Below are 70,768 nucleotides of genomic sequence, written 5' to 3'. Positions count from 1 at the left end.
TAATGAGTGAGGAGAATTCACTCATTATTCCTGAGGCCCTCACCAGAAGCAGATGCCAGCATTATGCTTCCTGTGTAGCCTGCAGAACCATAAGCCAAACAAACCTCTTTTCATTATAAATGACCCAGCCTCAAGTCATTCTTTACGGCAGTGCAAATTGGACTAACATGTTTCCCAACTAATTCTGAGGCCAGTATTACCCTGAAACCAAAACCAAAGATACCACAAGAAAACTGCAGACCAATATCCCTTCTGAACACAGATACAAATATCCTCAACAAAATACAGAATTCAGCAATGTATAAAAAGGATTATATCCTAAAACCAAAAAAGAATGTATCCCACGAATGCAGGTTTGGCTTAACATCCAGAAACCAATTAATGCATTACATTAATAGAATAAAGGACAAACCACATGATCATCTCAAAAGACACAGGAAAAAATAGAAAATTGCAAGTGTTGGTGGAGATGTGGGGAAATTGGAACCTCGTAAATTGCTGGTGGGAATGTAAAATGATGCAATTGCTTTGGAAATCAGTCCAGCAGCTCCTTAAAATGTTAAACAGGGCTGGGCACAGTGGCTCACGCCTATAATCCCAGCACTTTGAGAGGCCAAGACAGGCAGATCACCTGAGGTCAGCAGTTTGAGAACAGCCTGGCCAACATGGTGAAACCCCATCTCTACTATAAACACAAAAATTAGCCCAGTGTGGTGGCTCATGCCTGTAATCCCAGCTACTCAGGAGGCTGAAGCAGGAGCATCACTTGAACCCAGAAGATGGAGGTTGCAGTGAGCCAACATCACGCCACTGCACTCCAGCCTGGGCGACAAGAGCAAAACTCCATCTCAAAAAAAAAAATCATCTGTACCCACACACCCTCACATCTGTACACACCCACACACAATTTTGTTCTCCCAGGTGAATGATTCAACAGCCAGCTCCAGACTTCATATGATGTTACCCTCCCATATTTCAGCATATATCTCTAAAATAGAAGGGTTCTAAACAAAGATAACCACAATATCACTAGCAAACCTAACACTTTTATTAAACAACTGTTCCTGTCATCAGCTATCTTGTCAATGGTCAGATTTCCCCAGTCGTCTCATATATTGGATCAAATCGGGATCCAAACGTTGTCTACACATTCCAGCCAAATCTTTATGGAGACCCCAATAACTACCCAAATTTTATAAACTCAGTTTCACATTTAAACACAGCTTCTTCAGTTCAGTTTTCTTTTAAAATGTAGATTCTGAATGGCTGGTAGTCTAAGCTCGTCTGGGCCCTGAAGCTCCCCTTGGTTGCAAGTGACATCAGCCCACACCTTCAGGTTGAATAAGTCCATCTTACAATCTAGTTAAGAAAAAACAGCCAGGCCTTTTAAAAATGTTTTTATTCTTTCTTGTCAGGGAGTAGAGAAAGCAGCAACTGTCCTCCAGAATATAGAGCTTATTTATGGTAACATTGTTTATGACAAATTCAGATGGGAGCTAACCCAAATGGCCATCAGAAAGAGCTTGACTAAACAGACTAGGTTACATTCAACCAGTGGAAAACCATGCCACATTTAAAAACAATGAGGTGGCCAGGCACGGTGGCTCATGCCTGTAATCCCAGCACTTTAGGAGGCTGAGGCAGGTGGATCACTTGACGTCAGGAGTTCGAGACCAGCCTGGCCAACATGGTGAAACCCCGTCTCTATTAAAATGCAATAATTAGTCGGGTGTGATGGTGGGTACCCGTAATCCCAGCTACTCGGGATGCTAAGGCAGGGGAATCGCTTGAACCCAGGAGTTAGAGGTTGCAGTGAGCTGAGATCGTGCTGTTGCACTCCAGCCTGGGCGACAGAATAAGACTCTGTCTCAAAATAATAATAATAATTTAATTTTAAAAATAAAAAATGAAAACAGTGAGGTCACTCTACCTGTGATAACATGAAAGTGCCAAGCTATGCAGGTGAGTAAAAAATTAAACCGTGTGGGAAAAGCAAACTTGTACACAAATCTTCACAGCAGCGCTATTCACAGTCCCCAAAGTGTAAACAGCCCAAGTGTTCGTCTGCTGATGAATGGATAAGCAAACCGTGGAAGCCCCATGCAACGCAGTGTCCTTCAGTGAAGCTCTGACACCTGATCCAGCCAACGCGCTTTCAACCATCGCACTAGGTGCGGGAAGCCGGGCACGAGAGGACCAGTACCGTGCGCTTCCACCCACAGGAGCCGTCCAGAACGGGCAGCGCCACACACTCAAAGTCGATCCGTGTTGCCCAGGGGCCGGGGGCAGAGGAAGGAGGAGGGACTGCTGATGGGACGGGTGTCCTTTGGAGGTGATTGAAAGATTCCAAAATGGACTGTGATGATGGTTACACAGCTCTGAGAATGTACTAAAAACCACTGAGTTGTGTGCCTTAGATGGATGAATTTTCTCATGCCAATGATCTCTCAGTAAGGCTGGAAGGACGCAGACCTGGTCAGCTAGGAGGAGGGCCTGGTCCTTGCTAAATTGGGCAGAGTCTGTGGAGTCCGTTGGCCCAGCCCAGCCTCTCTGTGCAGCCCTGGGGTCTGGCTCCTGCTGCTGCACCCCAGGAGCTGCCGCCTCTCCCCAGCCAGGGCTCCAGGCCTGCTCTTCTCTGGGCTGAGCATCACCTTTGCCAGGGGAAGGTCGAAGCACCTGGACCCCAGCACCCCAAGGGCCTTCACAGGCCTCTTCCGGGTCCCACCTCTCAGTGAGCGCCGCGGGTGAGCACCCCTGGGCCTGAGGGCTGGGCATCCCCCAGGTGTGCCAGGGGCTCTCCGTGCAGGGCTGTGAGCAGAGTGAGAGGAGCCTGCTGGCGTCCCCACCAGCCCCCAGCCTGGGCACCCGACCCAGGGAGCCCAGCTCCCAGAGTCAGGGGCACTGATTAGTATTGGCACAGGCAGCAGAGAGCTGCTGAACCCTTCTGAACACGGGGCAGGGGAGAAAGTTGAAGCATCTGCTATCTATCAATCAAAACGAATTTACTGTTGCTCTAAGGATGGCCGCTGTAACAGGCCGCAGCCAACAGGTCACACGGTGTGATTTGTGCACGGGAAGCCAGTGCTCACGCCGGGTGCAGAAGATTCGAAACCCTGAGGGGACCCGCTGCTCCACGGAACCCGATAGAAAGCTCAAGGAAGGCCGGGCTTCAGGGGTCACAGGCCGGTGCTGGAGCTGCTCACACGGGCGGTGCTCCAGGGAGCCCTGGGAGGAGCCGTCAGCCCAGGCAGTGGGTGCAGATGGGCTCCGCCTTCACCGGCTCCGCCCAGCCCCTGGGTCGCCCACCACAGCCCCGGCCGAGACGCGCAGATGCCAAGCCACACTCGCCCTTAACTCACATCCTCACTACAACGTAGTTGTCGAGTAAATGCTCTCCATGGGTTAAAAATATAAGTAGAGACAGCCAGGGCGGTGGCTCACGCCTGTAATCCCAGCACTTTGGGAGGCTGAGGCAGGTGGATCGTGAGGTCAGGAGATCGAGACCATCCTGGCTAACTCGGTGAAACTCCATATCTACTAAAAATACATAAAACTAGCCGGGCGTGGTGGCGGCACCTGTAATCCCAGCTACTGGGGAGGCTGAGGCAGGAGAATGGCATGAACCCAGGAGGCGGAGCTTGCAGTGAGCCGAGATCGTGCCACTGCACTCCAGCCCGGCGACAGAGCGAGACTCTGTCTCAAAAAAAAAAATACATATATATATGTAGAGATATGAATGTCGATTCTTATGACACTTATTTATTCATGAAACCAATGGCTTAGAGGCCAGAAATTCAGTCCCTGGGTTGACACCAAACCCCACTGTTGACTTTTCCTGCTGAATGGAGGAGCTGGGAGAAGCCTGCCTCCAGCTGGAGCCTCACACCTGTGTCCACCTGGCAGGCCCCCACCCAGGCAGGGACAGGCCACTGGGCAGGAGGCACTGGGGCATTGCTGGGGCTCAGGACACTTACAGGATGAGTGAAGGAGGAGGAGAGGGAGGAAGGCAGAGAGGACCACCTCAGCCACTCTGACCTTGCGTCCTGGCCATGCCTGGGTTCTTAGAGGCAGGAGCTGGGGGGCCACAGGGCTGGGGGCCACAACCTCTTTCAGCTGCTGCCACCCTCCTTGGCAACGAACCCCAAAGCCCCTCTCACCTTGCGGGTGCCACCCACAGGCCTGGCGCAGGTTCCACATGATCTGTGTCAGTGTTTCCCACACAGGGCCAAGAATTACCAGGAAGCCACTATCATGGCCCAGCTGCATCCATCAGCCACCATTCACCTCATTCTGGCCCCAGCTAATCATGTCAGGGTGGGGAGAAGCCCAGGAAGCCAGCTCCCCACAAGCCCCTGGCTCAGCCCCACAGCCTGACTGCATCATCTGAGCCCTTGGTCCTGGCCTGCCCTGACCCTCCTATCCCCAGGCCTGTTTCCAACCTCCAGTATCTGAAAACAGAAAAGGACAGCACCCTGCCCAGGGGCTTCCCTCATGACGGCCCCTGTGGGGACTGAGGCCACCCCATTGCAGGTGGGCCTGTGCCAGCTGCACCTGAGGCAGGGTTGGGAGGAAATGACCACCCAGGTCAGCCAAGCCAAATGGGAACAGGATGCGGAGGAGCCCAGGGGGCCCGTGGCCTGCAGCCACCCCCACAGCAGCATGCCCAGGGCCGGGTGCATGGGGACCCCAGGCCCTCAGGGGAGAGCTGGACCTGAGTCCATAGTGGGCACGGGAACCAAACCAACCGGACTGCTGGACAGGGGCCTTCCAGCCCCATTGACCAGCCCCGTGGCCAAATGGACATCAAAGCAGGAGTGCCGCATGTCCACCAAGAGCCAGAGCGGGAGGCTGGCGCAGCCCTCAGGCAGGTGTGGGCACGCAGCCCCAACCTCAGCAAGGTCTTGCCTTTTTTTTTTTTTTTTAGTCTAATTAAAGGTTGATCAATTTTGTTTATCTTTTCAAAAAGCTAACTTTTTGTTTTGTTGATTCTTTGTCTTGTTTTCTAGTCTCTATTTTGTTTAGTTCTATCTCCATCTTTATGATTTCCTTCCTCCTATTAATTTGGGGTTTGGTTCATTCTTGCTTTTCAATTTCTTTGATGAGCACTGTTAGGCTGTTTACTTGAAGTCTTTCTATCTTTATATATATAAAGTGTATCTCTTTATCTATCTAGATAGATAGATAGATAGATACAGAGAGACAGGGACTCACTCTGTCAAACAAGCTGGAGTGCAGCGGTACAATCATGGCTACCTGCAGCCTCGAACTCCTGGGCTCAGGTGCTCCTCCCCACTCAGCCTCCCAAATAACTAGGACCACAAGCACATGGCACCACGCCCAGCTAATTTTTGTATTTTTAGTAGAGACAGAGTTTCATTATGTTGGCCAGGCTGGTCTTAAACTCCTGACCTCGTGATCCACCCGCCTCGGCCTCCCAAACTGCTGGGATTACAGGCATGAGCCACCATGCCCAGCCCTGACTGTGTATTTTCCAGTAGCTTGTCTTTGAGCTCATCGATTCTTTCCTCTGCTTGACCTATTCTGCGGTTGAGAGCCTCTATCAATTTTCCAGTTCAGCAGATGTTTTTCTCAGTTCCAATATTTCTGTTTGATTTTTTAATTTCAATATCTTTGTTAAAATTCTCTGACAAGTCTCTGAATTGATTTTCTGGGTTGTCTTGGAGATCACTGAGTTTCCCCACAACTGCTATTTTGAATTCTTGATCAGAGGCTCACATGTGGCTATCTCATTAGGGACGAGATACTTCGTCCCATTAAGTGGTTCGTAGTTCCCCGTTTGCTTGTTTCTTGTGAATGCACATCTATGTCTTTGCATTGAAGGATTAGTTATTTATTCCAGTCTTCTCTGTCTGGCTTGTTTTGGTTTTTACTGGATATGTTTGTTTAGAGATTCTTTGCAATGTACCTGTTGAATTTTTTTTTTTTTTCCTGCTAGGTTGCTGCCTCCTTCTTCGCCACTAGAGGGCAACATAAGCCCAGGTTTTGCTCAGCTCCAATAAAGGATCAGAGTGAGGCTTCCCGTCCCAAATCGGGGAGGTCCCACAGGTGGATACCCCGGCAGTGTGGGAAGACTGGCGGGAGGTCTGCCCAGAGAACCTATGGACTGTGCCTCCTGCCGTGTAGCTCAACAGGCTGACTTGGTGCCTCCTTTGGCTGCATTACAGGGCAGCTTTTAGGGCTGGAGATGCTAGTCCCACCTCTTCCCTTTGTCTCTGGCTGGCCTCAGGGGTATTTCTCCTTTAAGCATTCTGAATGCTTCCCTTGGGTTGAAACAGAACAAGTCTCCTGCCAGGGAGCCCAAGATAGCAGGGAAGCTGGTAGTCCACCTTAATCTCATTTTTCCAGTGCAGAAGCTGTGAGTCAGGGGAGATGTGCCCATGCTTGGTGCAGGTAGAATGGGCAAAAGGGACATCATAGATACAGAATTCCAGTTCTCTTACTGCTTGCTCAGAGTTTATTCACTTCTCTGTGGCCCTGGGAACTGTCTGTCTTCGTATCTGAGTTCTGGGATGTTGCTGGAGATTATCTTGGTGCTGAATATTTGTCTTGGATTTTCTGTGGCAGAGAGTGAAGCCAGCTGGCTTCTGTGCTGCCGTCTTGGAACTAACCATCTCCTCAATGTTTTTTTCATTTGCTTTTAATTCTAGGTGATAATAACAACTGAACTCCATAAACCAGCAGGTGCCACATGTGGGTGCATTTGCCACATATTGATCCTCCAAGGTGGGGGTTGGTTAACCCACCCTGGGCTCTACTTCCCACCCCCACCTGGCTATCCCGTGGGGGTTGCTGAGCCCCAGAACCTGGCTGTCCTCACCTGTACAACAGGAGGGGGTGGGGAGTCAGAGGAGGCAGGGGGGCCCTGGAGGGTCTTGGTGCTTCAGGGTGGGAGTCCCCACAGCTGGGCTAATGTTAAAACTCAGGCAAGGGACCAACAAGAGATGTGTTTCATTTGCAACAGGAGAAACACTGTCATGAGATAAGGTAGAGCTGCATTAAGAGTCGGTGAGCAGAACATTGTAAGTGAATCATAATTTCATGAAATATCCACACAGGACACTTTGGAATCATCGCAGCCTCTCTGAGCAGCCCATCCTCCCGCTGACAAGGCCCACGACAGCCTCAGAAACGGGAAAACAGATCGACTTTCTCCAAACTGCTCACGCCCCAAGCTAGGAAGGAGCAGCTTAACTTTGAGCCAATTCCAGAAGCAAACAGTGCTGGGTTTAGGGAAGGCGGAGCCAGACTCCATGTGAGGGCGTCGGATGCCAACCCTGCACAGTTGGGTGGGGGGCTGCGCCCAGGAGGAGCAGGTGCGGGGGACAAGGCCAGCTGGACACATCTGAGCGGGAAGCTGGGATCCCACGCTGGATACGGAGCCCCCTGCCTGCACCCAAGACCCCACCAGCCAGTCATCGTGCGGACTCCAGACCCCCACCAGCCAGTCATCGTGCCGACTCCAGACCCCCACCAGCCAGTCAACCCAGGGAGGTGAGCATGACTCAGTGGGCGCCCCCACAGTGGGTCAGCTTCGCTAGGGCACAGCCCGGGAACCCAGGGAAAGTGATTTGCTGTGCTCTATTTTAAAGGCCTTTTCACATCAGCGTACTAAGCTCCTCCTCATTCTTTTTAACCCACTGCCAAGGGTTTTCCAGCCAAGGCAGGGCCGAGTGGTGTCAGAACAGGAGGCCACACTGTGAACTTGGTTCCCAAACATGGCGGCTTCGTGCCCTGAGTGTTCCGGGTCTCAGCTGCCCACCTCGAGGTGCTCCTCCGGGGCCTGGGAAGAGGTTCTAGCCAGGTGGGGAGGCTGCAGGGAAGTCAGTGGGGTGGGGGCGGTGTGGGCACCCCCCAGCCCCAGCCAGCTCCGGTCCTGGTGGTCTTGGGCCAGAATGGATCTGTTCATGAGGTGGGCGCCAGGCCCGTGGGCTCAGGGAGATGTCAAAGCCTCTGGTTTTGGTGGGAAAGGTAGGGGACCTCTTGCTCCCTCCTCCTCCTGAAAAGCCAAGGCGCACCAACCTCCCGAACCTACACTCCCACCCTCCCCACACTGAAGCGGAGTGCACCGCCCTGGAAGACTGAGGACCGTGGCCAGGGCGCGCCCTGGGAGAGACAACCCTGGAGAGCAAGACCGGACGGCGGGCGAGTCCGGGATCTGCGTCTGAGCCGCTGGGAACCCCTGAGCGCCGTCCACGGAGCTGAGGAAGGGGTTCCCCGACGGGATGAGAGCCGTCTACACAGCGCGCTTCCTCTTCTCTCGTTAGCGCCGCGGAACCAGCCTCTGGTTCTGCACCTCGGCTCTGGGAGCAGCGCCCGGCTTTGATGAGCGCTACCCCGGGACTGCCCAGCCTTTGCTCCGCTGGCCCCGCCAGGCCCGGCTCCGCGAAGCCCCCAGTGTCCAGCCCAAGGCCCCGATTCCGCAAGGACAGGGCCCTGGGGCAGCATTGGAGCAGGGCGCGGAGGCCAGTCCTCCGAGTATGAGGTCATTGCAGGTTTTGAGAAAAAAAACAGCGACCCCACCCCCTCTAGAACGCGGTACCTTGTTTAAGGAAGCTCCTGGGCCTTCAGGGAGTCCCGCCGGCTCCTCGGCACACCCCTTCCCTCCCTCCCCCGCACCACCGCCTCCCTGGGAGCCTCCCCTCGGGCTGCGCTTTCCGCCAAACACCGGGAGGTCTTCCAGGAGCCTGCCCAGTCCCCACAGCAGCCCAGAGACGCGCACCCCCACCTGTACCTGCCAAGCCCTCAGAGACGGCACCTGGACACGCCCCGCATGGGAGGAGCTCCGCCTCAGCACCCCTGCAAGTGACACAACCCTGAAAACCTGTGAGAGGCCTCTGAGCAGCCCAGAAAGTGGCTGGAAGACGCACAGCAGCTCACCCCTCTGTAAGGGCAAGGACCAGACAACACGCTGAGCCCTGCTTTTGCAGAGGGGCGACGCTCCAGGCCAGGCGCGCTCGGCAGGTGCCAATCCTATTTCACACCTTTGTGTTTACATCATCTTATTTTGCATTTTATGTCTAATTAATATGCAGCTGGCCAGGTGCAATGGTTCGAGCCTGTAATCCCAGCACTTTGGGAGGCTGAGGCAGGTGGATCACTTGAGGGCAGGAGTTTGGGACCAGCCTGGGCAACATAGCAAAACCCCATTGCCAATAAAAATACAAAAATTATGGCCGGGCGCGGTGGCTCAAGCCTGTAATCCCAGCACTTTGGGAGGCCGAGGCGGGTGGATCACGAGGTCAGGAGATCGAGACTATCCTGGCTAACATGGTGAAACCCCGTCTCTACTAAAAATACAAAAAACTAGCCGGGCGTGGTGGCGGGCGCCTGTAGTCTCAGCTACTTGGGAGGCTGAGGCGGGAGAATGGCGTGAACCCGGGAGGCGGAGCTTGCAGTGAGCCGAGATCACGCCACTGCACTCCAGCCTGGGGGACACAGCGAGACTCCGTCTCAAAAAAAAAAAAAAAAAAAAAAAAAAAATTAGCCAGCCGTGGTGGCAGGCATCTGCAGTCCCAGCTACTCCGGAAGCTGAGGCAGGAGAATCACTTGAACCCAGGAGGCGGAGGTGGCAGTGAGCTATCGAGCCACTGCTCTCCAGCCAGGGCAACAGAGAAAGACTGTCTCAAAAAAAAAAAAAAAATTGATATGCAGTTGACCACGTATTATGTGGTCAGTCCAGGCAGTACCGCTCCCCCCCCACCTCAGCCCTCTGTCCCTACAGCTCCAGGCCCTCCCCAGCGCCTCCCCTGGACAAGACATGATGCCCAGAGGGTGAAAATCCACCAAGGTTAAGCCAGAAACAAAAAGCTCAAAGCTTCAGCATCTCCCTCCGCTCAGACCCATACTTAGAAAGCAGATTCCGCTCGACAGCACCATGAGGCTGTGGGTGGGAAAGAGAAGGGACACAAACCGCACCCGCCCCTAGCTGGGCCTCTCAGCAGCCCTGAGTGCTCCTGGGCTCCACCTGGCTCCTGCACCCGATTCCCTTCTGCGTGGGCGGTGGGTGATTCTGGGGGCCACCAGCTGCTGGCGGTGGGGAGGGGCCTGCCGGGCAGGGCTGGCTGTGGGAAGGAGAGCTACGACAGATAGGAAGCACCTGCCAGATGCAGGACAGAAACTATCTAAGAGGCCGGGCGCGGTGGCTCACGCCTGTAATCCCAGCACTTTGGGAGGCCGAGGCGGGCGGATCACGAGGTCAGGAGATCGAGACCATCCTGGCTAACACGGTGAAACCCCGTCTCTACTAAAAAATACAAAAAACTAGCCGGGCGAGGTGGCGGGCGCCTATAGTCCCAGCTACTCGGGAGGCTGAGGCAGGAGAATGGCGTGAACCCGGGAGGCGGAGCTTGCAGTGAGCTGAGATCCGGCCACCGCACTCCAGCCTGGGTGACAGAGCGAGACTCCGTCTCAAAAAAAAAAAAAAAAGAAAAAAGAAACTATCTAAGGAAAGCTTTATTTCCAAGTTTATTTTTATTTATTTATTTTTTTTTTGAGACGGAGTCTCGCTCTGCTGCCCAGGCTGGAGTGCAGTGGCCGGATCTCAGCTCACTGCAAGCTCCGCCTCCCGGGTTGACGCCATTCTCCTGCCTCAGCCTCCCGAGTAGCTGGGACTACAGGCGCCCGCCACCTCACCCAGCTAATTTTTTGTATTTTTTTAGTAGAGACAGGGTTTCACCGTATCAGCCAGAATGGTCTCGATCTCCTTACCTCGTGATCCGCCCGTCTCGGCCTCCCAAAGTGCTGGGATTACAGGCTTGAGCCACCGCGCCCGGCCTATTTCCAAGTTTCTATGGAGATGTTACCAACGGTGAAGGCTTAAAAAGCATTTAAAACTTTTATGTAATTAAAATTTTAAAATAAAATATGATCAGGTGAAATAATACATACTGCCATCCCATAACAATTTTTAAGATAAAGGCGTGTCCCCGCCCCTCGCAGTCAGCACCCCACCTGTCCTCGGGGCTCACCCAGCCGTCTAGGGCTGTAGGAATAAAATGGCCACACCGTCCAAATCTTGACTTTATTTTTAATATAAAAAATGCAAATTTGGAAACCCACCCTACTTTCCCCAACATAATGCTTTACCTCTTAAAAATAAAAATAAAGTACTAATTCTATATACATCACATGTACCATACAAAAATGTATCCAAAGTTTCTATTGCTACCAAAGTGTTCTAAATTAAAACAAGTTACAGAAAGCCCCTCATTGTAAACAAAAGATTACAAGTTATAAAATCAAAGTACACACAGGCCAGAGTCATTTATACAACGCAATGCATTCTGCTCCCAAGCCGAGTTGAATTTTTATGTGCCTGTATAAAAATGCATATCAATATACCTTTGCAAATGTATTTTTCATTATAAAGCAAATGAATACACTTTCTACAATAAATAATCCGCTGGGAGGCACACCTGCGGGGTGGAGGCGGGCGGGACGGCGGGCGCGGGCAGCGGGCGTTTTTGGTGATCTGCAAGTGATGTGCACAGCATAACTTTATTCTCCCCTTTCCACAAAGTACCATTCAAAATAATGTCCTTTTCTTTCTTAAAATACACATTTGTCATTGTAAATTTACATCCCGTCTTATTAAATAAGTGGTACTCTGTGTAAAGAGGATGATTTACAAAATTATTAAACATTCAAAAGTCTTTAAGAAAAAGCTACATGTCAAAGACAGTGACGCCAGCAGCACGGCCCGGGGTCGTGTGACAGACGCACTGCGCTGCCCGGACGCGCCCACCCCACTCACAGCGCCCAGACGGAGATGGGTTCCTAGAAAACGTGGAAATAAAACCTCCCCCTCCCTGGGGAAAAAGAATTAAAGAGCTACAACTAAAAACCAGAATAAGTTAAGTTTTGAACAATATACAAACATGTACAGCTTATCAACACTATGGACAAGACCCGCGCTGGCAGCCGGGCCGTCAGTCAATGTCACTGAGGTCGCTGGTTGGCTCCCCGTGGACGCGGCTCAGGTGGTTCATAGCGCGGTCAAAAGCGATCCGCACGGCCTTCCGGATGCTGGAGTTCCTCCCTTCCATCATCTTTAACTTGTCTATAGTTTCGTCGATACCAAGGGGAACCATTTTGGACTTAGGAAGCCACTGCCTTTTTAAAAGGAAAAACATGGGGAAATCATTGCTTGCATGTGGTGCTTCAACGTGCTCCATGTAATCATCTAACACATCCACTGCCCTCTGATAGAAAGGGACCCTGCTCAGCACCACCAAGACAGCTGGGCCCTGTGTAGGGACAGGCCCGAGGCCAGGGGTGCACCCCTCCCTTCCCCTCCCTGGCTTGGGGATATGGGGAGCTAAGTAAGGCAGAAAAACCATCACCTCCTCCTCCACCTCCAAAACGTTCCCAGTGCCTGCCGAGTGACAAGACATGCACACACGAAGCCCAGAGCCAGGGTGGGCCCCGGAGCAGGGGCCGGCGGTTGGGGAGACCCCATCAAAGGGGCCCTCGATGGACAAGGTGTGGGCCTCGCTCAGGGCCTGACAAGGAGCAACGGCCGTGTGGCCAAAGAGGCAGAGGTCGGGGCAATGAAGAGAAAGACGGTAGGGATGCCTGTGTTGCCAGCCATGCTCCAGGCACACCATACGCAGGTGGCCCTGAGCCTCTGCGCCAGGTCCCCAGAGCAGCCAGCTCCACGGGGAACCAGGAAGCACCTGCCTGGGCCACGTGCACAGGGCACAGCTGGGGCTACATCTCTTCCCAGAGGCATGTGCTGCCAGCGTGTCCCACACAGAGGCGTCCTGGGGTCTGAACCCTGGCACATCAGAGTCCCAGGCACTGTGCGAAAAAGCAGCCCAGGGCACGGGGGAGCCTCCTGTGATGGGGTAGACGTCTGAGCAGAGCTGGGTGACACCAGGACGGAAGGCTCTAAGCACAGGGCCAGAGGCCAGGCCCGGGCGGGGGCCGTGTCCTGCAGCACAGGGGTCCAGGAGCCCAGCAGTGGGACCCCCAACACTATAGCCGACACGGGTAAGGAAGAGAAGAGATAGCCCGGGCCAATGGGCTCAGGTGAGAGGGAAACAAAGCCATCAGACAGAGACAGACCCTGTGCTCAGTGCCCATCCCACAGTCCCAGCAGGGGTGCTGGGCAGTGCCCTTCTCCACCAGGCAAACAGCAGAGCACCCACCTCCAACTTTAGCTCTGCCAGGGCCCAGCAGATAAAGAGGCTGCTCACCACAGGGACACTCGGGTCACCAAGCCCACGGCCCCCACACAACCACCCCAGCCGGTCCCCGGAGTCTAAGGCCTCTTGACTCACCAACTTCTCTTATTATCAAAAAAGAGAACGAGGAACAGCTTCTCGTCGGACTTGGTCTGCATGTGCTCCCCAATCTTCAGCACGTCTAGGGGTGGGGCCGGGATGGTGACGCCATTGTGGTGGCCAGGCACGCGCGGCATCTTCGGGTCAATGATCTGCACGAGAAGGACCCACTGAGGTCACTGTGAGGCTCACACCCACAGACGACTGCACCTGTCACCGCACCCCCCCCACCCCCCCCAGCTGTGTGAGCCTCCTCGGACCACCCCCACCCCCCAGCTGTGTGAGCCTCCTCGGACCACCCCCACCCCCCAGCTGTGTGAGCCTCCTCGGACCACCCCCACCCCCCAGCTGTGTGAGCCTCCTCGGACCACCCCCACCCCCCAGCTGTGTGAGCCTCCTCGGACCACCCCCATCCCCCAGCTGTGTGAGCCTCCTCGGACCACCCCCACCCCCCAGCTGTGTGAGCCTCCTCGGGACCCACAGGTGCTGGGGCCCTGGGCACCACGAGAGCCATACTCACCAGTGCCGGGTAGGAGGGGTAGCCGCTGCACTTGGCCCACACCACCTTCAGGGGCTCCAGCACTGAGGCGGCAGCATCGGTGGAGATCCACATGCTGTTCTGGCCAACTTCTGCGGAGAGAGGCACGGCGTCAGCAGGACAGAGGGGGCATGCCCTGCCCCCCAACAAAAGGTACACAGCAACAGGGTGGGGTCTCCGGAGCACAGCCCAGTTCCCAGGCCTTTCTCACCCACCCCCGGCAGCACCACTGCCTCTCTTGTGGAGTCCAGGCCCCTGCATCCCCCCCCGTCCCTGCAGCCCACCTGGGGACCCACCAGCCTCCCCCGGACCCAGAGAATTTTCTGCCCTCCGGGCTGGAAGGCTCTGACTCCAGGTGCCCAGCACAGTCCCTTCTGAGACCTCCTTGCCCCAAGGACGGGGCTCCCAGCGTGCTCCTGCCTCATTTATGCAGCTGACACCCCAAATCCGAAACCAAAGTCCTGGCTCCCCCTCCGCCAGACCAGCTCCCTGCTGTCCCTCCCACCGGGGGGGTCTCCGTCCTGATGCCCCCTCACAGCATGGCTGCCTTCCACAGTGAGGGCCGTGCCAACCCCAAACCCCAGGGCCTCCCCCTCTCCCAGGAGCCTGAAGCTGGGGGCACCCCCTCTGCAGTCAGTCCCCTGTGCAGCCACAAATGACCACTGAACCTCAACAACCCCAGACAGCCTTGACAGTGCCCGGCAGCCAGGAGCCACACAGAACTGGACGTTCCACAGGGAAACGAAGGCAGGATGGAGGAGGCGCCACCTCCACAGGCACCCCAGCAGGGCTGCAGCCCAGAGCCCCTCGGTGTATGATGAACCCCTCCCCAGGAGGTTGGCCAGGGTGGGGCTCCACACAGGGCACCGTGCTCCCTGAGCCAGAGTCCAGTCCCCAGCAGTCGAGCCCTAAGACGCTAACCGGGAGGTGTGGAGAGCCACGGACGCAGGTCCAGGCGACTCACCAGCTGCGATCCTGGCCGCCTTGGCGTAGTTCCCATTCTCGATGCAGGAGATCAGCTCACTGCGGTCCTCCAGCGTGTGCCTTCGCACAAGAGCCGGTTTGCCCCGCCCACATTTGGGCACACTAAAGCTTCGGGAGGAAGAGCAGAGGGAGTCAGGTGTCCCACCCCTGGCTTCAGCCTCACTCATGTTTCGTCCCGTGGGCTGCCCGCCACCAAGCCGGCCACGCGTCCTGCCTGACACCCCTGCAGCCAGGCAGGCCTGTGGGTGCACAGGTCTGGAGGGAGTGAGCCTGTGGCAGGGGGTACTCAGGAGGCCAATGAGACAGGCAGGGCTGTGCTCACTGCCAGATTCTGGGAGGAAAAGATCAAGTATAAACTTAATTGCAGTTTCTAAAATTGCGTTCCTATTTCACGTAGTGTTTTTCCTACTTCTGCTTGAATTCTACAAAGCAGATTAATATGCAGCACGGGAAACCACCCACAAGAGCAGAGCACACATGAATCCCAGGCCAGAATTTTTCAGAGGGCACTAAGATGGGAGCTGGAACGTCCTGGTCTCCAGGACAGCCAGGCAGGGCGGGTGGCTCGGGAGCTGCGTGGCAGGAAGTGCGGGGCCGCGGTGCCCACCTCGAGTCGCAGAGCGGGCTGTTGCTGGAGGAGATGCTGGACTCGGAGGCGCAGCGTCGTCGGGGTGTGGCTTTCCTCCCCAGGCCGCCGCCTGGCTCCTGCTCGCTCCTCGTACCCCCAAAGCCGTTGGTGAGACCTGGAACACAGGCAGGCCAGCCCTGAGCTCTGCGCAACCAGGGCGTGCCCAAGCAAGACTCAACTAGGTTTCACTTGGAACACATCTTACAAGGAACGTTTCACAGACAGGTAAGACAGCATCTTCCTTTTCACTCCCAGAGTACAGTCCTTACAGTAAGCAAACACCAAAGTTACTCGTTAAATGAAATCAATGTAACAAACTGCAGTCAGCTCTGACCACAGTAGTTTGCTGAGCACCGTGAAGATGCTCCTCTTGACAAGCCCAGGTCTTTAAACAGGCTCTGTGAAGGCAAAGAAAGGATGCCGTGAGCCTGCCACAGGAGCAGATGTGCAACCTGTGAGTGCAAACACGGGGGTGGCCTGTCCACGTGGGCACACGCCGCATCGGGACGGACCCTTCACCAGGCTGAAAGGGTCACCAAAGACACAAAATCGTGTTCACAGGAGCAGAGTTCCAGGGAACAGGAAATCAGGTTTTAAAAAGAAAAAACCTTGGTTCAAAAGACAAGTGTTAACATGAAGTCAAAAATGCTGACGAAACACTTTAAAACAGAGAATCCGGGGCCATGGCCGTGTCTGAGTGTCTCCGGCCTCACTCACTATGAAGCTGCGATCACTGGCATTCAAGTATTATACACAGCTACACAAAACACAGTCTACAATTCCATCATCTAAACATTTGAAAAATAAGGCATATCTCAGTCTTTTCCCCCTAAAAAGGCCTGACTTTATGTCAGTCAACAGGAAACAACACATGTGCCCAAGGTCCCCCCCATGAGGTCCCCCACGGGAGTCACAACGGGGGACGATGTTCCCGCCAGGGCAGCCTCTGGGTGTGAGAGCTGAAGCGGTGTGTAAATTTTTTTTTTTTTTTTGAGACGGAGTCTCGCTATGTCACCCAGGCTGGAGTGTAGTGGCGCGATCTCAGCTCACTGCAAGCTCCGCCTCCCGGGTTCACGCCACTCTCCTGCCTCAGCCTCCCGAGAAGCTGGGACTACAGACGCCTGACACCACGCCCGGCTAGTTTTTTGTATTTTCAGTAGAGACGGGGTTTCACCGTGTTAGCCAGGATGGCCTCCATCTCCTGACCTCGTGATCCGCCCGTCTCAGCCTCCCAAAGTGCTGGGATTACAGGCGTAAACCACCGCACCCAGCTGTGTGAATTTTTTTTATCCAAAAAGAACCCCATTTTCTTGCCTACCTCATCCTTACAAATTTTTAAATCTATTTCCAAAGGAAACTGTGTAAATTTGTAAATAAAGCATTAATGTAGAATTTTTTTTTTGGAAACGATGTCTTGCTCTGTCACCCAGGATGGAGTGCAATGGACTCCACAGCTCACTGCAACCTCGACCTCCTGGGCTCAAGTGATCCTCCTGCCTCAGCCTCCCGAGTGGCTGGGAGACATGTTTCAAAGGGAATGGCTGGACTGTGGGGTTTTCCACCTGATTCGAACGCTTCCCGTCTGTTCTCAATGAGCACGACTGACTGAAACAGAGGGGCTAAATCAACCTCGGTGAACAGCTCAGAAGGAAATGCACAGACTAGGAGGGCACCGTGCTGCCCTCCACAGACTCAAGTCAGACACTCGCTCTGTGTCTGCTGGACTGGAATGTACCGTGAGCTCCAAACGAAGCTCTGTGTTTCTCATTTTAACCTCGGTCATTTTAAGGCAGGAAATACGGCCAAGTGGGGGTGTCATACTCATTTTTGGCAAGGGAACAAATAAACGCAAGAATCTACAGTAGAAGGCCTTGAGCCACATGCTGAGCTGCCCCAGGGCTCCACATCCTCCCCACACTTATCACAGAGCGGCTCAGACCCTGCACACTCAGGCCCTGAAGGTGTCTCAAGAGGGAGTTTAAAGTCCTGTCCTGGCCCCTGAGGACCCCTCAGGAGCAAGGACTCCATCCCTACTCCCACCTGAGTGGGTGAAGGCAGGGGAAGCCCACCCAGCTTGCATCAGCAGTGGACGGATGGAGCCCAGCACCCCTGCCAGCGTTCAGCCCACAGGCCCAGGGACGGGTCTGCCAACGCGTGTGAGCCGTCTCCAGACAGCAGCCACCAGCCTGGCGACCCACACCCCACAGCCAGGCCCCCAGCGCACTTCAGACCCCAGGTACAGGGTGAGCAGACGTGGCCCAGGGCCTGGGTGGGGAGGCTTTGAGTACTTACTGCTCCGCCGAGCAATGGCCACCTGGGGGGAGACGAGGACCAGTACAGCCTTCACAAGACTGCCCAGTGACGCCAGCCTGAGGGCCCCAGCACCAGAGCACCCGCAGCTGTGCCGGCACCTGCAGCCCCAACACAGCCAGGCCATGCACAGGCCACTCACTAGCCATGATGGCCCCAGCTCCATGAGCACCACCGCATGGAGTGGGGCCAGGCAGGGGATTAAAACACAAGGCAAGTCCTTAATTCTCAGGAAGAGAAGAGTGATAAAATGCCCCTCTTAATTTTCCTAAGCATTCAGTGAGTGCACATATGACGCAAGTACACACAGAGGTTCCGCGTGTCACCCGTGAAAATGTGACAGCCCCCAGGAAGACGTGGGCAGCACGGACAAACCCAGACCAACCAAGACGCCACCCAGCGAGAGGCCTGGTGGGGGCGCGATGGCCGCAGGGCCTGAAAGGCAGTTCGGGAGCTAGAGCAGTGCAGGGTCACCCCAGAGGCCAGACCAGGCCACAGACACGACCCGGGAGGCTCTGCGGCCACTGCCTGGAGTCCCCAGAACCTCAGGGGAGCTTCGAGGTGGCCTGTGCTGCCCAGACCCTCCCAGCCTCCACCTGGGCCACCAGAAAATAATCTAAGACAGCTATGGTTCTGAGATCTCTCCATCTCAGCCCTGCCAACTCCCGCCCTGTGAGGCTCTTCCGGCCAGCTGGGAAATGTCCATCATGACGCGCACCCTCGGCACCCCTGCAAGGACCTCAGCCCAGAACATTCTGAAGCCCAGGCCAGCCTTGAGGTGGGAGCCAACGTGGGGAACCCAGGGCCTGAGGTCTGCAGAGAGGGGTGCCTGGTCCATGAGGCATTTGCAAACTGCAAGCACTGACATCGGGCCCAAGTCTCTAAATTGTGTATACAGCAGGGGGCAACTTTCAGCAACTTTTTCAGCACGAGGTGTTTTTTTAATGCTGAAAGTAAAGCTAGTGATCGTGCAAAATACATTAAAAGAGGCGGCGGCTGCCAGGGAAGGGCCACTGTCCCGTCAACACAGGAGCTGCACAAATTCCCACAGTGGCCAGGGTCTGCCCACCCTCAAGGGGCCTTCCCAGTGACTTCCTAGGAGGCCAAAGACTGAACACAGAAACGTCCCTCTCTGCTCCCAAAGGAGATGGCACAAAGGAGATGACGCAAAGGTGTCCCACAGCCCAGTCAAGCGTGGTCCCTGGAAGCCTGCCTGTCACCAGGTATATCCACAGCACACCTGTAACTGCCCTGGGAGGTCCCCAAAGGGTCTTCTGAGAGACTGCAGGCCACGGCAGCTGGGACACCGCCCCTCCCCACAGGCAAGAGAAGCCCCAGGGCCCACCTGGGGAGGCGGAGGCCTGCAGGTCTGACTGATGGGCCATAGTCTCCTCTAGCCTCAGGTTCCCAGCCCCTAACCCATATGGACACCACAAATCCTCCAGGCCACAGGTACAAGAACACCAGGCCCTGATCAGTGGCTGCCGAGACGCCTGAGGGCAGGGAGCCATGGGAACACATCCCCACAGCCCAGGATACAAGCCCGCCCCTGCCCAACCCTGCCACCAGCACCCAAGCTGCCGCCTCGGCTTCTCTGGCTCATAGGAAGCTTGGCTGTATGAAGCAGGTGGGCTGAGCCTGCACCCCGAAGACCTGAGCCCTGAGGGCCCCACGCAGTGGCAAAGGCTCCAGCATCCACGCTGCCCCAGAGGTGGGAGAGCCCATTATCTTCTGTTTTCAGTTTCACTTTACCGTCGTTAAAAGGAGAGCATTTTTGGTGCATTTTTCAACCTCTCAATAAAAACACACACAGAAGAAGAGTCCAACAGCACTCTGCTCTCGCTGGGACCCGCTCGTGATAACACAGCCGGGACGGTCAGAGACAGACCCAAAGCCCAGGCCAGACGCCTGCACAAGACTTGCTGGGACCTGCTCCATGACAGTGCAGCTGGGGACAGTCAGAGACAGACCCAAGGCCCATCTCGCCGGGACCCGCTCCGTGATGATGCAGCCGGGATGGTCAGAGATAGACCCGAGGCCCAGGCCAGATGCCTGCACAAGATCCCAGGCGTCCAGGAATGCCCCATCCAATGAGCAGGACTTCTCAGTTGGCCGCAGGGACACTCAGCGTGGCAGCCAGCAAGAGATAAACAGCAGCACTGCTCAAGAATCCACTGGGGATTATGGGGAGAAAACAGAGGAAGGGGAAGTAAGGGGAGAAGAAAATCAGGTAGAAAACCCAGAAATAGAGAAGATGCTAGCAAGTGAGTGAGCACGCACTGTCCATGCCACATCCTCAGATGGCGCCGAGCCAAGTTCCTCCATACCCCACGGCACCAACACAGCACAACGCGCCTGGGCATGGCCGCGGCACGCGAACCAAAGGTCACTACGGGATGGCTCCACACGCTCAGGACAGCCTCAGAATGCTGTCCACTGTGTCGTCGGCTGCAGCAGGCTCCCAGCCGGTGCCGGGCTCTCCTCTGCGTCCTTTTGTGACTATCCAGAGGGAAGGCTGAGGCGCCGCGACATCCCACCAGCTCCAAGCGTGCACCGGGCGCCAGCACCATTCCCACTGCCGGGCTGACTTACAGAGGGGGCGGGCTGGGGTGGGGGAGAGCTCCTCCAGGGCTGCTGTTTGTGTTTGTGTTTAGAGGATGTTTGAGCTGATGATTCCAATGGGATCCGCAAGAATTAAGTGAAAGGCAAGATGCAGTGATCTTTGTGTGTTCCAAAACGGCCGCTTAGCAGAACTCCAGTCCAAGTTGAGGTAAGAGAAAATGATTAGGGTCCAAAGAGTGAACTACCCAGCACATTAGTGGTTAAAGTGAGAACCTGGAAAACAGTGAAAAAGCCATTTAGTCTGAATGAAAGGGCAGGACAGCTCAGCCTCCTCCCTGAACCGCCGGAGACACCGAAGACACCTCCGCGCTCTCACGCCCCACCACGTGCACACGGAGACTCTCGCGGCAAGGGTCTCCGAAGGGCGGCGAGTGGACAAAGACACCCCCCGCGGTCTCACACCCCAGCATGTGCACACGGAGACTCGCGGCAGGGGTCTCCGGAAGGGCGGCGAGTGGAACACCGCTTCAGGTGACGGTTCACTGCTGGCGAGCGCGCAGCCGCGGGGGAAGGAAGCCACGAGCCAGGGCCACCCTCTGGGGCTGGGCCATCGCGGAAGCAGAAGGCCGCTGCACCGCACTCAGGCGGGAGGCCCACAGTGAGTGCTTCGCCTCCGGACCAGCAACCCTGTTCAGCCTGACTCAGAATCGTGCGCGTGCTGGTAAATGCCAGAGCACTCCTTAAAGTTCAGAGCACACAGAAGAATGTTTGGAAAACATCAGAAGGTTCCGAATAATTCCTGTCCTAAGACTGAGAAGAACTGCAGCTCGGAGCAAGAAATCCCCCATGTGCAGAGCACCAGAAGGTTCTGGTGAACCCAAAGCGAGGGCGGATGGTGGGACTGGCACCATTCAGAGCACGCCCAGCCCTCCCCCGGGCACCTTGGCCGCAGCAGTGGAATGCTCCTGCTCCCGAGGGCCTGGTCTTAATGCTGCTGAGGCTCCCCGCTGCTCAGGAGAGAGCTCAGGAACTCGCCGCGCCTCCACGGAAATCCACTGTCACTCGGGAATGAGAGAGCAGAAATCTCCACTTCAGTCAGGACCAAAGGGCACCACAATTCTCAAAAGCCACCATGGGCCACGCTCACTGAAGGTCTGCAGTGAGACTGCTCTACACCACTGTCACCACGGGAATCCCGCACAACACAACACTCCACTCCGGTGCAGGACAGTGGCCTGCAGGGGACACGTGCGCTTCTACAAGGGACATCTGATGCGCGAGCCTGAGCGGTTGCTGAGGACGTGGCCGCCAGCCGGCAAAACCCTGTCCACGGGGGGAGCCACAGCCGGGGCAGGGCCCGGTCGCTGGCGCCCCCTGGTGGAAGCCACCACATGAGCATCCTGCCGAGTGCGGAGGGGAGGCCGCCCCAAACCCCGCCCCGCGGCCAGCAGGGCCTCCACGCACAGAGCCCCACACCTCCGCCACCGACAGACGTGAAACCCCCAGGAAGCGGAGCGCCAGCCGAACTCCAAGTTCTGCGTGCGGAGGGGACGCCCACACCTGCACCGAACCAACCCCTAGTACCCAGCGCACAGCACCCTGACCCGATGCATCGCAGGACTTCCAGGGCGCTTGGAAAACCAGGTCAAAGAGTCTTTCGCCAAAGGTGGCTGAGAAAGGCCAGCGTGGTTAAGGGACATCCCCAAGTCCTGAGTCAAGGGCCACCTATCCTTATTGGTATCTTGTGAAGGATTTCAATAGCCTATTACTTAGAAATCAAAAAAGCTTTTTCAAATTATTTTAAAATGCCAATTTAGTATCAATCCATCAAAGTAAAAGCACATGGGCAGAAAATTTCTACACAATTCATTTATGTGCAAAATTTTCATACAAACCAAAATGACATTTACCGGAAATTACTTTGGCAACAAGAGGCATGACCTGATCGCTGGCAAGGGTGGGAGGTGCCCTTCCTTCCGCACAAAGACCTAAAGACAGCACCTGGTCTCGCTCCCCTCCCCAACGCTTCAGGCCAGAGACCAGCAGAAGGAGCAGGGTCAAGATGTGAAGAGTGGCCTGGGCGGGTCTCGCCCACCACAGCCTTCCGTCTGCGACCGGCCCGCCGAGGCTCCAGGACACAGGGCTCACTCGCCGCCCCTCTGGGAAATAAGCAACACCACCCAGCCCCACTCTCTCTCGCTGCCGAAGTGCACGAGGAACCACCGCACACCAGCACAGCCAGAAGAAAACGCGCTTCCCCTTATCTAGGTATAACAGGCAGACAGGACAGCCGGGAACCAAGCCTTGACTTGGGACAAAAACCAGAATGACAAACATGCTCCAAACACGCTTCCAGAAAGGAGACACTGGCAGCCTGACCTGGCACCTCCAGAAGCGCAGCCGGGACTGAACAAGCAAACCAAAGACAGGGGCTCCTCTTAAAAGGACACAAACTCCTCGACTTCCTCTGAGGGGCGGGGAGCAGAGGCTGCAGGAACACAGCTGCCCTCCTCAAATGCTCTGGGCACACACACGGGAACACCCCCGCCGAGTAATTCAACAGAGTTCAGTTACGAAAGCGCAGGAAGAGATGAGAAGCACTTTCCGGTGCTATTTCGGCAGGTCCTAATACCTCATCACATATGTGGCTAACAGGGCCACATAAAACAGTGAGGAAACGTTGCTGAAATCAACTGCAAAGTACCGCATTTACCATGAGGGCAGGTCCTCTCAGAGGCCCAGGAAGGGCCAGGCTCAACTCCGGTGTCCTAGGTCTGTGGGGCTGCAGGAGACCTGACTGAGGGGTGCAGAGTGGAGCTCCCACAAGTGCTGGGAGCGGCCAGTCACCAGTTTACCCAGATGTGCACAGCAAAGTCAAGATGACCAATTAAAACTACACTTGAATTCATTCTCAGTACTTTTTTAAAGATCAGAAGGGGCCAGGTGCAGTGGCTCAGACATCTAATCCCAACACTTTGGGAGTCAGAGGCCAGGAGTTCAAGACCAGCCAGGAGAACACAGTGAGACCCCATCTCTACCAAAAATTTTCAAATTAGCTGGGAGTGGTGGTGTGCACCTGTAGTCCCAGCTACACAGGAGGCTGAGGCAGGAGAATCACTCGAGCCCAGGAGTTGGAGGCTGCAGTGAGCCACTCACTCTAGCCTGGGTGACAGGGCAAGACTCTGTCTCTCTTAAAAAAAAAAAAAAAAAAAAAATCAGAGAGGAAGTATGCGCAGAAGACAGGACCAAGGACCACTGACCCCTGGCCCAGGGCAGCCCGGCAAGGCTGCACAATCTCTCGTGGCAAACAGACCCCCCCATGAGGGCGCCGACCTCAGAACCACAATTCAAGGCTTTTGAAAGAAAAAACTGCACTGCTGTCTTCCCTGGAAATTCAGAGAATGCTGCAAAAACAAGCTCGGCACCCCCCCATCACACCAAGGATCCTGAAGGACGCTCCCGGCACCGGTCGGCAAGGGCGCCTCTCAGGGCCGCCCGCGGCATTTACCTGCATCCAGGCGCTTTCCTGGGGACTCCTCCTCCACCTCGGAGTCTCCGCATGTGCTCCGCGACCTTTTCCTTGGCTGCAGAAGAGTCTCCAACCTCGGAAGGACTACAGACAAAAAGGTTTTGGTCCCTAGCTGAGGAGAAGTTGGCTGGGTTTCAGTGTTCTTGGCAGACTTTGGGGGGCTTACACTTTTCGATTTGCAGAAGAGAACAGAAGTGCGTCTGTTTACATCGCTTGCTGGCTCCGCCACCGCGGAGGCCGCCGCCGCCGGCACATCGCCACTACTGGCGCGGGTGGGCTCTGGAGGGCGTCCGCTTACCAGTGCGCTCTGAGTGCAAGCGCTATGTGATTCATTATCAAATGTGACTCTTTTGAAAAGTTTACTCTGCTCTGGGTTGAGTTCTACTGGTTTGAGGGTTGGTGGTTCTGAATTAGTCTCCGAGTTTGAAGGAAGAGGTAATGCATCTGATGGTTCAAGTTTAGGGGGAGAGTTATCTCCTGAAAAAATTATAAATAAAGTGATTTTTGAAAACTGAAGATTATAAAATCTATTATAAAACTTACTATAAATGTGAAGCCCACCAAAATACTAATTCAGTTAAGGAAACAATGCATCGCACGTACTGTCTGCTCGGCAGTGCGGCCCCGTGGGCTCGGGCCACACTGTGTGGGCTTCCCTAACGCCAAAGGCTGTGGCCCTGGGTGCATGCCCGGGCGCACAGTTACTCTCTGAAAAAAACTGTGAAAGATTATTTCACACGCGCCAATATTAAACACATCACTCAAGTTCATAACAATTTCTGCAATCAACAATTCACTTACCTTGAGGAGGAAAAGGTATCTCACATAACTAAAGGAGCCTTAAGTGGGCATTCCCACAGAGCTCTACTGGGCCACGAGGTTTGCAAATAAAAGGAAAGAAACATTAAATCTGATCTCTGGGCCGGGCGCGGTGGCTCAAGCCTGTAATCCCAGCACTTTGGGAGGCCGAGGCGGGCGGATCACGAGGTCAGGAGATCGAGACCATCCTGGCTAACACAGTGAAACCCCGTCTCTACTAAAAATACAAAAAACTAGCCAGGCGCGGTGGCGGGCGCCTGTAGTCCCAGCTACTCGGGAGGCTGAGGCAGGAGAATGGCGTGAACCCAGGAGGCGGAGCTTGCAGTGAGCTGAGATCCGGACACTGCACTCCAGCCTGGGCGACAGAGCAAGACTCCGTCTCAAAAAAAAAAAAAAAATCTGATCTCTGCTCAAGGTCTTCCAAGTCAAAAATGCAAAACAAGCAAACAAACAAAAAAAGAAAAAAGCGGAGTGGTGACTGGCTGTGGATGACTCTCAAGAAAGGCAGGAAAAAAAGCCCTGCTCACCCCAGCGCAGAAGTCTGTGCCACGTTCCCAAATACTGTGATGGGAGCTTTCAGGAAAAAAAAAAAAAAATGTTTTTAAATAAAAAGTCTTTGGAAAAAGACTAACCTCTTTGTAAAGCCTTTTTGACATTATAAAAACCAGAAGTGTGAAATGGTACAGAGCCCGCGGTCAGGGGGACGGGCTCTGTGTGCTGCCCTGAGTCCAGGAGGCTGGATGGGCTCTGGCACAAGGCTGACGGGGCGAGGCGATGCCACACCAGGCCGACCACTGAGGCTTCTTCCCAAGCAGGACTGGTGCTGGCAACAGGAAGTGTGACCACTTTAATCCTTAGTATATATTGTCACCGGGTACAGCTTTCATTTCATTAAACCTGCAAACTTTTCTAAAACCGTCTGAAGTATGTATGGTTACTACTGTAATTCAAAAAGTCGTTTTGAAAATCCAAAACTACACAACAAGGCTCAGAGCAATGTTTTGAGACTGACAGAAAAAGTTCTCCCCAAGGCTGGGCCCCATGATGCCGGGCAGCAGTGCTTTTGGCTGCAAGGTGCCTCTGATTTCAAATGACACTGAGCGCCTTAGAGCGCCTCACAGCCGATTCAAATACAAGGGGGAAAGCCTCACCTCAACAAAAAGTCACCCATGCCAGCCGCTGGGAGCACAGCTGTCACGTGGGAACGCTGTATCCCAAGGCAGGGGCACACGCGAGGTGACAAAACTCCTTCCCCTCCTGTTCAACGTCGCCAACAGGCTTAAGGAAAAGGTGTTTGTGAGACACCTGGGAACGCTGGCCGGAGGGAACTCGGCAATGCGGAGAAACAAGGCTGCTCATGAGCATCTACGGCTCCAGCATCCCTGGGCCTGTGCAGCAGCCGGAGGGGCTCAAGCACTGAGTCTGCAGCGTCCTGATGCAGCCAGTGTCTGGGGCACAAGGCCTGGGGCCTCACTTCACTTCCTGCCTCCTCTTCCACCTCCTGGCCCCCCTTCGAGCTCTCGTCCTGATCATGACATTCAACTGCTCACTGCAATCCCAACGGCCTCTGCAGGGCCAAAGCCAGTGGTCAACCCCAGTCTTGGCCTCTGTGAGCACAAGAGCACCAGGCCAGCAGAGATGGAGCCTGAAGGAGCCTCCTCCCAGCACCTCCAAGAGATCCCCTTCCCCCCACTTTTCCACAGCTATCTAACAGGCACTGTAAACCCCCATCTCCTGCTTCTGGCGCAACCCTCAGAACCACCACTCCTGTCTGGCAGCAGCCCCAAGACGTGCAGACGTCCCTGCCTTGCAGAGGGCCCTCCCCCACCATGGGCCACACCCCCTCCTCCACACCTCCAGCTCTCCGCCCAGCAAGGACGCCCCATGTGGGACTCATAACCATCTCCACGCTGCAGGGACTTCCCCAACCCCTGGTCTATCCCAAAGTGGGCCCCCGTGGCCCTGCCTCAGCCATGCACGCCCCCCACATGCACCCCACACGCCCCCGACCTCTCTGCGGCAGCTCCACATGCAGGTCGGGCTCCAGCCACCAGCACACAGGCTGAGGACGTGCTCCTGCAACACTGACCAGAGGCATGAAGGAGGCCGTGGTCAGGAACAGAGGTTGCTGGCACCTGGGTGCACAGCCACCTGCCCAGCCGGGACCACACAGGCCCCTCCCCCAGCCAGGACCAAAAAGGCCCCCGGACCGTTCAGTGCCTCAGTTCCTCATCCATAAAATCAGAAAAAACAGGACCTGAGCCTCCAGGCTCCACGACACAACAGGCAAGCCCAACCCATCCCTCGAGTGGAAATCTGACTGGAAGTTAACATACAAGAAGGAAAACTCCTCTCAAACCTCGCTGACTGCGGGCCACCTCAGGCCGTCACTTAACTGCACATGAGAAAAGCTCAGAACACACTCGATACAACTCGGGCATAAGCCTCTCAGACCCCGTCCATGTATGAGTCAGGATCCTAGAATTCCAGTCCCTGGAACTTGTCACATATTCCAAATGGCAAAATGGTTATCTAATCTAAACCAGCTACTCTAAGAAACTAAAAGACCTAGTTAAGTCTGCAAGAACAATTCTGCAATATTTTGCCCACCTGGCCACCCACGATGTCAATCAAAGGCTTCTGTATCGAAGCCACAGATGCTTTGGAAAATCACAGCATAACACAGGCAGACATTTTAGCTCACGAGCGGCAACCACACTGTCCCTCCAACAACCCTGCCTCGAGCCTCCATCCTCTGCAATTCCGAAGGGATAAAGCTGCATACTCTGCACCTTCTACCCTGAGGAACACGCATCCTTTCTTGAGGGCCACAGTGCTCCACAGGCTCAGTGCCCGTGCACATGAAGGGCCCACAGCTGCCCTGGACTAAAGGGGACGCCCCAGAGCCTCTGGCAAAGGCATCACTGTGACCGGAAATCCCAACGACTCGACATGCAAGCCTCTTTCACCAGTTCACAGTGCAGACCCTGCTCCTCCTGCCTGCACTGTCCTGCCTCACCATGTCAGCAGACACCAACCTGAGCACACGGTGGAGATGAGCCTTCTGCGAGATGCACATCCGTCCCACAGGCTCATCAGACAGGATGGAATCCCAACTGTGGCATGGCCCCCACCCAGCTGACACGCAGCCCCGGGGAAGTCAGACCTGGCAGGGCCAGCTCACAGCAACAGCCCGAACCTCTGCACTTGGCAGACTGAGTCATGGCTACAGCAGAGCCTGCGGGAGGGCAGGTGCAAGGGAACTGACCGGGACCAATGGCGCAGCCCAGGAGGTGTCTCCTTCCTTCAGATACTAGAGTCTCAGGGGTCTGGCACCCAACGGCTACAGCTTGTTCAAGCTACTTCAAATGGAAGCAATATAAGTATGACATAGGTACTGTTAAATTACAATTTAAGTGAGACTGTATATTTGCCATTGAGGAATTACTATCTTTTCAGGTGTGAAAATATTGTGGTTATATTTAAGAAAAATGATGGAGAGGCTTTACTGATGAGAACGTTCCTGCTGGATTTTTAAACATCTGATTCTTGGTTTTCGTCCTATTATAAGTATCATAAGTTCACATTTCTATACCAACTAACAAGCTTGCTTGTGGCTGTCTTCCCTAACACTGTGTGACGTCCCCATTCCAGTCTGGCGCTCGCCTCTCCAGAGACCCCCGTCTTCTCTAAGAGGCAGGACTCTGCCCGCCCCACCTCTCCAGAGACCCCGTCTTCTCTAAGAGGCAGGACTCTGCCCGCCCCACCTCTCCAGAGACCCCCATCTTCTCTGAGGGGCAGGACCCCGCCCACCTCACCTTGGAGTGGACCTTCAGGCCGCTTGCTTCTCCACCCACTTTCCTGTCGGCTCACAGGAAATGCCCTTTTCATTCATGGAGTCACCGTGAACATCGGGTGTAACAGGTGATTCAAGGCCACCTGTGTCTCAGTCACACTGTATGTGTTTTCTTTAGAATGACCCCAGAAAAAAACTACATAAAAATAAAATGACTCCAGAGCTACAAAGCAACAAAAACGGTCTCCAAGGGCTCCTGCTAAGCGTTGGGGGGTATGAGGAGCCACGCTCACCACAGGGGAGGGCCAAGCGGCTCCAACCGTGCAAGGTCCTCAGCCCTGCGACCCAATAACCGTGCGGGGGTCCTCAGCCCTGCGACCCAATAACCGTGCGGGGTCCTCAGCCCTGCGACCCAATGGCGATGGAGGAAGCCACTGATTAAAAAAAACTAAAAAGGTAACTTACTGCTCTACAGTGAAAATGCTACAACTGTGTGGGAAGAGAAGCGCTGGAAGCTATTTTGAGACTGGTGAGTGGACCTGCTGGCAACCTCCTCACAACTCAGTCCTCAGGACACAGGAGACAAGGACGGAAGGGCAGTCCGCCTCGCGGGAGGCCCGCACAGCCTCAGTGAGCTGCATGAAAGCAAAGGCTGCGGGACCAGGCACCAACCTGGACTCCTGGGCACAACGGGGCAGCCCAGGGCCCAGACAGCTGTGGCCGCCAGAGGGTCCTCTAGGCAAACGTTCCCCAGAAAAACCATGAGGCCCCCAAAGCAGACGAGGGATCAGGTGCTAACAGTAACAGCCTTTGAGAGAACAGAAAAGCAAGCGCTCACCTTGAAACAGAAAAGTCTTTATTCTACGGACCTAACGTAATTGACACCAGCCCCAAAAGAGACATTCTAGAGTCTCGGTGCTATACTATGGTGAACTAATCAGAAGAATCCCAAAACAGAAAAACAGGCACAGAATGAGGAAAAGGATGCGTAAGAAATTCTCAGCTGCATGCACAGGAGTAAGTTTCTAAGAGAGAGAAAAGCTTAATGGCTCTCATTCAAGTTGCCCAATGCAAACAGGATAAAAGGGGCGAAGCTCTGCAGACAGGAGCCACACGAAGTTCGGGGGATGAAAAGGGCCCTGAGACCGTGAAGACCCGCTGACCTGTGTGGCGTCATGAAGACACAGCGTCACTCAGAGCACAGACGTCCATAAGAGATGAACGTCTTTGTTTCGAAAGAAAATTGTACAACAATTCTGTCTTATTTCAATTGTTTGCTGTTCTGACTTTGATGTGCAGGGGAAGGGCAAGAAGGCCACAAACCAGCTGCTAATGCTGTGGCGAGAGGGTCTGACCCTACTGTCTGCTTCGTGTAACCGGAGCGTGTCAAGGTCAACTCCAGAGACACCGGGCAAAACACAGCGGCAATGACTTTCCACCAGTGTCTCCAAATCCAATTTAGTTTTAAAATTCCCCTTTCACCAAGTATGGGACACACCAGCTCTACCTCCTCACCCTGCCAACCTAGATGGACACAAACCATCACTCGTCAACTCCCTCCTTACCATCCCAAGCCTACATCTGCCCTGGGTTTTGCTAGTTCTCCTTCTGGATAGATGGATTTCTTCCCCTACATTCATTTCTTAGTCATTAAAGCATCTTTGCCGCCGGGACCTTTCCCCAGACATTCTTTGACAATGATCACGGCAGGCTGCTACCTACCGACCGCTGCAGAGGAGCTGGTCAGGGACCCTCCGGGCAGACGAGGCCTCTGCGGTGCCGTCCCTCCCTTCACAGCATCAGGGAGGAGCCTTTAAGTGATAATAATCTAAAACGGCCCTTTGAAAATGCCACATTTGATGGCCTAGTGTATCATTAAATGGCTTCCCGTCAATTTACAAAACACAACAAAAACATTTCTCACTCTTATCGTTCAAGCTACCTTTACTCTTCAACATAGATCTAAACCATTCTTTTCAAATAGTTTTTCAGGCCCAAGTTAAGAGAAAAATTTTATTCTGTGCCTTAAATTTTATCAACTAATTACGTGAAAAAACACAGACAGCACAAATTATAAAGTCTCTTTCGAAGGAAACCACCACCCAGTGGGAAAATCAAGTGTTCTGGGCTTTGTGAATTTTATGGAACTGGCGCTAACCCGAGCCTCCATGCACACCAACGCTGCTGCCCGTGTCTGGGTCTGTGCCTGTGCCTGAGCCCTGACGGCAAGAAAGAGGGGCAGCCCTCACCATGGCTTACCTTCCTCGCCCGCCTCCAGCCCCAGTGAAGCTCCGTCCTCGTCACAGCCTTCCGAGCCTGGCCCCACGGGCGGGGGCTGGCTGTGCTGCTGGCTCAGCTTGTTTCGGAGAAGGGCAATTTCCTTTTTGAGCAGCTTTGCCCGCTTGCTCCGGGAGCCACTGGACTTCATAGCGCAGGTGAGGTCGAGCATGTCCAGCAACTCTCTCAGCTGCTCCTCCAGGCCCAGGTGGGCTCTGTTGGCGGGGTCCAGCAACCTGTCCACTGAACCAAAGGACACACGCTGTCAGTCATCAGGTCCCACGCACCTTCTGGGAACACATCACCGGTCCCATCTTTCAAATCACCTTCGGCCAAGGCCCTGAGAATGGCTGTTAGCAACGAGGCCCAGGCCCTGCTCACCAGAGGCCCCAAGCGGCCCCTCCCCTGCGCTCTGAACCCACCATGGGGCTGCTGCTACAGGAACACCCTGGGATGCTCCTGATGGAGAATTTCTACTCCCATGACAGTCACCGCAGAAGGGGCAGCGTTCAGGTAACATCGCAACCTCTCCTGGACCAGGACCCTCTGAGGCTCCCTGTGCAGAGAGCCCGGCTGGCTGGGTGAGGGCACAACACACAGACCCCAGAGAGAGCCCGGCTGGCTGGGTGAGGGCACAGCACATAGACCCCAGAGAGAGGCGCACGCTCCACCAACCCAGCACAACTCAGATGGACCTGCACTGGCTCTGCAAACAGAGGTGACGACTGGCAAATAATAAGTTAGGGCCACGGCACGTCCTGAGCAGTGTCTCAGCTGAAGGATTCAGACGCTGATCACTATGTGGCTTTATTAAACGGGCTGTAAAATTCACAGATCATTCTGAATTTCAGGCGTATTTACTACAAAGTCCCTAAAAACTTCACTTTCAAAAACACCAAAATGTATAAAGCACAAATTACCTTAAGTAAGAGGTGGCCAAGAAAAGAAACTGCTCCTCAGAGCTGTCTGAAGATAAAACCAGAGCGAGGAGAGAGGACAAAAAACAAAGTAAGACTGCCCAAAACACGTGGATTCTCTTCATCTAAACACAGGTGTTTTACTGAAAGCATCTGTCTTTTTGACTGAATAAGTAAAGCAGTAGCAGAAACAAAATGCTTAAATCATTACTCCTTCAAGACTTGTATCCATAACATCACTTTGAACAAATGTCATAGATAATACTCAAAAATGTTCATACAAAAAAACACATCCTTTGAAACCCCAAGAAGAAAGCCTCGAAACCTCCGTTTCTTTTAAAACAAGAGACCCATGGCCTCCAGGTCTGTGGCTCGGGCTCCAGGCAGTGGGAGGTGTCGGCTGTGCTAAGAAGGGCAGCAGGTGCGCCCTCAAGGCACACCGTGGCCACTGGCTCACCTGTGCACTCTGAAATACTGAGAAAGAAGGAAACTAGGACTTCTCATCCTTCATTTTCTCCTTAGCAAAAAAAACCCGAGTGTAGAAATTCACTTAACAACTTGCATGACCATGATCTGAAAGACGCTGACACTCAGAGACCTCCACACCGCTCCATTCGAGGGAGGTGGCGTGGTGCTGGGAGCACGATGTGGGGGAGCACAGGAGCAGGGCCCTAGGGGCAAAGGACGCTCCAGGCTGCTCAGAAGACAGGGAGTCCAAGAGTGATGCGTCTTCCTGCTTTTAAAAAAGGGCAGGCAACCAGCATGCATCCTGAATGGCCGGCACCGGGCACCAGGTGGGCGTCTGACAGCTGATGGCAGGCAAGGCATCCAAGCTAGAGCGTGAAGGCTGTAGGGGGCAGGGGAAGCTTTCCCATGGTCACCAGAGGCTAGAGAAGGGCCTTCCAGGACAAGCATGAGCCCTGGGCTCACTCTGAGGCGGCTCAGCCCCGGCTCCTCTCAGATCCTCAAGGGAACATTTCGGAAAACGATAGCTGGTCTGATCAGCCTGGAGAGTGCAGCTTCAGGGAGGGGTTAAAGCTCCACCAGGGTTCACCAAGAGTCAGCAGCACTGTTTGGAGCTTGTGTTTATTTTCTAAATTTCTCCAAGAAAAACGTGTTACTCTTAAAATCAGAGACAAAGCATAAAAATATAATCCCATTCTGTTTTTTCTTCGAGACGGAGTCTCGCTCTGTCACCCAGGCTGGAGTGCAACGGCACAATCTAGGCTCACTGAAAGCTCCACCTCCTAGGTTCACACCATTCTCCCGCCTCAGCCTCCCAAGTGGCTGGGACTATAGGCGCCTGCCACGCCGCCTGGCTAATTTTGTTTTTGTATTTTTAGTAGAGACGGGGTTTCGCCGTGTTAGCCAGGATGGTCTCAATCTCCTGACTTCGTGATCCACCCGCCTCAGCCTCCTTTTCTTTTTTTTTTTTGGAGACAGGGTCTCACTCCATTACCCAGGCTGGAGTGCAATGGCACAATCTCCGCTCACTGCAGCCTCCGCCTTCCACGTTCAAGTGATTCTCCTGCCTCAGCCTCCGAAGTAGCTGGGATTACAGGCACGCGCCACCACGCCCGGCTAATTTTTTGTATTGGTAGTGGAAATGGGGTTTCTCCATGTTGGCCAGGCTGGTCTCGATCTCCCAACCTCAAGTGAATCCACCTGTCGGCCTCCCAAAGTGCTGGGATTACAGGCATGAGCCACAGAGCCTGGCCCTATTCCCATGGTTTAAAAGAGTACAGCCCATCCTCCAACGCTCACAGGTGTCAAGTGCTGCGGGACCCCACGGGAAGCAGGGAGCCAGCACTGTTGCCATGAGGGGAACGGACGGTGAAGCAACAATGGCCCAGCTTAGCTGAACCCCACGATGGCAGGAACATGGAGGAGAGAAAGAGGGCCAGGCCTCATCCCAGAAGAAGCAACCTGGCACGGGTCAGTGATTCATCAGGAGAAAGGGTAGGCCAAGAAATCAGGGATATGGGACCTTTTGATAAATGAGCCAAACACACCATGATTTCTGCTCAGTTTGTGGCTCAGAGCTGGAGCTGAGGTGCAGGAGCTCTAGGTGCTCTGACAACCCATGTGGGCAGGACACACCCTTCGGCAGACAATCCCGGAGGTGCAATCAACAAGCAGGGTGCAGGGGACACCCCTGGTTTCTGAGGACCGGTCTAGAGAAGGGTGCAGGTGACTGCACATGGCTGCAGCACGTGCCTGGGCAACCGAGAAGCACAGGCCCTGGCTGGAGTCCAGGTGGGCCGTGAACATGCTCCTAGAGCCCTTTCTACAACATGCACAAACCACGAAGTTAAAGGGCCGGAGGCAAAGCCAGAGTTCCTCCGGCTTCACGCCACCCTCGGAAGTTATCCACTCCTAGAGGCCCACTCTGGATGCAAACCCCCAACTAAGCTGCTTTCTGGGTCTGCATCATCGAGACCGGCCACCCCGTAGGGAGCCACAGCCACATGGGTCCTCCTGGCGGGCACCCAAAACACAGCCAGTCTGAAGTGACAGGTGCTGAGTGTAAAATACACATCAGATGGCAAAGAAAGCTTATATATCCTCAGTAACGTTTACACTGATCCCATGTTGAAATCAACTCTTCCATATACTGAGTAAAATAAGATACATTATTAAAATACATTCCACCTGCTTTTTTTCCATTTTCCAGTGAGGCTACTAGAAAATGTAAATGATGTATGCGGTTGCGTGCAAGTCCTCCCGGACCGTGCTGATATGGAGCTGGCAACACAGAGCAGGACAGAGTCTGCTAGAAAGAGCGTCTTCCAGCTCCTCCGGACACAGCGCCAGTTCTTACCGTCTTCCCAGGAGAAAGGCCGCCGCGGCGCCACAGCAGGCCGCTCAGCCAGGTGCATCCCCGAGGCCTCCTCCAAGCCGATGCTGTCCACCTCGCGCCGGGCCTGCCTCAGAACAACACCTCCCTGATCACGCAGCCTCACCGCGGCTCTATAGAACACGGTGTCCCTGGCATTGTACTTCATGCAGTTATCTATAATGAGATCAAAATCCTCCTCAAACTCATGGAGGTTTTTATACCCTTGAGCTTCTAACCGTTTCCTCATCGTGGCAAAGTCCATGGGCTGTTTAATGTGATCCAAATAATCTGGTACCTAATTTTAGGAAGGAAAAAGAATCATTTACAAACTAAAACAGGATATTAGTTTACTCTGTATTTATTATTCCATAGAACCCACAAGCCCATCCTATCTGAGAGCCACGCACACACACACACGGTACAGACAGAAGACCCAAGTACTGCAGGGACCTTCCTGACCCCAGCTCCTTCAGCTAAAGCGCACTGGAGGGTGCCGGGTGCATGCCGCCACAGCTCAGGGTACTGTCTGCACAGGGCCTCTCACCCACTGCACTTTCAATATTTTACAGTGAAATGCATCACTTTTATCATTTAAAAACAAATATGTTAAATAAAAACGAGAATTTTTTTTTTTTTGAGACGGAGTCTCGCTCTGTCGCCCAGGCTGGAGTGCAGTGGCCGGATCTCAGCTCACTGCAAGCTCCGCCTCCCGGGTTCCCGCCATTCTCCTGCCTCAGCCTCCCGAGTAGCTGGGACCACAGGCGCCGCCACCTCGCCCGGCTAATTTTTTGTGTTTTTAGTAGAGACGGGGTTTCGCCGTGTTAGCCAGGATGGTCTCGATCTCCTGACCTCGTGATCCGCCCGTCTCGGCCTCCCAAAGTGCTGGGATTACAGGCTTGAGCCACCGTGCCCGGCCAAAAACGAGAATTAAGAACACAAGGGACGTACTCTAGCCAGTCACACATTTCCCAGTCAAACGGCAGCACAAATCCACAGTCACACGTGCGGCAGGACAGACGAGCGCCGCAAACACCCACCTCCTTCAGACTCACGGGCTGCGCAAATATCCTGGCGGGGTCCTTGTCCTGCAGCTGGTCCAGCACTGAACGCAGCAGCACCGTCAGCGGGGTCAGCCGCAGCTCCATGGCAACCTGCTCCACCTTCACCTGGGGGGGCCCAGCAGAGCCTCAGCTTTAGGGAGCCCCACACGCACCCCACAGCCACACGCACCCCATACGCACCCCCACAGGCTCCTGGGCTTCTGTCAAGGCAGGGGTCAGTGCAGCCTCCACTTAGGGCCCTGCGACCCATGGCAGCCAGGCACCCGGCCTGGGCTGAGCAAGGCACTGCCGTGGGCCAGGACCCACAGGGTGCAGCCCACCCTCTGCAAGAGCTGCCAGCATCCCACCCACACCCCATGGCCAGAGGTGCACTCCATGCGGGACAGACCCACCCACACCCCATGGCCAGTGGTGCACTCCATGCGGGACGGTCCCACCCACACCCCATGGCCAGTGGTGCACTCCATGCGGGACGGTCCTACTCACACCCCATGGCCAGTGGTGCACTCCATGCGGGACGGTCCCACCCACACCCCATGGCCAGTGGTGCACTCCATGCGGGATGGGCCCAGCCCCACCTGCTCACGCTTGAGCTTCTCCCGCTTGCGCAGCAGCTCGATCAGCAGGCGGGCGCGCTCCAGGTCGTGCCGCAGCCGCTGCCAGTACTTCAGCTTCTCTTTGGCAGCCTTCATCTCCTCATCGTTTTCTCTCTGAGAACAGCGAACACTTCCATCAGTCAAACCCAGAGGCTCCTCCTGCAAAAGGCCTCAGATACTGCGCAGGTAAGACCCCAGGAGGTGTCCACGGCAGGGGCCCTGCAGGCCCATCCTGGGGAGGACAACAGACCCACCCTCACTAGAGAGCCCCAGACAGCACCGGGACAGAGGCGACAGAGGAGATGGAGGGGATGGAGGAGATAGAGGGGACCACCAGGCCAAGGTGAGCAGGGAGGTGGCTCCGGGGCACAGATTCCACCCTCCAGAGAGAGCAGAGGTCTCCACAAGCTGGCGGGGAGGGGCCTTCACAGAACCAGAAAGGCCCACAGAGGTGGGACCAGGACAGAATGGGGGGCCCACGAGGACCCACCTCAAGGACAGCTGGGAATGGAGGGAGCAGCTTTGAAAAGAAACCAGGTGCATAGAAAACAACATGCTGGGCCCATCCTAGCTTGGACAGAGCGTGACGGGGGCCTGGCACACAGCCGACCTGCCGACCTGCCGCCCTGCCCTGCACAGCGCCTCCATCCCGATGCACATTTCCCCGCAGCCAGGGTGTCATCTCCATCGACAGCACCTGCTCCCTTCTCAGTGGGCAGAAGGGTATGCCAGACAGCACAGGCCGCCAGCCTCACCCCAGCCCACATCCACGCCAGGATGATCAGAAGAAAATCAGAGCCCTGCAAAGGCCACGACACAGACGGTCGCAGGAGAGGAGGCCACCTGGGTCTGCCCTCAGCCCCGTCCTCACCATGTCCCCCAGGCCTGGCCATATGAGGCCTGCTCATTACAGTGCCAGGGGCACCCTGACCCTACCTCAAAGGGGAGAGGAAGTCACTGAGTGAGTGGGCCTGAGCGGGCCCCCGATGCCTGTCGTCCTCCACAGCTGCAGGACACGCACACCCTGCCAGCCTCAGGCCAGCTGTGGCCATCGGTTTCTGGCACATGCTCCACAGCTCTGAGACCCTCCTCTCCCCCAGTGCCTCTGTCCCCAGATTCCCACCCGCCCACCTCAGGGTGCCGTCACAGCTTTCTGAAGGACTGACGGTGTGAAGGCAAAGACTGCTGGACTACAAGATGCAAGGACCCCGGACTCCAAACTGCTCAGAAAAGGAGGCTCAAGGAGGGAGACCGAGTCCCGCACCCCCAAATCCCCTGAGGCCAGGCCTCTCAGGGTGAGGCGGGGCACTGAGGTGCCAGTGTCCCCTGCAGTGAGGATCTCTGGGTTTTCCTCAATGCTGCTGAACACCCTCAGGCAGGAAATCGGGGCTAACAGTAACAAGGTCCACATCAACTCAAGCAAAGACAGGAAAACGTGGGCTCCAAACACCAAGCTCCCCAGAGCATCTGAACACTGCCTGTCCCCCAGCTTGCAATCGACACTTCTGAAAACCGTGGCCAAAAGGACGTCTGGCATGTGGGAATCTGTCACGAAGCAGAAGAAATCTCATCACCTGAAAGTCCTTTATCACACACTGGCTGCTGAACAAACTGACTAGTCTGCTCCCCAACCTGGCTTAACAAAGAAACGCCACTGGCAGCGGCAAGGGCCCCATCAACGGCACCTGGGCCCTGAGGCCGACCGGCCTCCCGGCCTCCCGGCTTCGCCGTGCAAGGTCCCATGACACACACAGCCTCATCCACTCAGAAGGACCAAGGTTCCTTACTCAGCTCTGAAGTGGCTGATATTTCCCATGTAAAAATCAACACTGGGAGGCTCCACAAGAAAGGACAGAAGTGAAGGAGAAGCACTCAGGTGTCCCCACTGCCGGGAAGCAGCACTGAGCGCCTCCGCGTCCATTCCAGACACACGGGGGAGACGCAGGGCTGGGGAATGGTCAGGTTAAAATCCCCTCTGCTGGGAGGCACAGACCAGCTCCTGGAGTGAGGCCCAGTGTCACAGAGTGGCCGGTCTCAGCCTCACCGGCCCCAGGCCTCCTGGCAACAGCACCCGGCTCCTGCCACTGGGCCCAATGCCGCCACCCGCTCCTGCCACTGGGACAGGCAGAGGCCACACCCGCAGCACAGCAAGGACAAGGTGGGCAGCAGCGCCCAGCATGCCCCAGAACAGACACTGGGAAAGCTGGAGGATGTGCTCCCAGGACAGGAAGGATGGGCCACGGGAGCAGAAGAAACAGTGCGACGCCACCAGCATACGCACAAATTGCTGCTCACCCTAAAGCTAAGCCACCGCCCTCGTTCTCCCTGCGGCCTTCAACAGCCGCACACGCCAGAACAAACACCAGGGCCCTGCATGCGCAGCCAGCACAGACCCGCCATTGCCGCAGCATCCTCGGCACCTGCGGGCCTCTCAGAGACCCCATCCAGCTCGTCCACCTGCCCCCACCCCAGGGTCCTCTCCCAGGGGCAGGCTGGGGCAGGAACACAGAGACACAAAAGAATCAAACGCATCAGGTACTTCCAAAGCTTCGAAACCATGAAACCGCACCACGCCATGGCCGTCCCTGGCCAGAAGGTAGAAAGAAGCACAGTCTCTCCCAACAGCCCATCCACACAGAGGCAGGCTTCCAGGCTCTCCACGCCAACTGCTGTGCTGTGGCTCAAGTCTGGGCAGCTCCTTCTGCCCCAGGTGTCTTCACAAAGCCGCCCCTCTGCCGGAAGAGCTGCTCCGGCCGCGCCGTGGGGATGCTCCCTCCTTACAAACGTATTCTGCACACAACAGGACGTGAGGCCTAACAGGCAGTGGTGAAGCAGAGGGGGCCCAGCTGGCAGGTTCTAGCTGGTCACCTCTTCTTTGCAACCCTCCCCCTGCCCTTGCCTGGCTCTACCACACCCCAGGCCACCCCCAGCCGCCTGGGTCCCCGTGGCCCCTGCCCACTGGCCCACGTGTCCTGCTACAGCAGGGATCCTGGCCCTCGTGTCCCAGGTCCTGAGAGTAGAAATGAAGAGTCCCACCGCTGGACGTCCCCTGTCTGGCCACATCCACGCCCACTTCCCATGGAATCCGCCCTTCACAGCTCCTCTGAGGCTTATCTGGAGTCCTGTCCAGCCCCAAGATGAGACCCAAGATCTGAATCCTCAGCTTCCTCCCAGCCAAGCCTCTCTTCCATCCCCCAACATTGCGGGGCCAAGACCAATGCCTCCAGTCCCCAGAGCTTCCCGCCACTCAGCCACTTCCTGACTCTGCCTCTTTAGAGCACCCTCCCAACTGCGCTCTCCTTCTGGGAGCCCTGGAGGCTACGAGGTGAGGACGAGGAGAGATGGAAAGCAAAGTCACATCACAGAACAGAAAATGCAGTTAACTCATTCAACAGCCAAAAAACATTCACTGAAGCCTCAACTCTGTGGCCATGTGAGGATCCCACTTGGAGAGGGACTGGCTCACAGACTGTCCGGGGAGCCCCAAGTTCCCTGGACAGACACACAGTGGGGCAACCCAGGTAGACGGCACAGGAGGCCCAGAACACTCCACAACCAGGACACACCAAGGCCATCAGAAGACCCTGGACCCCACCACCAAATCAGACCCACAAATCACCAGCTGCCAGACCAGAGCGCCAGACTCTGAATTCCCTGGAGCACGAGGCAGCCACAGCAGGTGACTGAACAGGGCTCACGCTGCGGGGGCAGAGTCTGCAAGGCAGAGACAGCACCGGCCACCGCACAGGAACCCAACTGTGAACCCTGCAGACTCAAGCTTCCCCTGAGCAAGTCGCCACCTCACAGCAGAGCAGGATGGTTCTGCTTCGTGCCCAGGATGGCAGTGAAAAGCACCATGAGGAAATTCCAAGAGGTGCTCAGGCCACGCAACACTGGCCGCAGATAGCTCTTCCAAAAAATCAGCGGCTCCTCACTAGGCAGCGTGGGCAGAGGGTGCTGGCCGCAGGTTCTGGGCCATGTGCAGAGCCATTTGTGTTTTCAATTTACTTTTGTGCATCTCACAAAAGCTACTTCACTCTGTAAACCCATTTTTTCAGAACTGTTTCACAATATCAGAGGAGTCTATAAACTCAAACCTACTACCAAAATGTAAGAGTTTGAGTTGGTTCTTTTAAAAAGGAAAAGTACTGCTCCTTCCCTTCCACTCTCTCAGCTCTCTCAAGCCCTCCCCACCCTATCACAGTCCATGCTAAACCAGCCTTCAGAGCAAGGCCCTCGAAATAAACCACTCCTCACACATTTCTAAAACCCACACTCCAGGCCCAGCACACAGACCCCCACCCACTGGCCCGGGTGCTCACTGGGTCCCACTCCTGCTGTCCTCAGCCTGGACACTCATGCAGCCACAGCGTAACACATCCCTGAGCATCCCCAGCCCCCAGAACTGGTCACTGCCCATCAGCATGTGTGCAGGTAGGGCGGGGCGGGGCAGGGGAGCACAACTCACAACCGAAGAAACATCCCCCAGTGACAGGCATGGATGAGAATCACCCCCAAAGTCACAGATCCAGGGCCCAGGGCACACCTAACTCCTCCTACAGGTCCGGGGCTGGACGAGACCGAGGCTTCCCAATGGGGAGCCTGGACCCAGGGGGCAGCACCACGTCCAGCCTGAACCAAGTGCCCTCTCCCTGGAGGGTGGGGGCCGTGAGCCACATACCTGCTGTGAGCTTCGCTGAGACTGCAGGCTGGACTGGAGCCGCCGCAGCAGGGGGGCACCGTTCCTGGACAGCCGCTTGAGCAGCCAATAGCTGTGTGCTCGCTCCACAAACTGCTTCTTCCGCTGAATGGCCACCTGATTCGCAATCCTATTTAACCTAAAACATAAACACTCAGTTTATCTTTGAAGCAGTACATTAAGATGTTTCGTCACATAAACTAGAAATGACAGTGTTACTGCTAATAAAACCATGTGTTCATGCTTTTTCTCCCTAAACCATGACACGTGTGTGTAATTTCTACTATCCCTAGTGCTGCTAAAATTCACAATCTCCAACCACTTGAAGATTTCATCTACTTTTTAGGTTGGGTGCAGTGGCTCCTACCTGTAATCCCAGCACTTTGGGAAGCCGAGGCGGGCAGATCACTAGAGGCCAGGAGTTTGAGACCAGCCTGGCCAACATGGTGAAACCCTGTCTCTACCAAAAATACAAAAATATTAGCGGAATGTGGTGGTGCACGCCTGTAGTCCCAGCTACTTGGGAGGCTGAGGCAGGAGAATCCGTTAAACCTGGAAGGTGGAGGTTGCAGTGAGCCGAAATCGCATGACTACACTCTCAGCCTGGGCGACAGAGCGAGACTCTGACTCAAAAAAAAAAAAAAAAAAAAAGATTTCATCCACTTCTCATTCACAACATTTATCAGATTGAACATCCAAAAGAAAACATGCTGAGCAAAGCCTTCGACAGTTTTCATTCTTCCTGTATGACCCCATCTGCACACAAGCTGACTTCAACCACATCTGCGTCAGCGGGTTCAAAACCCTAGACCCCATCCACTCGGACACCATGGGAGAGGTGGGTGCTGGTCCCCACATCACCTCCAAGAGGAGAGAGAGCTCCAGGTATGAGCCACTGACAGGTGCTGTTTCACTGTGCTCACTAAAATGACCTCGGCCATCTTCAAGTCTCCCAAGAAATGCAAAGTGCTGCCCCTGGGGACACACGGAGCCACCAAGACCCTCGGCGCCTCTCATCCACCAAGGGAACACCCAACACTGCCTCTTCCGGCAGGACCTGGCTCAAGTGTGGAGCCTGCAGGAGAACACCCACCAGACCCAGAACTGACCGTGAGGTGCCTCCTCACAGGTGACCTGCCGGGGGAACTTTGCCAGAGTGACCCATCACCAAGAGCTCCCGTGCAGGTGTGGAACCCCTTTAGGCTAAAACAATCCTGCCCACCACTCCAAGGGCAGTCTGCATGCTCAGGACACCAAACGCCTGCCCACAAAGCACACCCCTCCAAGGACAGCCAACGGAAGGAAGCCAGAGGCGGGGGAGGGGGTCGGCAGGTGCACTGGGACACTGGGCTCCGATCACAGCCCCACGTGGCTCCTCCTCTGCAGACTGGGCTGCGCTGGGCTGGACCTGGTCATCTCATGGGCTGTTGTTTTGGGAGCAGTTTGTTTTTACCACTTTGAACTGAGGCAAACCATGTGCAGGAAATAGCACGACCCTTAACTCTTCCGGTTCAGTGAGTCTTGTTTGTTTGTTTGTTTTGAGACGGAGTCTCACTCTGTTGCCCAGGCTGGAGTACCTCCGCCTCCAGGGTTCCAGCGATTCTTCTGCCTCAGCCTCCCAAGTAGCTGGGACTACATGTGCCAGCCACCAGGCCCAGCTAATTTTTGTATTTTTAGCAGAGACAGGGTTTCACCATGTTGGCCAGGCTGGTCTCAAACTCCTGACCTCAGGTGATCCGCCTGCCTCGGCCTCCCAAAGTGCTGGAGTGACAGGCGTGAGCCACTTACTGGCCGCAGTGAGTCTCAACAGGAATGCAAATGTTTCCACACATGTATACCCTCAGGGTATTTTAATGACCAAATGAGGCAATATAGATAGAAGTATTTTTTAACAATTTGAAGATCCAAAGAAATGCTACTTGACAATATGCTCATAAAGAAAGCATCCAGAGGCCAGGCACAGTAGCTCATGCCTGTAATCCCATCACCTTGCGAGGCCGAGGCAGGCGGATCACGAGGTCAGGTGGTCAAGACCATCCTGGCTAACATGGTGAAACCCCGTCTCTACTAAATATACAAAAAATTAGCCAGGCGTGGTGAACGCACCTGTAGTCGCAGCTACTCGGGAGACTGAGGCAGGAGAATCACTTGAACCTGGGTGGCAAAGGTTGCAGTGAGCCAAGATCATGCCACTGCACTCCAGCCCGGGCGACAGAGTGAGACTCCATCAGAAAGGGAAGGAAAAGGGAAGGAAAAGGGAAGGGAAGGGAAGGGAAGGGAAGGGAAGGGAAGGGAAGGGAAGGGAAGGGAAGGAAAAGAAAGAAGAAAGGAAAAGAAAAGAAAGGAAAAGAAAAAAGAAAAGAAAAGAAAGAAAAGAGGCTGAGCTAGGCGCAGTGGGTCCGCCTAAAATCCCAGCACTCTGAGAGGCCGAGGTTGGAGGATCACTTGAGCCCACAAGTTCAAGGCCAGCCTGGGCAAGATGGCAAGACCCCATCTCTATAAACAAATTTTTTTTTAATTAGCCGGGCACAGTGGAGCATGCCACCTGTAGTCCCAGCTACTCAAAAGGCTAAGGTGGGAGGATCCCTTGAGGATCTCCTGGGTCCCCAGGAATTCAGAGTGGCAGTGAGCCGAGATCATGTCATTGCACTCCAGCCTGGGCAAACAGAACAAGGCCCTATTTGTTGTTTGTTTTAGAGATGGAGTCTCACTCTATCTCCCAGGCTGGAGTGCAGTGGGGCGATCTCGGCTCACTGAAACCTCTGCCTCCTGGGTTTAAGCAATTCTCCTACCTCGGCCTCCCAAGTAGCTGGGAGCACTGCCACCACACCCCAGCTAATTTTTTTTTTTTTTTTTTTTGACAGAGTCTCACTGTGTTGCCAGGCTGGAGTGCAGTGGCGCAATCTCGGCTCACTGAAAGCTCTGCCTCCCAGGTTCATGCCATTCTTCTCCTGCCTACAGCTGGGACTATAGGCGCCCGCCACCATGCCCGGCTAATTTTTTGTACTTTTAGTAGAGACAGGGTTTCACTGTGTTAGCCAGGATGGTCTCGATCTCCTGACTTCGTGATCTGCACACCTCAGCCTCCCAAAGTGCTGGGATTACAGGCATGAGCCACCGCGCCTGGCCCACACCCTGCTAATTTTTATATTTTTAGTAGAGATGGGGTTTTGCTATGTTTTCCAAGCTGGTCTGGAACTCCTGGCCTCAAGTGATCCACCCACCTCAGCCTCCCAAAGTGCTGGGATTATAGACATGAGGGAAGAACGAGAGAGAGAGAGAAAAAGAAGAGAAAGAAGAAGGAAGGAAAGGAATGAAAGGAAAGAAAGGAAAGAAAAAGAAAGGAAAGAGAAGAAAGAAGGAAAGAAATAAAGAAGGAAAGAAAGAAGAAAGAAGGAAGGAAAGAAAGAAGGAAGGAAAGAAAAGGAAGGAAGGAAGGGAGGGAGGGAGGGAGGGAGGGAGGGAAGATTGTTTTTATTTCTTCTGACCCTTAAGATGTGAGAAAAGGCCGGGTGCGGTGGCTCAAGCCTGTAATCCCAGCACTTTGGGAGGCCGAGACGGGCGGATCACGAGGTCAGGAGATCGAGACCATCCTGGCTAACACGGTGAAACCCCGTCTCTACTACAAAATACAAAAAAAACTAGCCGGGCGAGGTGGCGGGCGCCTGTAGTCCCAGCTACTCGGGAGGCTGAGGCAGGAGAATGGCGTGAACCCGGGAGGCGGAGCTTGCAGTGAGCTGAGATCCGGCCAGTGCACTCCAGCCTGGGAGACACAGCGAGACTCCGTCTCAAAAAAAAAAAAAAAAAGATGTGAGAAAAGATTCTAACTTCATAAACAAGCCACCATCTTCTCCAGAGTCAGGGCTTCTGGAAATGTGAACAGCCCATGAGTTGTGAGCAAAAAAGGCTTTGATGAAAATGCTTTAAAAACTCAGAGCCAGAGACAGGGGTGTGCGTCTGTAACTCCAGCTACTTGGGAGGCTGAGGGAGCTCATATGAGCAAGAGGCTGAAAAACCCAAAATTAGAGTGAGGAAGAGCATGGAACAGCAGCTTCCCAGCTGAGATGATGAGCCCCCACCCCAACTCAGACAGAAGAGTTAAGGGGAAACAGACCTCAGATGAGAAAACTAAGCAAAGACATACATATGACAACCACAGAAAGAAGTCCCTGAGGGCTGGCTGGACTGAGATGCCGGTTGAGCGGGCAAGATGAGGGCCTGGGTGCAGCAGCCGTGATGCCCACCTCAGGGAGGATTGTAGACAAGTCAGAACCCACAATAGGGAAAAGAACCCTGGAAACGAGGGGAGGTCACTAGAGTTTCAACATCAAGTGTTCCTTGGATTTTTGTTAAGCCAAGTCTACATGCTGACATCTAAACACTTTACCATGGGACCCACTAAATGCACTAAGGAATGTATGACTGGAAGACTGATATTGTTAAGATGTCAATACCACCCAAAGTGATCTATGGATCCAATGCAATTCTTATCAAAATACCAATGAGTTCTTTTGCAGAAATAGGAAAATCCACTCTAAAATTCATATGGAAATTCAAGGAAACCCCAACAGCCAAATCACCTTGAAAAAGCTGGAAAAGTCACGCTTCCTGACTTCAGAATTTACCACAAAGCTACGGTCATCAAAACAGTGTGGTGCTGACGAAAGGACAGACATACAGACCATGGGGATAGCAGAGAACCCTGAAGCAAACCCTCCTGTATCCAGCATAGACTACTGACAAGGGTCCCAAGACCATTCAGAGGGGAAAAGACAGTCTTTTCAGCAGATGGCACTGGGTCCAGTAGATATGGCTATGCAAAAGAACGTGAAGTTGGACCTTGCCTCATTCCACATATAAAAATTAACTCAAAATCAAAGACCTAGACATAAGACCTAAAACTATAAATCTCTTAAAACAGAAGGGGAAAGCTTCATGACACTGGATTTGGCAATGATCTCTTGAATAAGACACCAAAGGCACAGGAAATGAAAGAAAAATAAACAGGACTTCATGACAAATGTTAAAATGTGTGCATTAAAAGATACATCGCAGGCCGGGCGCGGTGGCTCAAGCCTGTAATCCCAGCACTTTGGGAGGCCGAGACGGGCGGATCACGAGGTCAGGAGATCGAGACCATCCTGGCTGACACGGTGAAACCCCGTCTCTACTAAAAAAAATACAAAAACTTAGCCGGGCGAGGTGGTGGGCGCCTGTAGTCCCAGCTACTCGGGAGGCTGACGCAGGAGAATGGCGTAAACCCGGGAGGCGGAGCTTGCAGTGAGCTGAGATCCGGCCAGTGCACTCCAGCCTGGGCGACAGAGCGAGACTCCGTCTCAAAAAAAATAAATCAATAAATAAATAAAGATACATCGCAGAGTGAACGGGAGGAAACATTTTCAAATCACGTATCTGATAAGGGATGAATATCCAGAAATTCCTAAAACTCAACAAAAAATAAACAACCCAATTCAAAACTGGTTAAAATGCTCAGACAATTCTTCCAAAGTACAAATGCTCAATAAACACAGAAATGCAAATCCAAACTATGATGTTACCTTCAAACCCATTAGAATGGCTACCAAAAAATACTAACAAAAATTAAAAAAACATTGGTGAGGATGTGGAAACCCCGAACTCTTGTGCACCACAAGCAGGAACGTAAAAAGGTGCAGCCACTGTGGAAAACAGTGTTGTAGCTCCTCAGAAACTTAAAGACAGAAATGCCGTGTGACCTGGCAATGCCACTTCTGGGTACACACCCAAAAGAACTGAAAACGGGCTCAGATACTTATCACCCGTGTTCCTCGCAGCATCACTCACAATGGCTAAAACATGGGAGCAACCCAAGTGCCCATGGAGGAAGGAATGGGTAAGCAAAAGTTTATCTCCACATACAGACGGTTATTCAGCCTTAAAAGGCAAGGAAGTTGCAATGCATGCAATGACATGGAAAAACTTTGAAAATGTGCTCAGTGCAATAAGCCAGACACAAAAAGACAAATACTGCCTGACTGCACTTACGTGAGGGACTGAAGAGGAGTCAAATTCATGGAGACAGGGAGTAGAACGGTGGGTGCCTGCGGCCAGGGAGGGAGGAATGGGGAGTTCCTGTTTCACGGGGACAGAGTTTCAGACTGGGAAGACAAAAAGGCTCTGAAAATAGATGGTGGCGAAGGCTGCATAGCATTATCAAAGTGCTTCATGACCCTGAACTACACACTTACAATGGTTAAGACGATAAATTTTATGTTATGTGTACGTGACCACAGTAAAATACTGAAAAAACTTGAAATCAGACAGTTAAATGGAATGTGTACCTTCCAAATCAGTAGAGGAGGAAAAATGCCCTCCACTCAAAAAAAGCAAAACCATCTGAGTCAATACATCAGAAGAAAAAGGCAGCCGGGTGCAGTGGCTTCCGCCTGTAATCCCAGCACTTTCGGAAGCTGAGGAGGGCGGATCACGAAGTCAGAAGTTCGAGACCGGCCTGGCCAACATGGGGAAACCCCATCTCTACTAAAAATACAAAAAAATTAGCCGGGCGTGGTGGCGCACGCCTGTAATCCTATTCAGGAGACTGAGGCAGGAGAACTGCTTGAACCTGGGAGGCGGACGCTACAGTGGGCTGAGATCACTCCAGCCTGGGCAATACAGCGAGACTCCATCTCAGAAGAAAAAAAAAGAAAAAGGGAAAAAAAGGATCATGGAAACAAATCTAAAATAGATCAGTAATCCAACATAAGTCAACAGTCTAAACTTGCTAATGAAGAGTTTGTCAATCAGGTTAAAAATTTAAAATTCCAGTTTTAGGCCAGGTGCAGTGGCTCACGCCTGTAATCCAGGACTTTGGAAAGCAGAGGCAGGTGGATCATGAGGTCAGGAGTTCAAGACCAGCCTGACCAAGATGGTGAAACCCCGTCTCTACTAAAAATACAAAAATTAGCCAGGCATGGTGGCAGGTGTCTGTAATCCCAGCTACTTGGGAGGCTTGAGGCAGGAGAATCGCTTGAACCTGGGAGGCGGAGGTTGTAGTGAGCCGAGATTGCACCACTGCACTCCAGCCTGGACAATAGAACGAGACTCCGTCTCCAAAAAAAAGAAAAAATTTTAATTCCAGTTTTAAAATACCACAGCAAAGCTGAAGCTGGACATAAGGAAAATGTCCACGTATACACTAAGGAGCAGAAAGTGGGTACTGCTGACCGATCAGCTGAGCTGAGGCCAGAGAAACACCTTGACTGGAGTAAAAGGGCTACGAGGGCTACTGCACCATGATCGAAGGAAATAACCAAATTCCAATGCGTACACACCGCCTAACAGGACATCTTGAAAATATCAAATACAAAACCTCCAGGAGCTACAATGAGAACTGTTAAACTTACAAGCCTAATGAAGCCAATTCACACAAAAATAAATTAAAGACATTAAAAATGTAAGCATGATTTATACATTTGACCCAACAAGCTCATATAGAATATTGCATCAAATAAAGAACACACATATTCACAAGCACAGATGGACTATTTACAAAAAATGTATAATCTATTGGGCCATAAAGTCTCAACAAGCATCAAACAATGAATGTGTACCATGCAGGCCACATCCTTTGCCCATAGCACAAGCAATGGATATTAAGAGTTTAAAAAAGAAAGGAAGGAAGGGAGGGAGGGAGGGAGGAAGGAAATCCCACATGCTTCTAGACTGCTAACAGGTAAAGGCAGAAATTATCATATAGAGGAATATGGTGGCCAGACACGGTGGTTCACATCTCAGTCCCAGCACTTTGGGACACCAAGGCGAGAAGATCGCTTGAGCCCAGGAGTTTCAGACCAGTCTGGGCAATACAGTGAGACCCCATCTCTTAAAATATATTTATGTGCATATATAAAAATAAATAAAACCAGACCCAGCATGCACACACCGCGCAGGAAAAGGGTGATAAATTTGAGGAGTACAATGAAATTAACAAACTTCGGTTCATCAGACACTATAAAATTAAGGTTGCTTTTAAGAACCTTTACACACTGACAGGTGCATGAATGGAATTTCATTACCGGGACTTGCTTCAAAACAAAGGAATGGAAGGAACGGGCAAGTGGAGGCTGGCCAGGCGCATATAACTTCTGAAGCTGAGTGAAAGAACGGGGGGGCTCTCTCTAAAGATTTCCAAATTAAAAAAGAATTTTTTAAGGATATCACTAAAAATGAAAAGATACACCCACCCACGGGCACAAGCGCACAACATACAGGGCACAGGCAGGGCAACAGTCCCCACAGCAGGCCCAGAGCCCTGGCATGACACACATGCACACCCCATGCCGGGCGGTGCAACATGGAGGACGCCGTGCCCACATCCATCGCTCAGGAAACACGAAAGGCCAGCCAGCCAGAGCCCTGAATCTCACCTCAGGGAACTCCTGCACCAAGGCTGGAGCACCACCAAGCCTGCTGCCCATCGCCAGGGGACACCTGCTCTCTTCACACGCCTGACGTGCATGGGGAAGGGCCACATCTGGGATCCTCTCCGACGGGGCAGGGAGGGCACAAAAGGACGCAGCCCCAGCAACAGGCAACTCTATGTAGAGCACCTGGGTAGTCCCTGCTGTCTTTATTTTTGTGAATATTTTGTAAATTTGAAGTTATTTCCACATAAAAAGGTAAAATCAAGCTCCCCACCAGCCCGAGCCCGGGAGGTGCTCTCAGGAAAGCCACCACCGCCTCCAGCAGCTCTAGAAATGAGCCAGTTCATCCACCGGCGACGGCAGGTGGGAACTCGGAGTACCTCAAAACAGCTGCACTCCCCCCGCCCCCACCCAGGTAGCACCCAGGCTGGAGCAGAGGCGAGAATGTGCGGCAGGAATCTGCCCCGCTGTCCCCAGTAGTAAAGAAAACTTCACATAAATGTTCAACCCTACTTCTGCCAAAAGTAAGTAAATATGGTGAAAGTGAAGAGAGACAGAAGTCAGCTACACTGTGGTGTCTCCCCTCTGCTGAGAACATCCTCTGCATGCCTGGGGTGCTTCAGGAAAGAGAACTAGGCCCAGCAGAACGGTGCCCCACAAAGCTAGGGGTGGGAATGACATGGTTGGGTACCCAAGTTGTGGGGGGCAGGGCAGAGCTGTCTAAATGGCCAGGTGACTGTGGTCCATGGCCCATGGCCCTGCTCTGTGAAATGCTAGCTTTAGTTCAGGAAATGTCAGCATCTTTAGGAGAGTCAGAGTGTGAGAGTGCAGAGGAAGGTGTGGTGAGGCCAGTGAGAAATACAGCCCATCCTGTGAGCACTCCATTCTCCCCAGCACAATTTTTATTTGCTTCAGCTTTTTCAATCAAAACAAATCTAGGCCGGGCACAGTGGCTTATGTCTGTAATCCCAACACTTTGGGAGGCTAAGGCAGGCGGATTACCTGAGGTCAGTCAAGAGTTCAAGACCAGCCTGGCCAACGTGATGAAACCCCATCTCCACTAAAAATACAAAAATTAGCCAGGCACGGTAACAGGCACCTGTAATCCCAGCTACTTGGGAGGCTGAGGCAGGAGAATCGCTTGAGCCTGGGAGGCAGAGGTTGCAGTGAGCTGAGATTGCGCCACTGCACTCCAGCTTGGGTGACAGAATAAGACTCCGTCTCAAAAAAAAAAAAGAAAAAGAAAAAGAAAAGAAAAAAATCTGTTCCCAGATACAGTAACATCCATTTCAGTAGAGGAGAATCCCTCCCGCCTGTCAGCCTGCACCGGGAAGAGCTCCATCGTGAGCTGCCAGCTACAATCTGCACTAAAACCCAGAAAACCAACAAAGTCACAGGAGGGCAGGAATGGGTCCAGTGTTTCAAACGGCATTCAGGTCTGTTCCTCACACAGGAGAGCAAGTGCTCCCGCAGACTGCGTCCACCCAGGTGCCCTCCCGGGCTCCCAAGCACTGGCTGGCCCTGCCCTGCAGCTCCTCCTTCCAATGTGTCGTCCTGGTGCTTCCTTCCCGAGTGCCCACTACTCTAGACCTGATGTAGGTCAAGCACAGGGAGCTGCCACCTGTGGCCTCAGTGCCCCTGCCATGCCTCCCAGTGCCACCCACAGCAGCCAACTCATGCACCCACACTGCCCGGGAGGTGCCTACACAGGGCCTCCCAGTGCCACCCGCAGCAACCAACTCATGCACCCACACTGCCCGGGAGGTGCCCACACAGGGCTCCCCCAGGGGGCACTGAGCCAGAACTTTTATAAAACAAAATTAACAGCCAGAAATATGGAGAAAAAAAAGACTTAAAAACACAAGCCAAAGGGGGCCCCGCCCGGTGGCTCTAACCTGTAACCCTAGCACTTTGGGAGGCTGAGGACCACTTGGGCCCAGGAGTTCAAGGCTGCAGTGAGCTACAATTGTGCCCCTTCACTCCAGCCTGGGTGACAGAGCAAGACCCCGCCTCGATTAAAAGAACAAAACCAAACCTCTGCAGGTGCCCACCAGGTGACAGCTGGGATCCTCACAGGGCCTACCTAGCAGACTCCATGCCCCCAAGACAGAACAGCTTCCCCACCCTCTGAGGACAGCTGTGCAGCTCAACAGCCTGGGGCTGCAGCAAGAGCCCAAGGGAGACAATGCCTCCCAACAGTGACCCCAGAAAACGTTCCAGAATAGTGACATCTTTATTCCAGAGTCAACATTACTACCCTCCAGCATCAAACAGACTAGAGACTAAGGCCGGGGCTGGGCGAGGTGGCTCACGCCTGTAATCTCAACACTTTGGGAGGCCTAGGCAGGAGGATTGCTTAAGCCCAGGAATTCAAGATCAGCCTGGACAACACAGTGAGACCCTGTCTCTATAAAATCACAAAAAGACTAGGGCCAGGTGGCCTCCAACAGTGTGGTAAGCGAGTCCGGGTAGGAAAAAAGGGCCAGCAGCCTTCTGAATTCCAGGGCCCCAGGTGCCTACCGGGCAGGGAATGGCAGACAGGCACTCTCTGGACTGTGGGGACTGAGGCCCGCCACCCAAGGCCCTTAGCGGCCGGCATACACCACCTGTGGGTGACCGTGTCTACACAGGACTTTGCTATCCATCCGCCAGGACCTGAGGGGAGAGAACTGCCGGACCCCATTCTTGCCCGTTCTGCCACCATTTCAGACACCCCACAGGGACTCATTTTGGGGGTTCCCACCGACTTCCAGCAAGTCCAAAAGCCGCTCAATGACCCCAGCTTATAGGCAGCCATCTGTCCTTGCCATGCTGACCCTTTTCCCCTGATCTCGCAGTGCCTCAAGCTCCAGGAATGGCTCAGAAGGGGTGCAGAGCCAGTGGTGACGGCACAGTGGGTTGAGGAGTCATCCCTGGAGCGATGTGTCTGGCAGAGGCCTTGGGGAGCTCAAAAGGATGGCGCTAGGGGTGCACGACTGTTCATGAAGACAAAAAGAAATTAAAAGAGGCACCAGAAGGAACTTTCTTCACGTGAGATAGTTCAAGTTCAGACCACCTGCTAAAAACATCTACTAGGACACGGGATGGACCAACTAATCTTCATATCAAATCCAAGACAGGAGATCCAGACGAACTCCATAATGTGTGCCAACTCCAAGCTCAAACGATCAGCTGGGGGACCTGTCTGCTGAACGACTGGCGGTGATGGGCTAGGACCAGCAGGCGGCCCAGGGGCCCCGAACAGCTCTGTTCACCTCCATCCAACCACATCGCTCTGCACACCAGGCACCATCTCTGTAGGCTCACCACTAACAAAGGGACCAGTACCATCTGAGGACTGCCTTTACCAACAAGACTAAGATTTCTTGGAAGAATATCAATTCCAGGGATCAGTGTTTCTCTTTCTCTAAACATGCCTCACACAGAGGATCTCCAAATGCAGCTGTGTCAAGGAGAACCAAAACTCAAGAGACTGCTCTGGATAACCATGCAAAACCCTTTAGAGACAGGGTCTCCCTCTGTCGCCCGGGCTGGAATACAAAGGTGCGATCACAGCTCACTGCAGGCTCGAACTCCTGGGCTCAAGCAGTCCACCCACCTCAGCCTTCCAGTGTTAGGATTACTAACCCGAGCCACCGCACCCAGTGAACTTCTCTAACAGCTGAAGTCAATCAAACTTAAATGCATGATGAGAAGCAGCTAGGTATTTAAAGTTCGCCGCGCATTTTCACCTGACTGATGCTTCCCTTCCTAAGGCTGACCAAGACCAGTTGATCCTTTTAAACTAAAAATAAAAAGTCCCCAGTGAAGGCAGGAGGAACACCCTATCAGGGTGAAGGCGGGAGGAACGCCCTATCAGGGTGAAGGCGGGAGGAGTGCCCTATCAGGGTGAAGGCGGGAGGAACACCTCATTTGAATGAAGGTAGGAGGAGCACCTTCAGAAAGCCTTGCCTATCTGAGGTTCCTGTCCATGAGGTCAGAAGTTCAGGCTCTCTTAGTAGAAGAGCTCCTCTAGAAGATCTGAAGCAGTCAGAGGAAACAAACCAACACAGGCTGTCTGCCTGCTGATCACAGTCTCTTTTAAGACACTTTCTATTTTGCATGCTGATGAACCTAGGAGTTTTGTTAAACAGATTATGCGTGTATTTATCCCTCATTTCATGCAATTAACCAAAAACAGTGACCATGAAACCCTGTTCGTCTTTTCACTGCACGTATGAACCCTCATGTGAATGAGTCCTGCAGCAATTCATGTTAAGGAAGCCCTAATTTCAAACTGGTGCAGATGGAAAAGACTTTCTCTTTTCCTTTAATGCTAAAGACAAAATGCCATCCTCTACAGAAGCAGCTCAATCCCTGTTAACAAAAACTGATGTATGCTGGAGAGAGGCAGTGAGAAGAAAAAATAGGGCCAGGCGCGATGGTTCACGCCTGTAATCCCAGCACTTTGGGAGGCCGACGCGGGCGGATCACCGGAAGTCACTAGTTTGAGACCATCCTGGGCAACATGGTGAAACCCCAACTCTACTAAAAATACAAAAATTAGCCAGGCACCGTGGCTCACACCTGTAGTCCTAGCTACTCGGGAGGCTGAGGCACAAGGATCGCTTGAACCTGGGAGGTGGAGGCTGCAGTGAGCCGAGATCATGCCATTGCACTCCAGCCTGGGCAACAGAGTGAGACTCCATCTCAAAAAAAAAAGAGAGATGAACAGAAAAGAAAAAATAACAATAAATCAATGTAAGGTCTGGCATGGTGGCTCACACCTGTAATCCCAGCACTTTGGGAAGCCAAGGTAGGCAGATCACTTGAGCCCAGGAGTTCAAGACCAACCTAAACCCCATCTCACCAAAAAATAAAAACATTAGCAGGACGTGGTGGCAAACGCCTGTGGTCCCAGCTACTCAGGAGGCTGAGGTGAGGGAGTCGCTTGAGCCCAGGAGGTTGAGGCTGTAGTAAGTCATGATCATGCCACTTCACCCCAGTCTGAGCAAAAGAGCAGGACTCTGTTCAAGAGATTCTCCTGCTTCAGCCTCCTGAACAGCTGGGATTACAGGTGTGCACCACCACGCCTGGCTAATTTTTATATTTTTAGTACAGATGGGGTTTCACCATGTTAGCCAGGCTAGTCTCGAACTCCTGACCTTGTGATCTGCCCACCTCAGCACCTCCCAAAGTGCTGGGATTACAGGCGTGAATCACGCACCCAGCCCTGCCTGTTTTTCAAAGTGTTTATTTACTGCTGTCTTTTTAAAAAACTATCTTTTTTAGCCTGGTGCAGCGGCTCACACCTGTAATCCCAGCACTTTGGAAGGCCGAGGCGGGTGGATCACCTGAGGTCAGCAGTTCGAGACCATCCTGGCCAATATGGTGAAACCCTGTCTCTACTAAAAATACAAAAATGGGCCGGGTGTGGTGGCACGTGCCTGTAATCCTAGCTACTAGGGAGGCTGAGGCAGAGGTTGAACCCTTGAACCCAGGAGGCAGAGGTTGCAGTGAGCTGACATCACGGATGGCACTGCACTCCAGCCTGGGCAACAAAGCGAGCCTCTGTCTCCAAAAATAAAAATAAATAAAAGCAGTCAGTCCCTAAAGGCAGATTCTGTTCTGTCCACAGGGAATAAGCAAGATCCCCTTTCTCTAAAATCTCCAAAACATTGCTTAGATGGGGTCACATCCTCTTCCAGTGTGCCTGGCTGGCCTGAAGCTCTAGACAGGCCCTACCCCAGAGCCATGGGTTAGTGCACACCCTAACCAACTAGACTCAGCATCCCTGCCAACAGCTGCACATCGAGAAGCTTCACCATGGGCCAGGCACAGTGGCTCGTGCCTGTAGTCCCAGCTGAGGATGGGAGGAGGCTGAGGCGGGAAGATCGCTTGAGTCTAAGAGTTTGAGGCTACAGTGAGCCATGATCACGCCACTGCACTCCAACATGGGCAACAGAACAAGACCCTGTCTCTAAACACAAAATAAAAAACAAGTAAGAAGCTTCACCCTCATCTACACAAAATTCAAATGCACAGCGGCCGGGCGCGGTGGCTCAAGCCTGTAACCCCAGCACTTTGGGAGGCCGAGTCGGGCGGATCACGAGGTCAGGAGATCGAGAATATCCTGGCTAACACGGTGAAACCCCATCTCTACTAAAAATACAAAAAAATGGCCGGGCGCGGTGGCTCCAGCCTGTAATCCCAGCACTTTGGGAGGCCGAGGCGGGCGGATCACAAGGTCAGGAGATCGAGACCACAGTGAAACCCCGTCTCTACTAAAAATACAAAAAATTAGCCGGGCGCGGTGGCGGGCGCCTGCAGTCCCAGCTACTCGGGAGGCTGAGGCAGGAGAATGGCGGGAACCCGGGAGGCGGAGCTTGCAGTGAGCCGAGATTGCGCCACTGCACTCCAGCCTGGGCAACAGCGTGAGACTCCGTCTCAAAAAAAAAAAAAAAAAATACAAAAAACTAGCCGGGCGAGGTGGCGGGCGCCTGTAGTCCCAGCTACTCGGGAGGCTGAGGCAGGAGAATGGCGTAAACCCGGGGGGCGGAGCTTGCAGTGAGCTGAGATCCGGCCACTGCACTCCAGCCTGGGCGACAGAGCGAGACTCCGTCTCAAAAAAAAAAAAAAAAAATTCAAATGCACAGCTGAGGCTTCCTACATGCACCCAGGGTAGTGCCCAGGGCCTAAGAACAGGGCTGCCAGATCAGCTGCCTCTTAGGCCACAGCAAGGCTATAAACCTGGTTTCAGGCAGCAGTCAGTACTGTGTTAAGAGGCTGCCCCTCACAACCACCCCAGAGATGGGTCCAGCACCATGGTGCCAACAGGCCAGGAGCACTGGGAGCTCCTCCACTGGTGGCAAGGTGGCCTGAAGCACCAGCATCTCCTGGAGACTGGGAAACCCAGACTGCAGAGACTGCGGCCAAGAACACTTGTCCAGGTTTGTTTCTCTCTCTCTACTCAAAGCTAAAATAATAGTTTATTCCTAAGTTAGGAAAAGAACAGAACCACATAGTACGTGGTCTAGCTCCAACACCTGCTTTCAAATATTTAGGTCCAAAGCACGAGTTTTCTTCTCAATCAGCCCTGGCCACTTCAGGCCCCCGCGTCTCTGCATGCAAACGCTGCGTCCTGCAAACAGTCCTGCTTACCCAACACCAGCAGCCAAAGAATAGGGCGTGGGGCCCGGCCAGGCCCTGCCTCTCCCAGAGCAGGTCATCATCTGGTACTGGCCAGGGAAGGGAGCACTTCAGACTTTCGGCTCTTCATTTTGTTAGATCACATTTTGTTTATTTTGCTTCAATTTCAGTAAAGCTGAAATTTTTAGACCTCTTATACAGAAGCTCTTAATACAAACCCTAGACTTTTTGACTCATAGGTAGAAATCCAAGCAAAACCATCTCTTCAAAGTCAGATTAATTTACAAAGATAAACACCTTGGTTTTCACAGGGGTTTTCTCTGGATGGGAAGGATTATGAGCATTTTTTGTTCATTCTGTCTGAACTGACTCATTCTCTGAGTATTTACAGCTCTGTGAAATGAAACTGCACTTCACTTTGGCAAAGTAGAGTAATATTAACAAAAATCACTTAAAACTTTTTTTTTTTTTTTTTTTGAGACGGAGTCTCACTCTGTCACCCAGGCTGGAGTGCAGCAGCACAATCTCAGCTCACTGCAACTTCCCAGCCTCACCATCCAATGCAGCTCAGCCTGCATGCGTCCCACCTGTGCTGCCCTCCCCTCACATGTGGAGCAGGTCTGACACCTCAGAGGGTCCTGCTCGCTGACCCCCAGCAGTCCTGGAAGGTCTGTGTGGTACTGGGGCTCCAGGCATCTCCCCCAGCCAAGCTGCAAGCTCAGCACTAGGCTGGCTCTCCCCGCCCTGTTGACCAGCAGGCCCCGTCTGTGCTCACAGCTTCTCCCCTTGTTTGGCCACCCTGTCCTCAGGGCATCTGCAGCAAGTTGGGGGCACAGCACGGGAAACGGGGCCAACGCCACAGCAGTGGATGTCCCGATGCCAAAGTCACTGGGAAGCCCAGGCCAGAGCCCCTCAGGTTGAAAGTCATACAGAGTTTCTGTGTTGGCTTCATTCCTTCTTAAAGTTTAGTCACTGAAATTCTTAAAAATCTTCACCCTTGGCTGGGCGTGGTGGCTCACGTCTGTAGTCCTAGCACTTTGGGATGCAGAGGTGGGCAGACTGCCTGAGCTCAGGAGTTCCAGACCACGCTGGGCAACATGGTGAAACCCCACCTCTACTAAAAATACAAAAATTAGCTGGGCATAGGAGCATACGCCTATAGTCCCAGCTATTCGGGAGGCTGAGGCATAAGAATTGCTGGAAGCTGGCAGCAGAGATTGCAGTGAGCTGAGATCATGCCACTACACTCCAGCCTGGGCAACAGAGAAAAACCCCATTGAAAATAGAGAAAAAAAAAAAAAAAAGCTGAGCAAGTGCTATAATTCCAGCACTTTGGGAAGCCAAGGTGGGCAGATCACTTGAGGTCAGGCGTTTGAGACCAGCCTAGCCAACATGGTGAAACCCTGTCTCTATTTTAAAAATACAAAAATTTGCCGAGCGCAATGGCTCACGCCTGTAATCACAACACTTTGGGAGGCCGAGGCGGGCGGCTCACGAGGTCAGGAGATCGAGACCATTCTGGCTAACATGGTGAAACCCCGTCTCTACCAAAAATACAAAAAATTAGCCAGGCGTGGTGGCGGGTGCCTGTAGTCCCAGCTACTCGGGAGGCTGAGGCAGGAGAATGGCGTGAACCCAGGACACAGAGCTTGCAGTGAGCCGAGATTGCACCACTGCACTTCAGCCTGGGCGACAAAGCAAGATTCCGTTTCAAAAAAAAAAAAAAAATTTGTCAGGCATGGTGGTACATGCCTGTAGTCCCAGCTACTCAGGAGGCTGAAGCAGGAGAATTGCTTGAACCCAGGAGGCGGGGGTTGCAGAGAGCCGAGATTGCACCACTACACTCCAGCCTGGGTGACAAAGCGAAAACTCCATCTCAAAAAAAAATCTAGAAAACTATAGATCATTCCAAGCCTACAGACTAAAATCTTTTACAACATCTATTCCCCAAAAAGACGTGGTAAACAAGCAGAACCACACTTCAGGGGAATATCAGGAAGCTGCGCCAACAGGAAGCGCAACGATCACCCAGCACGGGCCCTGCAGGTTGTGCCTGCGTCCTCCCAGGGTCCTGCACTGCAGGCTCCTTGTGGACCCAATGCTTGGACACGCTTACCTCTGCGGGGGTATGTAAGGAGCGCACACAGTCGGCAGGACCGCGCAGGGCTCAGCCAGAGCCTTCTTAGCCTTTTTTGCCTTCTTCCTGACCTTGGATGTGGACCTGACCGTTTTGACCGAGCTGTCTTTTCGACAGACGCCATTTTTCATTTCGACATCCCCGTAAATATTCAGAGGCCTCCGGGTGCAGCCTGGAGGTGTGTGGACATCACAGTAAGCGGTCTTTCTGACGGAGAAGGTGGTGCCACCACCAGTCAGTTCCTTCACGGGCTCCATTTTCATGTACAGGCCAGCCTTCTGGGCACACGTCACATGGAATGCTGTGTAGCAGTTTGCTTTGTGGCACTGGATGCAGGCACCCACGCCCTTCTGCTTACAGAGGTAGCATGTCAGTTTCCACCGGGCTGGGGGAATGTTCCTCACCCCGTCAATGGGCTCGATGAACACCGTGTTGGCAAAGCCGACCTCTGGGATCCACAGGGCACACACCACGTGACCCCAGCGGTCGTCATCTGTCTTTTTGAAGGCACCACCCTTGTTGGGGCACAGCACACAGTCGGCGGGCCGGGCCCGGGACTGCAGGCAGTGGCGGCAGAGCCACTGGCCCTCGGGGATGTAGGGCACCCCGTAGCACTCCTGGTGCACAGCCAGGTTGCACATGTCGCAGAAGAGGATCACGTTGCTGTTCTGGCACTCCCCGTCCATGCAGATGCAGCACACGGCGTCCTCATCGATCAGAGACTGCTGCTCGCCCTGCTTCTGGTTCTCGCAGTGCGACTCCTTCTCGAAGCGGTCCATCAGGAACTCAAACATGCTCTGCGACACGGCGGGGACGCAGTCGCCCTTGCGCTTCTCGTTGATGATCTCCAGCCAGGCGTAGTCCTCCTCATCCATGTCGTACTCCACCTCGTTGTCCAGTTCCTCGGCCGACTTCTCGATGAACTTGTAGTACACCGGAGGCCTCCTGGGGGCGGATGGAGGGCTGTACTCCACGATGCGCACCTTGGGCTCTGGAAGGGCGCTGGCCGAGGCCGGCGTGCCGTGGGCGCTGGGGAGGGCTTCATTTTTCTTTTTGACTCTGTTGTTTTTGTGACGCTTAGTTCTTAAGCAGACAGGGGGCCGCTCGCTGTTTTCCTTATTGCTGTTGCATTCACTCATCTCTTGAGCCGTGAGGTCATCTTCTAATATGATCTCCAGGGGATCAAAAATACTGATCCTGTGCAAGCGCCCTTCAATTTCTATCTCTACCATCCTTTGAGCTTGAGCGTAGGTCAGCGTTTCTCGCGTGGGGGAGTGTTTAACACTGCACGGGGAGGAAGGATGCCTCGCTGCAGAGCCTCGATGACATCGTCCTTTCCTCCTCATTTGGTAATGATTACCTAAAATAAAGGCAAAGATAAAGTTAATTCTATGCAGGGTGACCAAAGACTCGAGAAAGCTGCAAAAGTACGCTTGGGCAGATCTAGCTCACCAGCTCAAAACCCAATCAAAGCAAAACTCACAACTAACTTCTTTCCAAGGTGTCAAAAATCACGCATCCAGGCCCAAGCAACTCCCCAGGACCAGGGAGAGAACAGCGGTAATAGGCAGAGAGGCAGCCTGAGGAGCCCTCCTGAGCACCTGCATCCCTATCACTACACACCAGTCCCCTCTCAGACCACACCAACAGGCTGCGGAGACCACAGAAATGCTCCCCAAGAAGGAGGGGTCTGGCCCAGAGCCCACAGCTGGACTTTCCTGGCATGCAGGCGATCCCCCAGGAAGTCCACATATAGGGCTGGACCCCACCAGACACAGAGGCTATGCCCACCAGAGAGGCATGCTCAGTGGCTACCTGGTCCTATCGGATACTCCCCCTAAACCACTCTTCCCCTCCCCACTGCTCCCAGGAGAGCACCCACATGAGCCCAAAGTCACCACGGTCCTTGCAGCATTCCTGCTGGGCTAGGGGTAGGAGACAGACCACAGTCTGTCCATGCTCTATAGACAGGCCCTCCACACGCACACCACAGCACAGGGGACCAACAGGGGAGCCCTGTACTGGTCTGAGGGGACAGTCTTCGCCCCTGGGAGGCCCTAACCCCACTTCTGCAGAGCCTTGACAGTGACCACCATGGAAACACCCACAGGCCGAGTCAACCTGCCGCTTCCCCTCAGGGGCACTCCTCAAGCCCCAGTGAGACAATGGTGCTGGCCATGTCCTCCTCCTTTCCGAGCGAATCCGGATACGTGCAATACACCAAAGGGCATCTCTCTGTTCTCCCCGGCACACGTGAAGGTAGACACTCTGCTCAGGCTACACAGCGAGGGGCGGCCCCCAGGACCCCCTAGAAGCTTGCAGAGACCCTCACCAGGAGGGTTGCCAGCGCTGGCTCAGGTGCCTGAAGACTTGGTCACAGAGATTTAGGAGAATTTGCCGTTCCAGAGATGGGCAAAATCAGTGAGCTGCCACCCATACCTCCAGCTCCTTGTGGCAGAGGCCTCTGCTGTTCGAACACCACGGACTGTGTCTGTTCCCAGCTGTCCCCGGGGTGCCTCGTGTGTGGGCACCTCCAGTGAAGACCACCACCCGCCGGGCAGTGCCTCCCTCCAAAGCGCCACACTTCACTGACAGGAAGCAAAATGATTTTTCAGTGACTGACTCGCAAAACAAATATTCTCAGCTGAAGCCCAAGGCCCACTCTGCATCTAGCCCTGCAAGGTCAGGGACGCCTGGCCTCGGGGCCCAGGGGGAGCAGGGGCACCCGCAGCAGCCTGGCTTCAGAGCCTCACCCTGGGCCTAGATCTACTGGGCCTCAGAAAAAGCCCTCAGGGAGCAGGCTTCCCTCTGTGAGTCCCGAAAGGAAATCCCAGCCGACTTCAAGGGCACTTCTTAAGACAGACCCTCCAGCCACCGTGTATCTTTCCCTGTATCAGACAGAAATCCTCATTGTATGTTGAAACTAGATTGCAATTACCTACAGAGAGGACAGGAGAGAAAATGTGGTCAGCCAAACCTCAGCCCCCTTGCATTTCTAGGGCCTCCAGGTACCCACTCAACCCTGGATTCCTGGAGAGCTGTCAGTACAGCCCAGCCGGCCCTGGGAGCCCTGCAGAGGTGACACCACAGCCTGCAGAGAGCTACCCTAGTGCACCCGGGACGGCGACACGCGTCATTACTGAGGTGGGGCAGAAGCAACAGTTGGTTACTCACCAGATCAGAAACGAACCTGTAATTTTCCCTCGACAGCAAAGTCCTGAGTCGCCCTAACGACAAGCAGCCCCCGGAAACCCACTCTCTCCCAGGGAGCCGCGAAGCTCTTCATCTCAACACTTTCTACAAGGGGGAGAACTGAACCGAAGGCTTCACGGCCACAGCAGCTCTCAACACGGAACTGGGACCCGGGGAGAGTAGACCCTCGGCAGCGCAGGGCGACCCACGCCCTTCCCTGCTTCCCCGCTTCCCCCCTGGGCCGGTTCTGTCCGTGCTGGGACACGCATTTCCACGGGGAGGGATCCGCGGAGGCACACACGTCGCTTCTCAAGGAATAATTCCCTTAAGTACATCCTGAAGAGCTCTGCGGGCCAAAAGCAGGGAAGGCTGCTGCCCACAAGACGGCCGCTTCCCTCTTCCCACCGCCCGCCCAGGGAGAAGCCGACCACGCGCCGGGCCGCTCCCTAAAGGCCACGGGAGCCGCGGCCGCTGAGCTGTGCGAAGTTGTGTGAAGCACACGGCACTCGGGACGGCGCTGGGCCAGGCAAACAAAAACCTCCGCCGATTCCACTAACTACACAACCACCTGGCGACCGACCCTCAAAAACAGACCCGGACGGCCGCGCTTTCTGGGGGACGGGCCCGCACCCCGCGGGGCAGGGGCTCCTGCTGCTGAGGATTCTCAGAACTCCCGCGTCCGCTCACAACAGCCGCGTTTCCCGTGAACTGCGCTTCAATCGTGTCACTCGTTTAAAAGGCCCGGGGAAGCCTCGCGTTCGTCGCGAGGCGTCTCCCTGCAAACGCCCGGGGAGGCGGCGGCGCCGGTTCTCCAGCCCGGCCGCCGCAGGCCGCGCGGCTCCTGGGCGATCTCGGGGCGCGTCCCTGCTCACAGGGAGTTCCCGTCTGGGCAGAGCTCGGCCGGCCTGTCTGTTACATAAGGGGCGGCCCGGCCGGCTCGGCGGCTGCCCGAGGCCCGACCCGACTCGAGCGCGGACTCCGGGCGGGCGCCGCGGCCCAGGCCGCCGAGACCCATAGCCCGACTCGGCCTCCCTCGACTCCCCGGCCTGACCTCCCCGGTCTCCCCGCCCGGCCTCCCAGGCTCCCTGCCTGTCTCCCCGGCCGCCCGGCCCGAACTCCCCGGTCTCCCCGCCCGGCCTCCCCGGCATCCCGGGCTCCCGGTCCGCGGACAATGCGGAGCCGCCGCCGCCGCCGCCGCCAAACATGGCGTCGGCACCACAACCCCGAGAGGCCGGGCCGAGGCGGAGGCGGCGGCCCGGGAGGCCCGGGCGGCCCGCGAGGCGGCGGGGAGGCCTCCACGGCCAGGCCTCCGCCCACTCACCTTCGGGGCGCCGCGGCCGCGGGAGCCCGGCAAGCGGGCGGGCGCGGGGGCCGGCGCGGCCGAGGCGGCGCTAATGGCGCCCGCGGCTCCTCCGCCAACGGCCGCGCAGGCCGGGCCCCGCCGCCGCTCCTGGGCGCGGGCTCCTCTCGGCCGCGGCGGCTCCGGGCCCGGCAGCGGCGGCCGCGGACTCTCGGGCGGCGGCTCGCGCGGCGCGGGCTCGGGGCCCGGCTGGAGGCCCGGCTCGGGGGGCCCGGCCGGCGGGCGCGGGCGGCGGGCGGCGGGCGCGGGACGCGGGGCTGGCTCGGACGCCAGGGCCGGGTCGCTCGCTCGCTCCCCAGCGAAGCAAACAATGCGGCGAGCGCTCCGCCCGGCGCGCTGCGTGCGAGACGCGCCCCGCCCGCCGCCGCCATGACGCGCGGACTCCGCCGCCTCAGCGGCGCGCGGGGGAGGGGGCGTCGCGAGGAGCTGGGGCCAAGTGGGGACCCTGAGGCGGCAGGGACCGGGCTGGGAGTGGGGGGTCGGGAGGATGGAGAGTGGGGGCCCTTGAGTTAGGGAGGACCGGGCCAGAGGGTCCCTGAGGAGGTCAGGAGGATGGAGAATGAGGGGCCCTGAGGCAGGGGGACAGGCCTAGGAGTGGGGGACCCGAGGCAGTTGGGGAGCAGCCGGGAGTCGGGGGCCCTGAGGCAGAAGGGCATTGGCCCGGGGTGGGGTCGCTGAGGCGGGGGGACGGCCCGGGAGTGGGGGACCCTGAGGCAGGGGGTACCACCGTCCGGGAATGGGGGACCCTGAGGCCGGGGGACCGGCCGGGAGTGGGGGACCCAGAGGTGGGGGTACCGGCCGGGAGTGGGGGTCCCTGAGGCAGAAGGGCATTGGCCCTGGAGTGGGGGGGCCCTCGAGGGCGGAGGGGGGAGCAGCCGGGAGTCCGGGGTCCTGACAGGGGGGACCGGCCAGGAATGGATGGCCCTGAGGCAGGGCGATTGGCCCAGGAGTGGGGGGCCCTGAGGCAGGGGGCGATTGGCCCCAGAGTGGAGGGCCCTAAGTGGGCAGAGGGGACCCTGTGGGCCCACTGGGTGGAAGTGGAAGGGGCACTGGCCGGGGCACCCGACTAAGTAGGGGAAGGTGGTGCAGCCGGGCTGGGGAGCCTCCCCTAGTGAGTGTCAGGCCAGGTGTGCAAGTAGTCCTGCCAGTGTGAGGGCCCTGCCCAGTCCGGCGTGAAGCAGATGCCCTTTGAGGTTGCAAGAAAAGGCCCCTGCGGGCGCGAGTTGAGAGGCCTGAGTCTCTGCCTTCGCTTTGGCCTTTTGTGTAAACTCTAAAATTCAGTGGGGTCATAACAATTTTCACTCCAAGATTAAGTCCCAAAATGTTTTAAGGTGAGGCAGGAGCTCCTTGGTTTCCTTGAGAATCTGTGATCAGGACGATGGTGCTGTGGAATCCCTGGGTTCCAGCAGCCCAGCCTGTGGCATCTAGGCAGGCCCCTCGGGCGGAGCAGCTGTCCACCCTGGGACAGACCTTCCCCATGGGGCAGCAGAGCGGCCCCACTGCTCAGGGCACTGCATCAAACACCTTATTGGGAGTGGGGTGGCTTTGTTCACCCAGGTGTCCCTGATGGGGCAAAGCCCCACAGGCCTTTTCCTGGCCAGCCCTCATGCCCATGGCACCGTGCGTGGGTTGTGATGTGAAGACTTGAGGGCAGGTAGGACCCCAGCCAAGGTCCCTAGTGGTCAGTCCTGATCTAGGACTCCCTGCAGACACACCCTTGAGCCGAGAGGGTGCAGGCCACTGGGGCCCTGACCTCTTCTGCACGAGACCCAGGAACTTCGTGTCACCTCCATTCTACTGATGTCTGTTTACCTGTGGCCAAACAAGCAAGCTGAGCCGGAACCCTTCTCTCCTCCACCTCAGGGAAGCCAGATGGAAACAAGCTGGAGGTTCTCCACAACGCAGAGTGAAAGTAAGACACAGTCTCACGAAAGAGAAGATGAAGAGACACAAAACCCTTCACAGAACAGGAGAGAGACGGGGACAGTGACTTCTCAGACAATGGAGGTGATGCTCAGAGGAGAGAAGAACAAAGCCTCGAATGTAGGCGTGTCAGAGGGAGACTCAGGAAGGCCTTCGGAGAGAGAGAAAGGATCTTTTTTAGAGTTCAGACTGATCCTACAGAGGAGGGGTTGCCAAAATACTAAGAGAATTGAACCATAACTCATACACAGTGAAACTAGCGTTCCAGTGAGACAGCAAAATAAAGGTGTCTTCACGGCTTGTAAACATCCATGTTTACCACACACGCAGTCTCTAAAAGTACTAGAAGAAATACCTTAACAAAGTGAAAAGTGGACTCAAGAGTAAGACGTGGATGCTAGCAAATAAATCAGTCTGGTCTGTTAAAATCAACCTGAGAGAAATCCCAGATGAGCTCAACATGACACATGGCAAGGCCGGGCACAGAAGGAAGTGAAAGTGCACGAAAGCTCTTGTATTGTTTGGTTTGAGGATTTTAGAATCAATAGAAAAAAAGGTTAAAAATTTTAGCTGGGCATGGTGGGTCACACCTGTAATCCCAGTACTTTGGGAGGCCAAAGCAGGCGGATCACCTGAGTCGGGAGTTCAAGACCAGCCTGATCAACATGGAGAAACCCCATCTCTACTAAAAATACACACACACACACAAAATTAGCTGGGTGTGGCGGCACATGCCTGTAATCCCAGCTACCTGGGAGGCTGAGGCAGGAGAATTGGTGGAAACTGGGAAGTGGAGGTTACGGTGAGCTGAGATGGTGCCATTGCACTCCAGCCTCGGCAACAAGAGCAAAACTCCGTCTCAAAAAAAAAGAAAAATTAAACTATCAGAAAGTTTCCACAAGAATGGTGGGAAAAGAATATACCACTTTCAAAACAGCTGAGGAAAAAGTGAAATGAAAAATGACAGCACCAAAACAACAAAAAAAAACAGGAATTAGTAAAAGATAAAACCATGATAAATATGGAACATAATATGAGTTGGCAGGACTAAGTTCAAACATTTGAGTAATCAGAGGAATGTGATTGGATTAAATTCATCTATTAAAAGACAGCCTCTCTGAATGGAATATGAATATGGTTAAATACTGCTGCAAGAAATTCACCTGAAAATAACAGATGAATAAAAAAACAATGGGGCCAGGCACAGTGGCTCATGCCTGTAATCCCAACACTTCGGGAGACCGAGGCAGGTGCATCACCTGAGGTCAGCAGTTCAAGATCGGATGAACATAGTGAAACCCCATCTCTACTAAAAATAGAAAAATTAGCCAGGCATGGAGGCACGTGCCTGTAGTCCCAGCTACTTGGGAGGCTGAGGCAGGAGAATCACTTGAACCAGGAGGCTGAGATTGCAGAGAGGCAAGATTGCCCCACTGCACTCCAGCCTGGGTAACAGAGCAAGACTCCGTTTCGTAAATAAAAGGATGGAAATTATCATATGTTTGTTCCTCAAAAGGCACTGTAAAGAGACTGAAGAATGAAAAACTAAAAGATATGTACACCTTGCAAATGATTAGTATTTAGAATATAGAGAGAACCGCTTCAGAACCATTAGAAAGACAGAAACAAGGCCGGGCGCGGTGGCTCAAGCCTGTAATCCCAGCACTTTGGGAGGCTGAGATGGGTGGATCACGAGGTCAGGAGATCGAGACCATCCTGGCTAACACGGTGAAACCCCGTCTCTACTAAAAAATACAAAAAACTAGCCGGGCAAGGTGGCGGGCGCCTGTAGTCCCAGCTACTCGGGAGGCTGAGGCAGGAGAATGGTGTAAACCCGGGAGGCGGAGCTTGCAGTGAGCTGAGATCCAGCCACTGCACTCCAGCCCAGGCGACAGAGCGAGACTTCCTCTCAAAAACCCAAATCAGCAAAGAAACCCGTGTCATAATCAGGCTTCTTGCAGAGAACATGGAAACGCCTATCATCTTACTAGTAAATTTGGAAATGCAAACTAAAACCACACCAAATAGGCACCAACATTCATATGTGGCATTACTCAGCGATGGCAAGATGGCAGAGCAATACCCTGCTGGTCAGAATGTCAAATGGGACAACTATTTGGTAAATATGGCCGTATGGCATTACCCAGTGAAAACGGACATGTTTGTCAGTTTCCTGTTGCTGCAAAACAAACCACGCCCAAAACTTTGTAGCTCAAAACAACAGTCATTCATTTTGTTCACACATACGCTATTTGGGCAGGATTCAGCAGGCACAACTAGACTACTTCCTGCATCCTCACTGGGGCACCTTCACTAGGGGCTGGAAGAGCCACTTCCAAGATGGTGCACTCACGTGGCTGGGACCTTGATCCAGGCTCTGGGCTGAGGGCCTTGGGAACATCCTCATGGAACAGTAGCCATGCTCCAGGAGCAAGGGTATCAAGAGAAGCAGGTGGGACCTGTACCACTTTTCACATCCTAGCTTCTGAAGTCACATAGCATCACTTCTGCCGTAGTGACAAGCCTGTCCAGATTCAAGAGTTAGGGAGATGGGTTATCATCACATTTTAAGAGAAGCATCCTGTATGGAAGAAGTTGTTGTGGCCACTTTGAGAAGATGCAAGCTCCCTGAGTGTGCATACCCATTCCCGGCTGTAGGGTTAAGTCTATTTGTATTCCTAGGTGCATTCCATGCCTGGGTGTGTGCCTGAGAAACTTGTTCATCAGGAGGCATGTGGCATGTGCATGAATGTTCAGAGCAACACTGTTTTTGTTTTTTTTGTTTGTTTGTTTGTTTTTGAGACGGAGTCTCGCTCTGTAGCCCGGGCTGGAGTGCAGTGGCCGGATCTCAGCTCACTGCAAGCTCCGCCTCCCAGGTTTACGCCATTCTCCTGCCTCAGCCTCCCGAGTAGCTGGGACTACAGGCGCCCGCCACCTCGCCTGGCTAGTTTTTTGTATTTTTTAGTAGAGACGGGGTTTCACGGTGTTCGCCAGGATGGTCTCGATCTCCTGACCTCGTGATCCACCCGTCTCGGCCTCCCAAAGTGCTGGGATTACAGGCTTGAGCTACCGCGCCCGGCCTGTTTTTGTTTTTGTTTTTTTTGTCTTTTTTCTTTTTATTTTGTTTTATTTTAACACTGTTTTTATTTTTATTTTTATTTTTTTTAATTTATTTGTTTATTTTTTTTTTTGAGATGGAGTCTCGCTGTGTCACCCAGGCTGGAGTGCAGTGGCTGGATCTCAGCTCACTGCAAGCTCCGCCTCCCGGGTTTACGCCATTCTCCTGCCTCAGCCTCCCGAGTAGCTGGGACTACAGGCGCCCACCACCTCGCCTGGCTAGTTTTTTTGTATTTTTTAGTAGAGACGGGGTTTCACCGTGTTAGCCAGGATAGTCTCGATCTCCTGACCTCGTGATCCGCCCGTCTCGGCCTCCCAAAGTGCTGGGAATACAGGCTTGAACCACCGTGCCCGGCCAACACTGTTTTTAATAGCAAATACTGAGGGAAATCTTAAATATCAAAGAACAGTAAAATGGACAAAGTGAGGTATCTCCACACAATGGAATAGCACACAGCAACAGAAATGAATGAATTCCACCACCAACATGGCCAAATCTCAAACACATAATTCTAAATGGAAGAAAGAAATCTCAAAAGATTACAGAATGTGATTCCATTTACACTCAGCAGACAGAGCTAGGAAATATGTAAGTATGTACACACAAACACATACACACACACCTTTTCTGATACCTCTTAGCAAATCTTGAGTTCATACTGATACCTGTACCTCCAGTTACAATCTGGCATGGAGCTGATTCTACTCTTCCATCTTTCTACATAACTATCTATGCCTTCACTTAGTAGCTCAGTACCCCCCTACATAACCATCTCTGGGCTGTACAGAACAGAAAATTGGCCCCAGACACAACCACTGCCCCCATTTATGCACCAGCCAAAAACACGGTTCTGGGGTCATCACTGCTCCCCAGAATGGTTACATCTGCAGGCTGAAAGCACAGCCCAAGAAAAGGCAAGGAGGAGGATGATCATGTTGTTTCTGATATTCTGTTTCTGGCAGGAATAAGACAAAACCCTTTTTCTTTGATCTATCTCACCTTTAATTTATTTAATTTTTATTTTTACCCAGTGTCTACAACAATCACCTTTAATTTAGGAGACTATCCTTTCACAAACAAATGAAACGTTCTTTAAATGTTGTTTTTCTCACTTCAGAATTCAGGAAAAATAGTTTTACTGACATTTACTTTTAATAAAAATGTAGTAATTTGCATTGTTGCAGTAGAAATCTGTCCTCCTTGTCACTAGGATATAATCAGTCAAATTGATAGTGGAGCCCAGGCCTTAAATGGGTGTCATATTTGAGACTAATGTTCCTGTGCTTCCACAACATGCCCACCATTAAGGAACAAGGGTTGTGGCATGTGTGCTGAACCAATGCCTACAGAACCCTCAGACCCATACTGGCCAGGCACCTGTATTCTGGCACACAAGGCCTCAGCCTCACAAGTAGTGAGAAGGACACTTCCTGGCAGGCCAAGAGCCATGGCAAACACCAGAACCCTCTGGAAGATAGAAACTTGCATACGCACAGGTCCTGCAGGCACACCTGAGGAAGGTCGATTTGGTTCTGCTTCCTGACCTAGGAAGAGAAAAGCAAATAAGATTAAAAAAAAAAAAATCTCGGGTGTAATGTAAGCTCAGTCTTACATTCCTTCTGATGACACCTCCCAACAGAAGTTGATTTTCTGGCTTGGTCGTTGCATAACGCCATCTGGTTTAGATGTGTCATGTTAACAAGGACACTCGTGCGTGTTAATTACCACTTCTTGCAGAGCCTGTGTAGATGAATTAGGTCAGAACGCAAGACTAGCTTGCTGTGGTCAAGAATAACCTTCAGAGATTATCATCCCAAGGGGGAGCTAATAAAAATGTCCCAAATTGAGGATTAGACACCCCAAAATGAGTGTATCTATTCAGTGGCAGGTTGTGTTCCCGAGCAAGCCTGTCAGGCAGATTTTCGGATCCTCTGGAGTGTGCACCTGTTTAACTTGCTATTTACTATTGATTATGATATTTTACAACTCAGCAAGGGTAGACTTTAATTTGTTGAAGACAGATGGCCAAGTAAAATTATTCCTGTCTGAAAGCAACGCAAATAAATTTTGCCCGGCAGTGAGTGATAGAAATTATTTCTCTCCAGTAGAAAAGATTACAGTTAGAAAAGGTTGCAGTTTGGCCAGGCACAGTGGCTCACGCCTGTAATCCCAGCACTTTGGGAGGCCAAGGTGGACGGATCACCTGCGGTCAGGAGTTCGAGACTAGCCTGGCCAACATGGTGAACCCTCGTCTCTACTAAAAATACAAAAATTAGCTGGATGTGGTGGTGGGCGCCTATAATCCCAGCTATTCAGGAGACTGAGGCAGGAGAATTGCTTGAACCTGGGAGGTGGAGGTTGCAATGAGCCAAGATCACACCATTGCACTCCAGCCTGGGTGACAGAGCAAGACTCCGTCTCAAAAAAAAGAAAAGGGCTGGGCGCGGTGGCTCAAGCCTGTAACCCCAGCACTTTGGGAGGCCGAGACGGGTGGATCACGAGGTCAGGAGATCGAGACCATCCTGGCTAACACGGTGAAACCCTGTCTCTACTAAAAAATACAAAAAACTAGCCGGGTGAGGTGGCGGGCGCCTGTAGTCCCAGCTACTCGGGAGGCTGAGGCAGGAGAATGGCGTGAACCCGGGA

General features: G+C 53.9%; 1 protein-coding gene across 18 annotated transcripts; it reads right to left on the bottom strand.

Annotated features, from left to right (window-relative positions):
• Window positions 1-11,027: 11,027 nt before the first annotated feature.
• Window positions 11,028-63,395, bottom strand: BRD1 (bromodomain containing 1). Of its 18 annotated transcripts, XR_010578276.1 has the most exons (14): window positions 63,043-63,395; window positions 58,509-59,889; window positions 40,842-40,998; window positions 36,143-36,274; window positions 35,541-35,669; window positions 34,486-34,798; window positions 30,730-30,990; window positions 24,022-24,332; window positions 23,835-23,939; window positions 15,434-15,569; window positions 14,807-14,934; window positions 13,825-13,934; window positions 13,302-13,456; window positions 11,028-12,132 (listed from the first exon to the last, which is right to left on the bottom strand). XR_010578276.1 is itself a non-coding variant. In XM_065521964.1 (13 exons), the coding sequence occupies exons 2-13, from the start codon at window positions 59,873-59,875 to the stop codon at window positions 11,949-11,951; spliced, it is 3,570 nt and encodes a 1,189-aa protein (XP_065378036.1). In that variant the 5' UTR covers window positions 59,876-59,889; window positions 63,043-63,395; the 3' UTR covers window positions 11,028-11,948. The 18 variants fall into 18 exon arrangements, 17 of the variants coding, with proteins under 17 accessions (XP_065378036.1, XP_065378042.1, XP_065378039.1 ...); XM_065521964.1 differs by having other exon boundaries at window positions 23,835-24,332; XM_065521970.1 differs by lacking the exon at window positions 24,022-24,332.
• Window positions 63,396-70,768: the final 7,373 nt, after the last annotated feature.

Source organism: Macaca fascicularis, chromosome 10, assembly GCF_037993035.2.
Source record: "Macaca fascicularis isolate 582-1 chromosome 10, T2T-MFA8v1.1".
Taxonomy (NCBI): Eukaryota; Metazoa; Chordata; class Mammalia; order Primates; family Cercopithecidae; genus Macaca; species Macaca fascicularis.
The sequence above is the reverse complement of the archived record's forward strand: the minus strand, read 5'-3'. Positions and strand labels throughout refer to the sequence as shown.

Coding starts and splice junctions, on each gene's coding strand:
- BRD1 (XM_065521964.1), bottom strand. CDS start 59,875: ATGAGGAGGAAAGGACGATGTCATCGAGGCTCTGCAGCGAGGCATCCT. Junction 30,991..34,485: donor GCCTTTCTCCTGGGAAGACG/GTAAGAACTGGC, acceptor CCTTTGGTTCAG/TGGACAGGTTGCTGGACCCC. Junction 12,133..13,301: donor TTTGATAATAAGAGAAGTTG/GTGAGTCAAGAG, acceptor CCTTTTAAAAAG/GCAGTGGCTTCCTAAGTCCA.